The following is a 72,089-nucleotide window of genomic DNA, read 5'->3' as shown; positions in this document are numbered from 1 at the left end:
TTTAGCAATAAAAATCATGATAAAGAAGTCTATACTCAAGGAACAAATATGGAATTAAATCAATTTTCTTCATTTTCAAACCTTTAAAATAGGTAAGGTTTTGTAAAAGTAACATAAACTTTTAACAGCGAAACAAATTGGTAGCTTGAAATACTTAGAAATTGTATGAAATGAAAAGCAATTTAGACAACATAAGTACAAAGTACGCTAAGAGGGTCCAGACTTAACCAACAAAAAGAGCTACGATGAATTTCATAGGGTAAGAATTGAAGTAAGGTCAACAAGGATGTCAAAGATAGAGTTTTTATAGGTCACTAGCATCAAACTTAAGGGAGGAGCAAGATGAAGTGAGGAAGAGAGGTATAAACGGTAACGCTTATGGTCAAAGAAGAAGATGAATTAGACAACATGGAAATGCCAGGCACTCAAACCTCAAACAACAACACCATCCTAAACGGTTCTAAAAACTTCTTAACAACAAAACTTATAATCACAACATTCCCAAGAATTTCCTCAAATCACTTATGTTACTTCATCCTAAGTCATACTCTACTATAAGTGTGATCTCACCACTCGAAATCCTCAAACATCTACAAACAACCTCCACAAGATCAAGGTCAAGGCTTCCAACAAAGCTATACTCATATCCAACTGGTGTCATCCATAAGTTTCCCAAAATGGTAAAATCCTCAATCAAGGATCCTAATCTCAAGTTCTAAATTCGCAGAAAAGGTTCCTCAAATATTCCACAAGGTCCTCATATCCAAAGCGACTACGAAAGCCAATCACGAACTTGACTTACTTAGTCAATCCTACATCCTCAAATTCACCATCCAATTTCATCCATTTTAAGTTAAGTACTAAGCACTAGTATCCCATGACACGTCTCACTATATTTCCTAAGCCTTTCAAATCCCAGACATAAACAACAAAGCCAAGCTCTATAACCTTAGTAACAAATGCAATTCAAACTTGACAACACAAATAATTCCACTAAACAACCGCAATCACTTTATCAAGGAACTAGGTATAAGAATCACCAAGTATGTCTCATCACATTACTTAAGTCTTTCCAACATCAAAACCTCTCAAAACCAGGATTAAGCGTCAACCACAAGCAATCTCCTCAAAATTCAAAATCCCCAACCAAGGTCAACACCCCTTAAAAGAAAGAGTACTATAAAAGGGCGTTAAAGAGAATTAGCAAAGAACAAAGAACAAGGTAGGAGGGTACAAGAGTAGCTTTCAAAGTAAAACAAAAGAAAATTTATAAGGAGGATAGCACCGAGAGATAAAGAATAAGGCAAGATACACAAAGAACGAGAAACATCTTCAAAGAAGTAGAAGCATTCTTCAAAATTGAACAAATCTTCAATACTCGGCAATAGGAACCAAATCTTGATCATCACATCGGTAAGCTCATGGTATGTCAATCCAAGAGCACAACAATCAACAAACATGATAGAACCAAACAAAGAGAAAACACAATACAGTCTACCACATTAGGTCCTTAAGTCTACCCATCTCTCATTCATTATTCAAGGTCAAGTTCAAATTAAATTTGGGGTACACGTGTGTGCGTCGGGAGCAACATAGGCTCTGATACTAACTGTGACACCCCGCGATAACGTGGAAATATAACTAATAAATTAATACGGAAATTTAGGAGATTTTAAAAACTTTTAGATCACAAGTTAAAGATTAAAGCGCGGGTGCCAAAACAAAATGAAACAATTACTAAAATAGACAGATTTAGGTTATTACAACCCAAGTCTAGAAAGCGGGGAAAAGATATCCCACGAATAAACAAATAAAGGGTTTCTAAATTAGAAATTAAGGTCCGAGGGTTTAGTTCTCGTTAGCCCACACGTCTTCCCCACGTAAGCATCTTCACCACCTGTCATTCATGTAAACATGAACGCCACAGTCAGTGGGGAGTAACTCAAGGTTCTCCCAGCCACAATATGTCGAAATGCAAGTAACAAACAACACTTAAACAAACATATTAATCATGCAACATATGTGAACAATGAAGAATAAGGAGATATAATGAACGATCGTGATGAAACAAGCATAATACTTTCTTAGTAGAATAGGCATGGTGTATGAGGATGAATATGCAATCAAGGGCATAGAACAACCAAGTCGACCAACCCATATTGACACGACTCAACAAGTGTAAGACATATACTTAGTATGAACTCACAAGACAAACCATCTAGACTCCAACCTCTTGGTAGGACGACGATCATAATACGGTCCTAGTCTAAACCTGGATCCAGACTCTCGGGATGGACGTCACCCGATTCGACATACGATATACCAATCGTATCCAAGACTCGAAACATGGCACACACTCGTAACCAAAGGTCGAGTAACCTCTAATCGGAAACATGGCACACACTCGTAACCAAAAGTCCGAAGAAAGGCGGAAGGATACCCTAATCCGGAAACATGGCACACACCCGTAACCAAAGGTCCGAAAGAGGAAAGATAACCCAATCCGGAAACATGGCACACACTTGTAACCAAAGGTCCGAAAGAGGAAAGATAACCCAATCCGGAAACATGGCACACACTTGTAACCAAAGGTCCGAAAGAGGAAAGATAACCCAATCCGGAAACATGGCACACACTCGTAACCAAAGGTCCGAAAGGGGTAAACAAGGAATGTCAAGTAGTTACACAATGTAAAACGTCACACTTGAGTCACAATAAGAGTAAGAATGATCATGCAAACATCATATGACACGGGACCATTAATGTCACATTCATACTCATGGCCTGCATCTCACCATGAGTATGGGTGGGAACATCAATCCCCACGATCATATCGCAACTAGAGGGCTTATAGCTCACCCCTAGTATCCGATAGGACCAAGACTCTCACAACAGAGCAATACAAGGCATTATCAAGAATATGACTCTTACAAGTACTTATAGTAAATATCCCATGCTTGTATTATATTAATGAATATTCCATTTTATAATTTAACATGACGGTTAAATAAAATGTAATGAGTGATGATGCATAATTTACGTTTTATAAAATACAAGGGATAAAATGTGACCAAGTCCAAGTAACTCATTTATGAGCCCAATAAACGAATTATAAGAAGTCCAACAAATTAACTCACATTAAGCCCAACAACAAGATATGTTAGACCCAACTTAATACTCATGTAAAATTTAAACATATAATCATGTGAAGCTCAACAATTTGGTCATGTGAGAAAATATATATAATGGACGATATTTAACGAATTAAGTTATATAAAATACGAGACGTAGATTAAACCATTCGACTGACCCAAACTTGACTCCGCAAGTACCCATAAACTAAATGTAGCCCAATAATCAAGCTTACAAATCGGTCCACCTATAACCTATAACAACTTGGCCCATATGTTAGCCCATCCAGAAAGTGCATACAACCCAACCAATTGAACTTATTGAGCCCAACACTTAGAACATGATGGACTCAATATCAAAATACCACAAACCACAAGGAAAAGGGTGGAAGTAAAAAAAGAGAACAAGTGCACAAACACCCACTACCGTGCTCACCATGGCCGCCGTGATCCGTGGCCGTGCTGCCAGTCCGCGGCCAGTTGCCACAACCACCCTGCTGCCCAGCCATGCCCACGGTCAGACCAACGCACAACCCAACTAAGACCCAAAACCGTGAACCATAGCCCATAAAAGACACATTTGAAACGAGTTGTTTTATATGCGTGAACAAGACGTAATTTAACACTGTAATTCCGTATGTACAGGCAACCACCTCCCGTCCTAGTAAACTCGATTTTGCCAGCTCGAACTAGTCTATTTCAGCGTATAAAAACCGTCCCCTCATGAGCCATACTAAGACCATACTCGAAGCAGGATTAAGACGGAAATACAAAAGAACTAAGCAAGCACAAAACAGTCCCAAAGACCACCCAAACCGAGACCAACAACCTCAATAACACTAACCAAAACTGAGCCATGACGGGCAACTGAATTACATGGAACAACCCAACACTTCCTCTCATGTCCCTGCCCAAAACAGAGCCAAGAAACAGTCCAATTCCAACGCAACAACCGCCTTGCACAGCTCCAAAAACGCAATACAAAACAGTCTACCACAACTCATTTTAAGACGATTTTTCAGGCGAGGTTAGGATGGAAATTAAACACAAATAATTCATTAATATCAACAACTAAACATCAACAACAATTAAAGAATGAAACTTTACGACAAAGGAGTGTAAAGAACCGGGTTGACGGGGTGGAATATCGACTCATTGTCGAGTAACCTATCACCGTTACCTCATTGCTCTTCAAATCTCCGTGGAAAACGTCAAAAGAGTGTGAGCCTCCCTGCGGGTCTTCGGTTTCTTCAACTAGAAGGAGGAAAACGACATAAAGGAGCTAAAAAAATCGGAACTTTTAGGAGGCGGGTCAAACTGAAATCATCACAAAATCGAGTCTTTCTTACCTTGAAAGATGAAGGAGGAAATAAGGAGAATAATGGTACAAAAACTAAGGGGAATGGTGAAGAAATGAGCCCGAAATCTGGGTTTTAAGGTCTAAAAATGGAGTTGTTGGTCTGGGTTGTTTGTTGTCGGAGGGGATTGTTGTTGCTGCTGTTTAACGCAGAAAAGGAAGAAGAAAAGAAATGGGGGTGGGGTACACGGCATCACTCAACAACAAAATTTAATAATAATAATAATAATAATAATAATAATAATAATAATAATAATAATAATAATAATAATAATAATAATAATAATAATAATAATAATAATAATAATAATAATAATAATAAAAGTAAAAGGATTGTATAGATGAGTTGAAAAAAGGTAGCTACGAGTTGTCGATTTGTGATGGGTTCGGATTTAACTAGGTTCAAAGGTGAAATGTGACGGTCTTACTAGACGGAAACTAAGACGGGAATTATTATTATTACGGTCACTATTATTATCCGACCAAAAATGCGAATAAATACATTTTTATAAAAATCGTGCCTCAAAATGTAATTTAATAATACGTATTCTAATAAAAATGAGCTTTTATATAATACGTTTATAAAAATCGTGTTTGACATAAAATTAATTAAACTGAAGAATTCAAGAATACAAAATAAAGCAATCAAACGGTTTAATAAATTTTAACTGTCAAAAGGAGAAATTCGCGGGTGTTACAACTTTCTCCCTTAATATTTTCTCCAGCTACTCACTTTTGATCTAAAATCTAGTATATGGAATTATGTTCTCTAAAATTAGGTCGAGCTATTTATACAAAGAGGTCCAACAACAAGATTATAAAGGTTGAATTTGAAAATAAGCCAAAAGGCCCTCAATCCGGCATTCCCAACGCCGCCCCCCCTCCAGGAATGCCGGATAGTCCGCTGAACGCCCACAAGAGCAAATGTGAGCGCTAGACAAGGTCATTTTAGACCGGCCTGAAGAAGATATACCCATAAGGCTTGGGAGAGCTTCAAGACGGCTTCAAATTTCCGCTTCTCTTCTTGCACCTCTTACTTCTCCTAGAAAAGCGTGAAATGTTATGATAATCTGGCAATGCAATGTGTAAAGTGGGTAAATGCAAATCGATTATGGACTAAGGCTAACTTAGCTTAAGAGTGCAACAAATTGAGATAAAGTGAAGGGTTTTTGGTCAAAATTGTAGGGTGATAACGTAGTTATCATTCCTCCTTCTCTAACCACCACTTACCTCCGCCGTCCTCCTTCTCCATCGAAAGGTGGAGTCTCTTTCACATAAACCCCGCTTTCCGTTGACCATTGAGACGGTACTGTTTGGTGACGATACTCCCCTAAAAAACAACCTACAACTCTCCACACTCCGCTCTGTGAAAACCAAACAAGATTAGAACCCGATAAAAAAGATAAACAGATGGAGGGTCGGAGTTTGGGCTTTGGGTGCGTTGAAGTTTATTGAAGAAAGGGTTGACACTAGTAGTAAGGGGAGGTGGTGGGGTCATCATAAATTCATAATATTGAGCTGTAATGGAGGAGCGGTGGTGGTTGGTTTGGCGGTGTTAAACTGGAGTCAGTTTTATGATGATGATGATTATATTAACATATTACTATCCAGTGGAAGTAGAAGAAATGAAGGAATCGGGAAAAATGGAAAAAAAAGGTGGACCCATATATGATCTGTTGGGAAACCTGTTATATCAGGTCAATTATGAGATGGGTTCAGTGTAAGTTAAATGGTGCAATAGTAAAGAATATTCTTAGTTAAACATAGGTGGCATTAATATGAGAAGAGGGACCTTAGTTTGGATTATTCCCATGAAATAACCCGGAAATTAATAATGGGTCATAATTAAGAACTTAGCAAAAGTTCTTCCATTGTAAGATAATGTTCTTAAATTTAGTAATTGACATAAAATGACTTGGTAAATGGAAGAAATTTATTTAAAGTTTTTCCATTGCACTTGCTCTAATATTCAATGACGGACACAAGATTTCTAATGAGAGGGCACCGACATATGACTTTATTTCACATAACATTTTACTCGGTGTTCATGTATTTTCATATATCTTTTCGGCTCTTTAGAGTGGCTTTTGGGACTAACCACTTTCCTTTAGTCTTTTTTAGTTTAGAGTGTGATTTATAGGCAAAACGAGACCAAAAGGGACGAAATTTGTGCAAAATCGAACCTAAAGAAGAGAGTGAGGTCTCGGGTCGTGAAACACAAGCTTGAAGGCGGTCTCACATAACTCAGATGACCCATTAGAAGACATCCCGAGGCACCTCGACCCTACAAAATGGGAATTTAATCAAGTGAAGGTGTCCCAAGGTTGTCCCTAAGGACATATGATCGGAAAGGGACATAGGACATGGACGAACAAAAAGGAAGCAAGCAAGAGGTTCTGCCAGCTTATCGAATCGGAACAATGTCCGCTCGGTCGGGTACGGCCTTCTATCCAGTGCGGGACCAGTTTAGCTATTTCAGTTCTTAATTTGGAAGGATATAAATACTCCCATTCGTAATGTTTGAACGCAAGAAACCTACATCTAAAAACCCTCTATTTAACTTTAATCCTTCTTAATCAGCCCTTAATTAAGACTTAATCTTTCTTAATTAGTACTTAGTCTATTTTTAATTAATTAATCTTTGATTTCTATTAAAGATTTGAAGATGTTAATCTTCGTTATTTCAATCAAAGTTGACATCTTTATTCATCTGATCTTTTCTTTGAGTTGGTATAATTTCTCATTTATATTGTTTTTACTTTACTTTATTTTCATTTCAATCTTGTCATTTTGTTGATAACTTTGTTAAACATGTTGTTTATTGTTGATATATGTTAAATTTCATTATTATTGTAATAGTTTCCTTAGCTATGTGTGAGTAGTGATCCATTAGGATTTTAGGGGGCTATGAATGATACAAAGGAGTTAGTTTAATTGTTTACATGCAAATTGTTGCATATCTAGCGTTTGTATAATTTTCTTGTGTGATAATACCATCAACTAATCCATTGAAAGGCTAAATCATTAGGGCGATAAACTAGTTCGAGTCTTTGAACCGCACACACTTGGTAGGAAGGGTTTATGAGTTGCGAGAGCCCGTTAGCCTAACTCATGATGGTCATAAGACTGAGAGGACTAGCCGTTCCCTAGACATTGTTTCTCTATCGACCCCAATGTCATTTGACCCCTCTTTCATTTACCTGAACCCAAAAGGCCCTAGCCTTTTAACTTGATCAATCCTTTTGCAATTTATTGTATTTGTTTGTTCTTTTTTATTTAGTTGTTTATTTTATTTAAATTTAAATTTCGTAAACTTCCAAATCAATTAAACCCAAACTTTTTACTTGCATAATAAACTAGAATAAACCCTTAAACAACAACCTTAAGGGTTTCTTAATCAAGCAAAAAATAAAGCCGTATCTCAACGATCACTTTGAAATCCTGTTTGAGAAAGAGATGTCCAATAATCTTATGTCACGTTTGGGACACGAGTGTCGAGGCACCAAGTGCGACCAATATAACTGTGGTGAATGAGTTCACAGATATGTTCCCTAATGAAATTTCGGGTTTACCACCAAAGAGGTAAGTGGACTTGAGTGTCGAGTTGAATCCTAGTACGAGATCAATTTCTAAGGCCCCTTACCAGATGGTACCTAAGGAACTAGAAGACATGAAGAAGCAGCTAGAGGAGTTGTTAGACAAGGGGTATGATAAGGCTAAAGTCGTATCACCAATATCAAAATAAATCTATCTTAGTACTAACAAAATAGCTAGCAGCAAGATAGGTATCGAATCCACAGGGAGACGGTAAAAATCAGTTTGCTAATATTTAGATCATCTGAAGGTAACCGATTTATTGGGGGTTTAGGTTTGTTTGTTTTCTATCAACTAAAGCAAGTAATTAAAAGGTGTATAATAATAATTAAGAGTCTAGGATTTCTGGTTCACTAGGTCAATTATATGGGGTCTCTTAATCAGTTGCTAGGTCAATCGAATTATCTAAAGTCACAAGATTGATTAATTCTATTATGTTCTTTAGATCAAATCTAACATGCAATTGCTAATATTAAACACAATCTCTTTGATTATCGTAGCCTATATTAATTCTTAACATGTCGGTGAAAGTATTAATTCGCTACACTAATTATCAATTCAGGCTTAAATCAATTAATTAGAATAAGAACAATAATCAAACGATAATTCATGTGATATTAATAGCAATCAATTAGTATTCCCCTTTCTAATTAACCTAGATACCCTTCATCCTAGATAGGGAGATTAGCTACCCATAGAGAATTCAACAATAGTAATAAAGATGGTTGATAACATGATTAAAGATATGAAATAATAACAATAAATTGAAAGCATAAAACTTGAATGATTTTAATTAACAAAGAATGATTAGTACCTTGGTAATCAACAAGGAAAGATTAAGAACAAAGTATGAATGCTAAAGTAAGTTTCCAACCGTCTCAAAGTAATAAAAAGCGTAACCTAATAAATCCTACGAGTTTAGAATTTATATTACAATAATACTTATTTTAGGAAATTACGGAAATTAATCCGTCAAAGAGGTTCCTCGATCGAGCCCTCATGCCACTCGACCGAGGACGGTTACTCGATCGAGCCATTCTTGTACTCGATCGAGGAACCAACGTTCCAGCTTGATATCTTCTTTCCTTCTCTTCTTATCTTCAAGTCCCCTCGTTTCTCGTGCCATACTTCGTGTATTCCACTATGTCATAACCGCAATGCGCTCATATTAATTCGATTCACCTCGTAATGCGTTATTTCTGCATTTAAGCATAAAATAGCGGCAATATCGACAATTCACTAGAAAAGCACTACAAGAAAATCAGAAACAGGCGACCGAAATTTGGCGACTGAAATAAGTAGTCGCCAAATTGGCGACTGATTTTCAAATTGGCGACTGAAATTAGTCGCCAATATGGCGACTGACTTTTTCAAAAAAGGAATCAAACTTGGCGACTGGAAGGTTCAATTTGGCGACTGAATTAGAGATAGTCGCCAATTTGGCGACTGAAATTCAGTCGCCAAATTAACAATCAGTCGCTAAAGTTTTTAGTACAAAACCAGGCTGTCATTTTAAAAAGGGAATCCACGTGGCGACTGACTTATTGAATTTGGCGACTGAAATATCTGTAGTCGCCAAATTTGGCGACTGATTTTCAGTCGCCAAATTCAAAAAGTCAGTCGCCAATTTTTTTATTACTTTCAGCCCCCTCTCTCCTACTTTACTCTTTGCGAAAAAAAAAAAAAAAAAAAAGGGACGAGCAGCGATTTGGCGAACGACGGACGACACCAACCAACAACACCACACAACCACCCTTCCACCGTCATTTCCACCGCCATTTCCACCGCCACATCCACCCTCTTTAATTAGGTTAGTTGTTTTTGTTTAATTTCAGTTTATTTAGTTTAATTTGTTAGATTAATTTATAGTTAGTTTGATTAATTTGTTGTTAGTTGGTTAGATTTATTTGTAGTTAGTATGTTTGATTAATTTGTAGTTAGATTTAGTTTAATTTGTAGTTAGATTTAGTTTAATTTGTGTTTGAATTAAAAGGGAATGATTAAGGGGTTTTTGTCTTGGTTTAGGGTTATGGGTGGGGGTGGTTCGGTGGGTGGTGGGTGGCGGTCGGCCGGCGTTCGGCCGTGGTGGGGGTGTGTCGTGGGGTGGTGTTTGGTGTTGGTAGCTAAGTGAAACCGTCTCATTATGATTAGTATTAAGCTAAGTGGAACCGTCTTAATTAATATTATTATTATTATTATTACTAAGTTAAGTGAAACCGTCGTATTATTATTAATATTAAGCTAAGTGAAACCGTCTTTTGCATTAATGGAATTTGCTAAGTGGAACCGTCTTTTGGATTAAGAGAAATTAGCTATTAGCTAAGTAGAACCTTCTTTAGGACTTGATTTTGATAAATTTAGTTTGATAATTCATGTTATTGATGAATTGAGGTAGAATAACCTTGTTATTTTTGTTTTTCTTTTCTCTTTTCGGGGTTGTCACCATTTGCTAGGCACCACCGTCTGTGAGTAGTTGTTGCTTCTTCTTTTCTTTTCATTTTTGCTTTTACTTGATTAGGTAACCTCCTCTTACCAGTTACCTTTTAAATTTACTAATTTTAGTTCAAATTATGTTACGGACTTTAGGATAGAAGCCTTTATTATGTGGTTGAATTGGGCTATTGATTGACTTAATTAATTTAGTATTTGATTGTGTTGTTGTTTGATTTGATGTTGACTTAGTACCCGTTCAAGAATTACTCATTAGGAGTAATTCTTGAATAGTCCCCATTTTGGGACTGTCTTTGTACGTTTCAAGTCATTTAGGTAGTAAACACGTACTTGTGATTTATTAATGAGGAATGAGTTTGGTGGCGATCCCTTTAATGTTCTCCGAATACATGTATATATGTGTATTTGGAGAATCAAGGGAATTCTTTGCGAATTTTTTCCTCATTAATAAATTACAAGTGTGTTTGCTAGTGACTTGAAACGTACATTGACGGGTTTAGGTTGGAGTGATAAGGACCCATTCGAAGATGGATTACTTATTGACAATATTTATATATTGTTTTCATATGTTTATTGTATAATGTGGAGTATAATGTTTAAATTTTGTATGTAATATTATTGTTATTTTTTCAAAATGTTTAAATTACTTTGGGGTCTTCTTTAGATTAAAATGAAGAGATTGGAACGTTCATGGATGTATGAAGGAAGATTAGACCATTCCAATAAGAAAGACGTCCTACCGCTAGATTTATAAAGGGTGTTAGCGAGTTTATTGAATTTGCTAAACAACAAGATGAATATGACTTGGTAGACAAAAAACTTAGGTGCCCTTGTGCCAAATGCAAAAACCTGAAATACCAGGTTGACATTGTAGTAGAAGAACATCTCATTATAAACGGGTTTAAGCCAAATTATTACAATTGGATTTCACATGGAGAAGCATATTCTCCAATTCATGAACAATCTCACACCCAACAAATACAAAATGATGAGAACCCATATAGAGAGATGGTTGTTGATGCTATGGATTCCACTATTTTTAATAGTGATGACCATACAACTATTTCTGAAGTACAACCGCCACACCCACAAGCAAAAGCCTTTCTTGACATGTTAAAAGCCTCAGAAAAACCCTTGTATGAAGGAAGCAGAATGACATTGTTACAAGCCGCTTCTAGGCTAATTACCTTGAAATGTGAGTTCAATATGCCATTTGTTGCTGTTGATGGCATTGCCTCGTTCCTTGAGGAATCTTTCCCCGATGATAATATCATGACCCGAAGTTTCTATACTACCAAAAAAGTAGTTAAAGGTCTTGATTACCGCATGAAAAGATTGATGCATGTCCCGAAGGATGTATGCTATTTTGGAAAGATGATGCTTTGCTTGACAAATGTAAAGATTGTGGGGCGGATAGATATGAGACAAGTGAAGGAGATACAGTTTTGGTGTTGAAAAAAGGCAACGGTAGTAAGAGGGCCAAAAAGAGTAAGAAACCAATAGCATGTAACCAATTGTTTTACTTTCCTCTCGCACCAAGACTTCAAAGAATCTATGCCACCAAAAACATTGCCGAACAAATGAGATGGCACAAAGAAAACCCACGTGCTCTGGGGAAGATGAGTCATCCTAGTGATGGGGAAGAATGGAAACGATTTGATCAGATGTATCCCGATTTTGCCAAGGAACCCCGCAATGTACGACTTGGCTTGTGTACGGATGGATTTGATCCTTTCGGTAATTTTGGGAGGAAGTATTCTTGTTGGCCCGTTATGGTCACACCATACAACTTACCACCTTGGTTATGTATGAAAAGACCATTTATCTTCTTGTCACTTATTGTTCCCGGACCAAAAAGCCCGAAACGTAATTTGGATGTTTATTTACAACCATTGGTGGAGGAGTTGAAATATTTGTGGGAAGTTGGGGTGGAAACTTATGATGTGTCTAAAAACAAAATTTTCAACTTAAAGCTTCCCTTTTGTGGACAATAAATGATTTTCCCGCCTATGGTATGCTACGGGTGGACTACACAAGGACAAAAAGCATGTCCTTGTTGCATGGAGGAAAGTAAAGCATTTTGGCTTCCCAATAGCAAGAAAATAAGCTGGTTTGATTGTCATAGATGCTTCTTACGAGAGGGAAATCCACATAGGAAGAACAAGAAAGCTTTCACAAAAGGTAAAGAGGTGCTTGATGCCCCTCCGAAACGAGTGCCTGGGGATGAGATATGGAAGACGGTATGTGATTTACCATCCCCTATTGATGGTACCGAGGAAGAATTTAAAGAATTGAAAAAGCAGAAAAACGGTTGGTTTAAAAGAAGCATTCTTTGGGACCTTCCTTATTGGAAGACAATGTTGATAAGACATAATTTGGATGTAATGCACATAGAAAAGAATTTCTTTGAGCAACTAATTGACATGATCATGGATGTAGAAGGTGAAAAATGTGATAGCATTGCTTCTAGAAAAGATTTGCAGAAATTTTGTCATCGTCCCAAATTACACATTCGCGGCGACGGGTCTAAGCCAACATCCATTTTCACTCTCGACAAAGCTAAGAGAAAAGTATTGTGTGAGTGGTTACAAAATTTGAAGTTTTCTGATGGGTATGCATCAGATTTTAGTCGATGTGTTGATCTTAAGAAGTCAAGTTGCAAGGCTTGAAAAGTCATGATTGTCATGTATTCATGGAGCGATTATTACCCGTTGCTTTGAAACACCTCGTGCCGACAAACGTTTGGAATGCAGTTGTTGAGATTAGTCAATTCTTCCGAGATTTATGTGCCTCTTCAATATGTGTTGATGACATGATTAAATCGGAAGAGCAAATACCACAGATATTATGTAAGCTTGAAATGATCTTTCCTCCTGCATTTTTAACTCCATGGAGCATCTACCGGTTCATTTGCCATATGAAGCCAAAGTTGGGGGACCCGTTCAATATAGGTGGATGTATCCATTTGAAAGGTAATTAAGATAATCTAGCTACTTTTAAATTAAAATTAATAATAATAACTAATCTATTTATTATATGTTAACTTTATTATTAACAAAACTCATCATTAACTTTTATAGGTTTCTTAATCATTTGAAGAAAAAAATTGGTAATAAAGCTAGGGTGGAAGGTTCTATATGCAATGCTTATTTAACGGAAGAGATTGCAAACTTTTGTTCTCTTTACTTTGAAAAACATATAGAAACCAAAGCAAAAAACTTGAATGTTGAGAAACCGGATGAAGTAGACGGAAGTTTACCCGAATTTTTTCAAACTCAAGATGATGAAGGGTGTTCATCAAAGGGGCAAACACGATATTTGGATGATAAAGAGTATAATCGTGCCCACCTTTACGTGCTATCTAATTGTGACCTCTTGGAGCCATACGAAACACAGTTTGTTAATGATTTCATTCAGAGGAATCCTAATATAAGTAAGGATGATGTTTGGGACAAACATGAGGACCAATTTCCATCATGGTTTTAGAAACATGTAATTGAGTTGAATATTCAAGATGATTTGATAAGAAGTTTGGCTTTTGGTCCTTCAAAAATGGTAAGAACGTGGAATCGATACTCGGTTAATGGGTTTAATTTTCAAACATTCAACCACGGTAAAGGTAAGGCTAGGTGCAATTGGGGGTTACTATTTCTTCTCTTGATGACAACGAATACTATGGTATAGTTGAAGATATCTTTGAAATTAGTTATAGTGGACGTGACCGAGCTTATAAAACTGTCTTATTCAAGGTTGACTGGAAGGATAATTCTGTGGCTGGAATGAGAGTACATGAACAATACAAGCTTGTAGAAGTGAATCGTACTAGAACATACTCTAAGTATGATCCATTTATACTTGCACATCAGGCTCATCAAGTGTATTTTGCTACTTATCCAAGCACAACAAATGATAGAAATCAAAATGTGTGGTGTGCAATCTTTAAGACAAAGGCACGGTCACAAGTTGATACAACTTTTTTCCAAGAAGAAAACGTTTCAAATGAAACGCTTTTGTCTCCACCCGATGAAATCAACTATGAGCATGAGAATAAAGATGGTGAAGACATGGAAGAGGAAGAATATTATGATGTGGAAGAGAGACTGCCGGGGGAGGATGAGGCGGAGGAGGATGAGGAGGAGAGAAGGGAAGAAGAGGAGGAAAGGAGGGGGGAAGATGAGGTGAAGAGGAGAAGGGAGGAGGAGAAAAGGAGGAAGGACGAGGGGTTTGGAGATGAAGATGATTATGATGATGATGATGACGATGATGAGGATGAGGAAGAGGATGAGGATGAGGACGAGGGGTTTGGAGATGAAGATGATTAAATTGGTATAATTTTGTATTCCTCAAGAGTAAATTATTAAAATTTAGAAGTCTGTATAATTTTCACTTATCATTATTTGTGTTAATTTTTATTTGTATTACATCTAGATGATGGAGCTGGAGTGGAGCAGGTCGAGGTAGGAAGCGTGGTGGATTCTCGGGTTCTAGACAGAGTACGCGTCCGGAGGAGGAGGAGGAGTTTGTGCAGGAGGATCCGATGCAGACAGACGGTGACGGTGAGATCGACGCTACCGACGACCCACCACGGGTGCCGATACGGTACACTTCGGATCATAAGATGATTCTTGAGCCGGCGGGATTATGGTAAGTTTTATTCTTTATTAGTCTACTATTTTGTTTTTTTTTTTTTTTTTTTTTTAAATAATAATTGTTTGTAATTTTACATGTTCAAAATAAATGCAGGTTTATGGACGATTGCGTGGTACGAGGTGTCACGAAAAGCACGAAGACTAATTTCGTGGGTCCAATTCCTACATCGTGGACACAAGCTTCTCCTGCACAAAGAGATGCGTGGTTCAATAACTTTCGGGTATATATTTTCCGTATTTCTTTGTTTTAATAACCAAGGTTATACTTTTATAAATACTAATATGAAATTTTGTCCCTTTTTTTTGTAGCAAGCATATGCTTGGTCACCGTCTCAAGAACGGAATGTCCGTATCAGGTACGAGGAAGTCGGTACTCGACGATATCGGGACGTGATTTGGAAGGTAGTTAGGCGCCCAAAGGAACCAGACCACATGAAAGGTATTTAATTAACTTGTTTTGTTATTTGTATTAATTAGTATATACTCTCTTATATTATAAATAATATCAGTAACTTATTAGTTATGATTTCATATGTGTAATTGCAGGTGACAAGTATGAAGGCTTAATAAAGCATACCAAAACTCCCGCTTTTCAGAAGAAGTCTAAGCAAGCATCCCTCAACAAAAGAGGAGGAAAGGAAGACGCCGTGAACGAGCCTACTCATTACGGGGGTTCACGATCGTTCGGGAATCGTGTATGTTGGGGGTAAGTTTGTCTATTATTTGACACTTTTTTTTTGTTTTCAATGCAACATGTTTATTTTATGTTAGATTTTTTGTTGATTTTCTAACTTGTATGTTTTTTTTTTCATTCAGAGAGGAAAGAAGAAGTCACACCCGATTGCGGACGGTATTTCGAATCTGTTTTCGGACACGCATTCCAGGGTTGACCACAAAGGGGTTAGAACTTGGACTAAGCCAAAAGACAAGCAATTATATGTAAGTTTCCGTAACACTTAATTTTTGTTAATTTACTCTCTTTTAAAATGTCGTATATAAGGTGGTTACCATATTAACTTACAACCATTTGTTTAATATTGTAGGAAGCATTTGAACAAGAAAAAGCCGCCAATCCAGAAACTCCGGATAATGACATATGGTTTAAGTTGGTGGATGGCTTCAAGAAAGGGCACGTGTATGGTACCGGAAGTTCAACACCGGCTTTCTATGAGAAAACGCGTAGGAGATCGACTTCAACAATTCCCAGCAACACGTATCAACCGGGAATTATTAGTCAACTTCAAGGTCAAATAAGAGAGCGTGATGAACGTGATGCCAAACGTGATGAAGAACTTGCCAAACGTGATGAAGAATTCCGGCAAATGAAGGAAAGAATGGAAATGTTTGAGAATTGGTGGCAAGGTTGTAACCCCGGACCTAGATCCAACTACGATCCAAATGATCCGCATGGTCCACATGGGGGGGAGTGGAGCCGGTGTTGGCTTCCAAGTAAGATGATTTTAGCATGTAAGCTTGTAAAACTTGAACACTTTAGACTTCAACATTTAGAATAGCTTAGCTTGTAAAACTTTCATTTTCAATATATGAAATGAAGTTTGAGAAATTGGGAGGTGTTGGGTTGAAATGTATGGTGTTGTGTGTGTTGAAATTTGGGATGTATGGTGTTGTGGAACATCGGTTTGTATGCAGGTTGTAAATATTTGGCTAGCAATGAAAACGAAAAAACCACCAAAACTTACAAAGAGCTTTGGCGATCGATTTGTGATTTAGCGATCGCAAGTCATCGTCAAATTGGCGATCGATTCAAAGTAGTCGCCAATTTGGCGATCGATTTGTAGTCGCCAAATCCCAAATCGCCGCTAAATTGCCTCGCCTAAAATCAAGCTACGTCACCCAAAAAAGGCGATGTCTTGGCATTTGGCGATCGTTATTGGCCGCCAAATTGGCGACTATTTGAATCGATCGCCAAATTGGCGACTACCCCATCCGTCGCCATTTTAATCATTTGGCGATCGATTTTTTCATCGCCAAATTTGGCGACCGACTTTAGTCGCCAAAGCTAGAAAAGGCGACTAAGGTCCGCGACTGACCTTTGGCGACTGATTTCAGTCGCCAAAATCAGTCGCCTGTTTTAATTCTTTTTGTAGTGAAGGCATATAAATGACATAAAGGCACGAAAACGGTATATAAAACACTATGAAAGGAGTTATAAAAGTATATATAAAAGTGATACACCAAACTCCCCCAAACCAAACCTTTGCTTGTCCTCAAGCAAAGCAATCAAATCATACAAAAGACAAACATACAAATGGTGAATGAATAACTCAGAGCAAATGTCAAGGTACATACAAATTCCAGCTATCCATATCTATAACAAAGTAATGACCAAAAATTGTGCCGATAAAACAAATTCAAAGGCACGGGTAATTGAATAACGCATCTCAATTCAAGATGTGACATGATACCGAGACTCGGCCAAATACTTTTCAACCTTGCAAGACAATTTAGTTGGATTCTCGCGGTTTCACTCATGCACTCATAAGGGGTAAAATATATGTAAGATAGAAAGAATAAAGACACTCACTCAACTTATGAAACATGCATGCAATCTAATGTGATAGAAATTCTCCAACTAGTACGCATTCACAACATAGACCAAGTACATGTATCAAGGACAATAGGGTGGCAAATGGGCAAGGGTAAAGAAGTGTTTTGTGCAAAAGCACGTATGGATATGTGAGGCTAAGACGGTAGTCGCAGCGCTAAACCAATAACCAAATCTAATAATAATAATCACAGCCATCCAACTAGAGAAATCATCTCAACTTTGACAACATATGAGAGAATATAAAGACTCTCCAAAAGTGCATTAGACTCTAGTATTTACCACTTATGATCTCCTAACAAAACCGATGAAGCAGTTCTATTTTTTCTTCTTCTTCTTCTTTCTTTCTTTTTCTTTCTTTCTTTTTCGAAATTTTCAATTTTTTCCTTTTTTTTCCTTTTCTTTTTCTTTTCTTTGCTTCATAATTCTCCCTTTTTTTCAACATAGGAGATCAACACAGTTGCTAATAAAATTAAACAAAATTAAAGCTACAACCCACATGAGATAAATGTCCCAATCCCAACCAAAGTAGCTAAAGTAACATAAGACTTAACCAACTGCGACTGTCTCGAAAAGGTAGGCAAAATCTAGATTGTAGCTATGAAATAGGATATGAAATGGCTACAATGTTCAAACGGGCTAACAAAACAAGGTAATGTATGGCATATTTGAACAATATGAATCGCCTTTTCTCATGTACTTAATCATATGAATGCGCAAAAGCTAAGAAACTAATGTCACACTTATGCAGTTTGATATTACGTATTCCACAAGGAGACCACACTCTTTAGCCTAAATAACAAATGAGACCAGTTTATTAATGTTCCTGGCCTAGGAAGCTCAAAAGACCTCAGAAATAAGTGGTTTACCAACAAAATATAGTCAAATTTACTCCGCATAAGGCATATTATAACGGTCAAGACTTGAGTTATGAACTTTGTCTATCATAGCTAACAAGTCAAAACAATATACATGGATAACTTAATGGGATTCAAATGCAAAGCAAATTATCACCATTACTAAACAATTCACCAAGACTCGACCTAAAATGAATAAAAACATGTTTTTGTATTTTATAAATTTTTCAATTTTTATGGATTTTTTAATTTTAAAATCATAACAATAATTAAACACACAACAGAAATAAATAATCTCCCCCAAACCTAAATGTCACAGTGTCCTCATTGTGACGCCTACAACATAGCAATCGCACAGAAAATCCAGCAACCTAAAGGACACTACTAACAAGGAAAGAGGGAAATAAGAAAAACAAGAAAATAAATACAAAGAAGGATAGTGCCAGTGTAATACTACGGTTTTATGAGTCTCTGGTTACTCTATCGAGTGGGCCTTACTCTGTCGAGTAAGTGTGTTTTGCGTTTTAAAATAGTTTCTGACCTGTTGGGTACTCGATCGAGTAGCCTTGGTACTCGATCGAGTAGGCGGCACTCGATCGAGTACGTTAGTTACTCGATCGAGTAGCCAGTTTACGAGGGGGGGGATTTGTCGAGTTTTGTTAATAATGCGAATTAATATATAAACACTTCTGTCACTTTCATAATACACTTTTACAAACCTAATTACTTTCAAAAGAGAAATCAATCTACGTACTTCGCATTCATCGCATTATTGACAAATTCCGGAGCTTGGAAGGTCGGAATTCATCTTTCTTTACATCTTTGTGATCCTTGCGTCGAGGGTAAGATCTACGTACCAAATTTGTTATATTTAATTAAGTCTTGTTAAACCCTAATTTTGGGAATTGGGGATTTGTGTTAGTTTTGTGTGGTTAGTGATATATGTGATGTTATGTTAGGAGGAGGATTCGTAGAGGAGGCTTTTTGATAACATCTGTTGAGATCGTCTGACTGTATTCCATTCCAGGTAAGGTTTTCCCTACTCAGTATTAGTCCCATAATGTGTTGGTGGTGATTTGTGATTGTTGATTGTTATTATGCGAGTATTGTGACGGTTGTTGGTTTTGATTGCTGTTTAGTAGTTGTGATTGTTTGTATCTGTCTGTGTTCTTCGGGATGCGTCATTTGCGGGAGTGGCTTCACACCCATTATTCGCCTTCTGTGGAACCCGCCACAGAAGGGATGTGCACATTAATGGATTTGGGTTTATCGCTCGACGGAAATGAGTGGGGATTAGGTGGGAACGGCTGCGGTCCCCCACTGGCGGCAGGGAGTGACCTGTTACGATGGGCACTCTGGCAGGGCTACACACTTTAGTGTGTAGTCAGTATTGTGGAGTTGGTGATGGAGTCCAAAGTATATCTGTGACGATTGAGCTGTGTTGTTTGTTGTGTTATTGGATTATATAAATTGTGTGATTAGTACTGGCCCCGCTTAAATTTTTTAAAAACTGTGGTGATCCATTCGGGGGTGGTGAGCAGTTATTGAGCAGGTATGATTGATGCGCATGGGATAGCTGGGATGAGTCATCACGTGGCAGTTAGAAGTCTTCCGCTGTGTCAGACGATGTCTAGTAGCTTTGATAGTTTCATCAGTGGACCGTTTGAGTACTTTGTATTTCATTCAACAGTTTTGTTTGAGACATGTAATCAATTAAATTATATTTACTTTTAAAGTACGTTTCTTTATTATCTTATGATTATCATTGCCTTTGGTAACCGAGATGGTAGCACTTCCATGCTTTAAGTGGTCCTGGTAAGGCACTTGGAGTATGGGGGTGTTACAAAATGGTATCAGAGCGACGATCCTGAAACCTGTAACCAATGAATCTAATGAACCTAGGGAGTCAAATTAAAATGAACCCGGGGTAAAAGTTGTAGGAGCTAATGCAAAGGCTTGGGAGACGTCCTAAAGTTGCGAACTCGCCCTACAATTTTGAACCGGTCACATGGGATATGAGTCGGGATCGCTATGTGTTTACCTTGTGTGTTGTGTATCTATATAGTAAGGTGTTGTATGAATCGATGGATGCATGCATGTGGAGGCTATGAGATGTGTAGTGAAGGATGATGATGATATGATTGTATTTGTCATTGATTGAATACATGAATTGCATGATAGTTGGTTTACAATGTTGTTTTGAATTGTTGGAAAAGTATATGAGAATGATGAATGATGTGGTAAAAAAAAAAGGGAGTAGTTCATATATGATAATATGTGATGAATAATGATGTTGCAGGAGGGATGATTTATAAGGGGGATATACTAGTAACATGTGATTAGGGGGTGTGATATGATTTTACGTAATTTTGTTTGCGTAAAGCTATATAATAAGTTCGTATAATTGTCTATTGTTGTATCATATGCACTTGTTAGATGAAGAATGTGATTGAACTAGATGAATTGATTAGAAAAGATGAAGTGGCAATTGCATGAAGATATGAATTTCGTGATTATGAATATGTTTAGGTGACGATGTGTATTTGTAATATTGTTGTATTAGTAACATGGAAATAGGATTTGTAATTGTATGAGTATGTTTTGTTTTACGAAAAGTTATGAAGTTAAAGTATGCGGTAGTACATGAGTGATAAGTTGAATCTTATATGAGCATGATAAATGTTATTGTTTGGCTTTTGGTAGGTCGTAACATGTGGTTAGGGATCGTGGTTTTACAAGTATTGAGTCGCTTTTATTCGCTTTGTTGATGTTTAAGTTGTTTGAAAGAGAAAATCAGATAATTATGTCGTCTGATTACAACAAAGTTGTCTTTAAACTGTTATAACTTGAGATGAATAAATTATTTTAATGTAATTCTAATTCGAGGTGATAGCTTGTTCTTTTACGATTCTAACGATAGGTCACACGCCCAAAACGACCAAGAAATGAGTGAGTTATGACCGTTTTACGAAAACTGGACAGTGCTGAGAAATGCGTAGGGTACTTGATCGAGTGGCCCTTACTCGATCGAGTTCACCTTGGTACTCGATCGAGTAACCCTTACTCGATCGAGTAGCCCTGGTAATTTTTATATACGTGTCTCTGACTTTCACCTACTCAATCGAGTAAGTTATTTACTCGATCGAGTGACCTGTACTCGATCTAGTGACCCCTGTTTTGGGTCATATGCCTATATTTTGACTTTGTTGCATATCATGTTTAATTCAAAGTGTTATTTTGCTTATTTATGCATTGTTTTACATGTATGTTGGTCTTGATGCGTAAGTTACCCAATATTATGGTGTAGTGAGTGGCACCTTATGGTGGGTATGAATTCGGTGGGAGGACATAAGTTATATGTGGTTATGATAGATAGAGGAAAAAGAAAAGGAAGATTGGCAAGGCTTAATTGAGGCAGAAAGCATGTTTTTTGAGACGAGATGGGTGATATGATTGTGTGTTGAGTAATGTAAGTGAATGTGGGCAAAGTACGATGTAAGTTTATGGAACGTGAGAATGAAAGAATGAAATGAGAGACGCATTTGGTGGTAACTTTGGATGTTTAAGGATTATGAAGGGAGGTAGTTATCACTCGGTTGGTTAAGAATATATGTAATGGAAAAGTCGTTATAGGTAAATGGAAAGTAATGGTGTATTAAGAGCTTAGATTGAGTTATGCAGCGATGTGGACTTGTGGATTGAGATTTAGTTTGGGAATTTGGTTATCAAGAGGTGGAACTGATGTGTGATTTCCTTGGGCAGTTAGCAGTATGAAATGAGTTTTGAGATTGAAAAAAAAAAAAAGATGGAGTTGACTGACCGTGTAGATTGATTGGTGATAAGTGAGAGTGATAACATGATAAGAGAAGATCCATGGTAAGGAAGAGTGAGATAATATCGATAAGAAATAATGGGATTTGAGTTTTGGAGCAATGAGAAGGTAATCGGAGCACTAAAGAGTTAGGAAGAAGTAATAAGGAGTTTTATGGTTAATTGATTTTGTCGAGTGTAAAAGAAAAGAATGAGGGGAGTAAAACTAGGAAAATGTTGACCGGAGTTATGTGATATAGAGGTAAGGAGTCGTCGAGATGTGTGATACCAATCATGAGGATGTTAGTTAATGGTTATATAGGAGTTTCGGGACAACATGATTAGTCTTGAGTTTTGAGGAATTAAAAAAAGTAAGAAGTTGGTAGAATATCTGCATGATATGAGATTTTGGTGGAGAGTTAGATGATGATACAATTAAGGATAGTATTGGGAAGAATGTTGAGGTAATTTTGTTGATGGATTTGATGCTCGTTGTTTGGGATGTTAACCAAAGATAGGAAAAAAATCGTGATGTTTAGAGATGAGTGTAAGAGGTTTGACGTCCGGACAGTGGTAGTGTTATGGTTTGTGACTAGTGGTTAAGGGTGATGGTATATTAGAAAGGTAGCAATTCTAAAGAGGTTGATTTTGTAGAGACCAGATTGATATGTATGGTTGTGAGAGAGTATAAGATGTGGTTATATGAGGCGGTTGTTACTAGTTGAGTATTAATGGTATGGTTACAATTGGCAGGGGGTGATGGATATGCGAATGGGAGAATATGTTATGAGGGGTATATGAGTTAAGCTCGGGTGAGAGGTAACTTTTATCAGGTGGTAACTTACGTGATCAGGATTGACTAGTCGGATGTGATTATGGGTCTAAGATGTATATAAATGTTTGTGTGAGGTTATGACCTCACGAGAAGCGGTATGGTGTGATAGTTATAATGTTGTTATCTGAATGTTCTGTAATATATGTTGGATACGGTAACTTAATGGAATGATGACCAAAAGTGATAGTTTTGGTGGTCTGACATGATTGGTTATACTTGCATGTGTATTCATGATATATGTTTATTCCGTGAAAAGGTATGGATGGTATGCATGTAGGGATGTCAATTTCACCTGCATCCATCAAAACCCGATCCACCCGATCCTAAAAGATGGATGAAAACCCAACTTAAATGGATGATGGATGGATGACGGATGAAATGGATGATGGATGACGGATGGGTTGGATGAAGAAATTCCACCCGCTATCCAGCCGACATCCATCCATCACCCGATTTTATTACTTTTTATTTAATTTTTTTACATATAACACATTATTAAGATATAAAATATTTAAATTTTTATATTTGTCTACTCTCAATATAGATATTTTGTGAACTTACCAACTAGAAAGTTAAACTAAGTAATTATCTAACTTCATTTTTGTAGAGAAAAAAAAATCATTATTTTTTTTAAACTTGAAATATAAATATACACAACACCCGTTTATCACCCGATCCACCCGTTTCATCCACGGATGATGGATGGATGGATGACGGATGATATGTTTCATGGATGACGGACGGGTTGGATGATATTTTAAAAGGACGGATGGATGACGGATAAGGCTTCACCCGACCCGAACCCGATCCATTGACATCCCTATATGCATGAGATTCTTGTATGTTATTCCATATGATATATGGTGTTGTGATCTAGTAAAGCAGTCTTAAGTAAGTTTTTCTTGTCCAAGATGTTATATTGAGTCAGTGTTTATGGGATTGTGTATGTGGTGATGTCTATCGATGTGGTTGTTGTCCCTCGGGTGGTGATCCGGGCACGGTACGTAGTGTTGTGATGCGGGTATTTTCGCACTGCGGTGTGGCTGTTGGTGGCGGTGTTGTGATGCCGTCACCGGTTGTGGTGGAGTAGGCGAGATGATTATGATACGAGTTTTCGAAAGTACATACCAGTTATATATAGATTGTTGTTTTGTTTGCTGTTGTTCCTTGTGAGTTTTGGTTGAACATGTGGACTGTTGTTTTGTTTGTTGATGTTTCTTACTAGTTTGGGAATGAGGGTAGCATATGATATAAAATAGAGTTGTATATGTTTTCGTTGTTGTCATGGTATAGTGATATTCCGTTGATGGGACACAGTTGTCAGAAGTTGTTACAATACATTTGATCTTGTTGTAGATGACGCATAGGTGCACATAGTCATGGCAGGTGCGGTAATTATCTGAAAGCTGCAGGTGATTCATAATCTTTCGTTGAGACAGTGAGTGTAGGGTGTTGGGAATTAGTGTCATGTTAAGTTATGTATGAGTTTTGCGGTAATGAAAGAAAAGAACTTGAGGGTTTAGTGAGAGTGTGCGTAATAATTGTGGATTGTGAGTTATGAGTATGGAAATGGTGCACGTATAGAGGATTATGTCATTTTGGCGGTAATAGGGAACAAGTGAAGTTTTGGTTAAGCTAAGGATTTTGTGGTATAGGTTAGGTGGTGTACCGAATGAATTGAGGGATGAGAAATGTTTAAGTAAGAGAACCATGGATATATGATTAGCGAGTGTTTAGATTATAGGCGTTTATCTATGATATGTGATGGTGATGAGAATAATGAGAAGATATAACTAAGGATATAGTATTAGTGAGTTACGAGGACGTAACATTTATCTTAAGAGGAGTAGGATGCGATAAAAGAGAGTTTGAAGTAGAGGGTTGGTGTAGCATAAAGAATGAAGTTGTATATATTGTGGTTGATGTTGTTAAAGGCCATGGACGTGCTTGTAGTAGTGTGATGTTTAGGAGTGTGAGAATATTTCACTAGTGTTGACAGTTGGATGATGAGGTTATGAGTGTGAGTAAACTTCGAGGACGAAGTTCCTTTTAAGGGTGGTAGAATGTAACATTCTGTGGACAGCGGGCCGCCCACGGGGGCACTTGGTGAAGGGGGCTCGAAAACAAGCGTTTGCATTTTGTAAGGAGTCGCCACCAATTTTTATGGGAAATTGGAACCGTTCGAATACCTCGTGTCATGTCAAGACACAAAGTAGTGACATGAACACTAAGCAATCGTTACCCTTAGCATTCTATGTCTAGAATGACTCTCGTGGATGCCAATGAACACGGGTGCTCACGGAGATCTGGAGTAAGGGGTGAGGGTACGTATTAGGAAGCTCTTTTGATCGAACACCTAATCCCGCCCGCCTCGATAGCGGCCTCTACTAATGATTAGGGAGTTTATTCGTACTTGATATACCGTCGGCTATATGCATGCAATGCAACATCCATAGATTAATCCTAACATGTGAGAATTAGACTAAGTCGGTGAACACGTAATTAGCATACAATTGGGTCGAAGTTGGATTTAATGCTGATTTACATGTGAAAGCATACAAGCAATGAAAGAAAATTACAATAATGGAAATTACATTGATTACAATGGGATAGGCGATTTATGTCGAAAATACCTTTAAAACGGGTTATTTGAGAAAAAAGAATAAAAGAATAAAAAGAAATAAATTAACGAACAGGAATTAGCGATATTACGAATATTAGCGAATTAATACGTAAACTAATTAAACTACGTCAAGGCAGAAAAGGAGTTCAGAGACAGAACTCATCCTGGAACAGGCGCAGCAGGCACTGCGCCCTTTGGAAGAGGCGCAGCAGTTGCTGCGTCTGTTCCAAGGGTGAGTTCTGGCTGTGAAGCCGGAACTGCAAACCGTTAATGTTAATTGTTAATTTTAAGGATTGATTACGACAATTGACTCGGATGAAAGTGATTTAATGTATTATTTACATATGATGGTGTCATAAAAACAGTAAAACATGAATGAGACGGAAATAAGATGAATTATGAAGGGACGATGTTAATGAATGATTAATTAAACTAACTAATTGAACTAATTACTAACTAAACATGACATGATGAATGACGAATTAATAACTAAACAGGATGCAAATATGTCAACAATGAATCCCAGAAACTCAACATGATGAAATTGAACTTCTAAAACTCGAATTGAATTTAATGGCGAAAAAACCCGCAAATATTGATTATAAGGGATTTGAGTCGGATTTATGATGATTAAAACATGTGAATGAATAATATACAACCTACATGTGAATAATATACTATCATGATGAACGAATTAACAGACGAAGCAAAACAAAAGAAATATTTTGATACGAATTACAGAGGACGGAGGAAGAAGAAAAGAAGCGAGCTGCTGGCGGCCTCACGAAGAGGGCGCAGTCTGCGCTCCTTCGAAGAGGTGCAGCAGTTGCTGCGTCTTTTCTCGACGTCTGTCTACTGGAAATCCGTAAAAACAGGTTTTAAAGACGGTTTTAGAAATCGGTTTTAAGGAGGTACTTTCGACGTGAATCTTACAATGAGGATACGATGAAATAAATAACAATAAATAAAAGAGAGATTAATACACCCTCAGACTTACATGTTGACGGAACGAGATGAACTAAGAAGATCGATTAGTGATGCTCGACGCGAATGCAAGGAAAGAATGCCCTCGAAAGAGGAAAACGATTTAACAAATTGATTAATTAGATTGATTGAGTGTAGTGGTCAAATTGGTTGGTCATGCAACGGAGAGGCTGGTACCCGGAAAGATCCGAGCTTACGTGGTCGAAGGTTCAAGCACGTAGGCGCCAATTAGTAAGAACGAAGTCTAGAATGCAAAGGGAGAAGAGAAGGGCGGACACTCGCGTGAGAAATATGAGGAACGAAAGCTCCTATTTATACTAATCACACGGAGGTTTAGGGTTTCGGAGACTCTTTGGAAGTGAATCTCGGAAAGATATAAAAAAGATACGTAAATCATGCAAAGAAGGGCCTGGGAAGAGGCGCAGCAGCCACTGCGTCTCTTGGAAGAGGCGCAAAGACTCTTGCGTCTATTCCCGGAGGTTTCCTCCCGATTAAGAAAGATTTCCGTGTTTTAGTTATGGTAGGACGGAATTGATTCGATTATCCTTAATATCTTACGTAAATATTACGGGATATTATTTGCCAAAAGATAAAATTTGAGGAATATGGAATAGAATTATCCGGAACATTCGAACATTTCGACTCGGGATTTAACAGATTATCGAGAAAATGGAGACGGTTTTTGACCCGGACCGAATGCACTCTAATTACTGTCAAAACGACCGTATCGGGACGTAGATGACAACTAAGAGGTTGATATTAATATTTGAGCAATCAATTGACGATAATCTTACGAATTGTCACAAATCGTTCCGCGAATCAAACATGCGGCCCAATCATCACCGGGTGGTTTGCGAGAGGTGCGAAACGAGGTGTCTCTGAGCCCCCACTTTGACCGAGGCTTGGACAAGGCGAAAGTCAAAGTATAGCCATCAGGTCAATCGAAGATTACAACCTCACGACTATGGCGATGCGAGGCGGCTCAAGGGGTCTGAGCCAAGGACTGTCGTCGGGAACATTTTAGAGTCTGTCGACTATCGGGAGGGTCGTTTAAAGTCCATTAGACTACGTAAGGAAGCTCGCCAGCCATAAGAAGAGATCATACCCGAGACTATTCGAACTTCGCGGGGAAACAAGAAATATTGAAAGCGGCAGGACGTCGCAGAAAGCTGGGGAATCCGCTGCGTCGGTCTCAAGCGAACTGGCGAAATTTGAGACCGAATTTGCTTGCGTTGGTCTCAAGCGAACTCTTCGGGTGACCATATCGATGACTTTGGGGGAATCGCTTGTCTCTGTCCTCAAGCAAACTCTCGTTGGGGTGATTATATTGACGACTAGGAACATCTTGATCGTCATGGGAGAAACTTCGAGTGAGCAAGATCTTGCAAAATACTACTCTGCACGGATAAAATAAATTGAGCAATATCGCAAAATATGCTGCGCGGGATAAAATGGGTTTGGACAATACTGCAAAATATTGTCGCGCTGGATAAAACGCGGGCCGGGACGAAAGAAAATCGTCGAAACGGACCAAAATGGTAAAATAGCTTAGAAGAGGTGCACCAAAGATGGGCCCGCAAATAACGAACTCATAACGAACTTTTGAAAATTCGTATGGAGGGAACAAAAGGAAGAGGCGCAGCAAGAGCTGCGTCTCTTGGAAGAGGCGCAGACTGCTGCGTCGTTCCCAATTTGGTCGCGTAAAAACGCGAAATCAGAAAGGTTTATGTTTCATTATTCGAAACTCATTTTCTTCAATTTTTCTCTCAAATCTTCACCATTTCCGTCAAGGTTGGATTCAAAAGCTTGCTTTAAATATGACTAATCGAGGTATGTGTCTTAATCTTGCATTAATCATCCATATTTGTCGAATTTTGAGCCGCAATAATTAGGGTTTTCGACCCATTTGACCGAAAATTTGGGGCTTTTCCCCCAAACGGATTTGTCTTGCCAAATTGATGCTAGGAACGGATAATAGGTAATGTTAGGAACATAACCATGTATTTGCTTTGAATTTTCATCGAGTTTTGAGCCCTTGAGCGAATTTTGAGACGGTTTCACAGCTAGACCGCTAATGGCTTCGAAAATGGCCTTAGGATTGCCCATTTGTGATGAAATTTGATATTTGGGACCCTTGGATGATGGGTAAACTTTCTGTCATTTTGGAATTTTGGTTTGTGACCACCTTTGCAGGACACTCTTCTAGGGCATAACCGCCATTATAGCGAAATGCTGCCGAATTTTCGACTTGAAACCGGAACTAGGCTTTGACTCGGACTTGACTTGACCCTGTTTGTCACATGAGTGATCGGGTTGGCGAGAATATGGCCAAGGATGGCCAGAAACGGGGAATTCCCGGGCCTTGGAGGCTCGAAAATTTCTTAACAAAGGCTTGTCGTCACGTGACGCGGCCTGAATTCACTTTAATGCTGCAGGTGATGATGCTTCTACTTCTGGGAGGACTCCCATGGATGTAGACGCTGCTGCTGTTGAGGAGGCTTTGGAGCAGGCTTTCACCGACGCGGTGATGGCTGCTGCAGACGAGGTTCCCGAGGAGGAGGCCGCTGATGAGGAGGAGATTCCGAGACGGGCCCACCTCGGGCGAGGGGGTCGTCAGCTGAGGGGAGCTCCTACGTGGGCTGAGACTTGGGAGAGTAGGCACCTTGTGTGGGCTGCAGAGGGTCATTTGTCCTACAGGACGGTGAAGAGCTTGGTAAATAAGAATTCCCTAACTCATTACCTACCCCTTTCTTCTTTTGTTCAAATTTTACTTTCAAATTTACTCAAAACTAAAGATAGCTTTATTTCGAATCATAATAGGAGGCTGGGAACATCCGGTCGTTCTCGGGGTATACGACGGCGATGGAGCACTACGAGCGGCTGTCGGCGGAGGAGAGAGCCATGATCGAACGTGGAGCGTTCGGTCCTCTGGTTCAGGTTTGGAGGGATATCGTGAAGAGGAAGTTGCGGGCCAACCTTAGCCTGGTTCGCGCTTCCTTGGATCGATTTTGGGATACGACTTCCACGTTTCACCTGCCTTTTGGTGAGGTGGGAGTCACCTTGGAGGACTACGGCATGATTTCGTGTCCGTGCGGGGATCGAGGAGATGGTGTGGCCGGAGACCGGCATGAGGGCGGATTCGGCCGAGGCGAGGAGGTTGATCGGTGGAACCCGTCGCCGAAGGTGTTGCGGTGCGGGTTTGGTACCCAGTACCTATGTTCGAGATTACTTTGCGGGGAAGACCCGGATCGGTGGTGATCGATGGGAGGGAGCGCTCCTCCTCCTTGTACAGCTGAGCAGAGGGCTCGTCTTTGGCTTTGGTGGTTCTTGTCTTCGATTTACCTCGGAAACAAGGGTGAGAGGCTGTCGACGAAGCTTCTCCCCTTTCTTTCTGACTTGAGTTCCCTAGGGCGTTGGGGACCGGGGGTCGCTGCTGGTTTTGCGGTCCTCATCCGCTTTATGAGGGCCATGGTTCGTCCGGAGTTGATGGAGAAGGGGACTTCTCCGGTGCCGTCGGACTGGGCTCTCTTGTTGGAGGTATGAACCTTCCTTTAGGCCAAAGCAAATTCTTTTCTTTGTTGAATCACGAAAGATCGTCATTGATTATTTATGCTCTGCAGGCGTGGGCGTACTCTTACTTTCCGGGCCTCGCGCCCAAGAGGACGGAGCCGCTGGAGAGGGCCTACCCCGTGGTGAGGGATCGGGTCATGTCGGACGAAGAGCAAGCGCTCTTCTCACAATGTCTACCGGCGGGACGTGAACGCTCTTCACCGAGCAAAAGCGTGAGTATCCCCTTTGTATGCACTTATTCTTCTCATACTTTTGTTTTAAATTGATCATAGGAATGACTTTTGCCTTCGTATTATCGCAGTGGGTGCCCGGACTGGGCGGAGTACGCCGGAGCGCCTCCTTTTGTCGCCGAGGTCCTTCGACCTAGGAGCTCGAGTCGGCTGCTGTTGTGGACGTCGATGGGTCTGTGTGGTATCCGGGCGAGCGGTTAGCTCGTCGGTGCTACGGGCGCGTTGACGGTTCCCGTCGATCCTCCTAGGACGATGTTTAGGGAGCCTTCCGAGGCCGAGAGGAGGCGGACTTGGTGGTGCCGATGGCGACGACCTTCTTCTCCCTGACGAGGATTACTCGGCGTTCCTTTACGGGAGGTTGGCGTATTGGCCGGTAGTGGTGAGTATCTTTTGTTTCTTGTTGGATTTTGATTTTCGAGAATTGCGACGAAAGATCATCGATTAACGAGAGCCATTTGTCTTCGTAGGAGGTTGAGGCGGCGGGCATCGAGCCCCCAGAGTACCCTGAGACCCTCGAGTACACTGACGCCACTGGGAGGACGACGATCTCCGAGCTGCGTGACTTTGACGTGGTTGTGACGGACGCTGGCCTAGATGACTGGCAGCATCTGATTCGGAGGGTGAGTTTCTATTTTACGCAGTTTTCGTGTAAGAACACATTTGATTGAACTTGTTCAGTTTACTGAAAATTCTTTTGAAATGCAGGTCGCGCCATCTCGGTTTGTGGCACTATGGAGGGTGGCCAACCGGCTACGAGCTACGGCCATCGAGGCACTCGTCGGCGGTCGAGGTCGTCAGGTATGAACCTCATTTGTTTTTCCTTGATTTTGGGTTTTCAGTTTTGTTTTAATTGATTGACATGAGCCAATTTCTTGTTGTCCACAGGCCGATCGTGAGCTGGAGCGAGAGTTGACCCAGTCTCGGGAGGAGACGGCTCGTTTGTCGAGGGAGCTCGAGTTTCGGGATGCCGAGATCGCTGCTCTTATGGCGAGGGTTGCCGAGCTGGAGGGTGCCCAATGAGAGTCCGCTTGGTTTTGATTTTGAACATTTTTGGATTTGTTTGGGGCGCAAGCCCCCAGTTTACATTTGGACTTGTTTGGGGCGAAGCCCCCAGTTGCACATTCGAACTTGTTTGGGGCGAAGCCCCCAGTTTGCTTGTATATTTGCCTTTTGTTGTATATATGACGGCCTAAGTGCCTTTTATTGCTGGGTTGTGTTATTTGTACCTGCAGGTTAGCTTTTGAACAAGTTTGGTAGACAACGGTTTACACCGTCATGCTGCCGAAATTTACATAGGCAAATCACGTAAAACATACATTTTTATATACACATAAGGCCTTTAATTAGTGCAAAATGAGACTCGAAAAGACGTGAAAATGCAAAAATTTTGCCGGAAATGACCGGACGGTAGGGAGGGTTACCCCCGAAAAAAAAAAGAAAAAAAAAGAAATCTATAAGTTAGAAAATAGAAATTAAGAAAATAGAAATGTTGAAATGAAAAAAGAATTAAAATGAAAATTAAATATAAAAGTGTGAGAAAAATGGCGGAAAATGTCGATGTCGCCTCGAAATGCGCGCTTGTGGATTAAGGAAACCTGAAGCATGGTAAATTACTCGGATTTACCAAAATAAAATCCCGTAGGAATAGGAAGTTATTCGCTCATAGAATTAGGAAAGATCCGAACGCGGAAATCACAGAAATAAGGCTGGGGAAGAGGCGCAGCATGAGCTGCGTCCCTTTGAAGAGGCGCAGCAGGTGCCGCGCCTGTTCCCAAGCAGGTCGGTTCTGACGGATTTTTGGAAACAACAATTAGCATAAATAGAAGCGTCGACGAAGCTTTAAATCATATAATTCTTCCGTCCCGTCTTCGTCGATTTACACATAAAGACTCTCAATAAATTTTCAAGAGAAAATTATCATCATGAATGCCCTAGAGATTCGCTTGAAGGAATGGACTAATGAGTTTTCGAACATTGAGAAACATGACATGGGTGCTTATAACCTTGGATCTTTGCTGAGTTTGAAACTCATTAAGGTTGTAAAACCGTTCTTGGACGCTTGCCTTGATTATTGGGACCCGACTTACCATGTTTTTGCGTTCCCAGGAGGTGATATTTGTCCTTTTCCGGAGGAAATTGCTGCTATTGGCGGGTGGGACCCCGAACATTTACCTGCCATCCCTTCTACTGCTCAGGGGTATAGCAAGTTTAGAGATTTGCTTGGACTTACTAGACTTGAGGTAGATCGCCTTGTTACTCCGAAGGGCGTGAGGATGCTAGATTTTATAGACCGATTCATTAACGTGGCCGACCCCCTCTGTCTCTTATGTTGCTAGGAGGAGAGCATTTGGCTTTGTTTGCTTCATGTTTATGTCTTTCGGGGACATGTTGATGAAGATTTGAGAGGTGATCCTCGTCTATTGGGTCTTATTGAGCAAATGGAGTCGCGCAGAGCCCGGCTTGTCTATGTTTGGGGAGATCATCCTGGGTTTGGACGGAGAGGAAATCCAACCGCGATCTTCCATTTTTGGGGAGTCCCGTCATCCTACAGGTAAAAGACACCCTTCTTTCTTTCTTTTTTTTTCGTTTTTTTTTTTTTTTTTTTTCGTTTTTTTTTTGTGGGTGTTTAATACCTGTTTTTGGTAGGTTTGGCTTATGGAACGGCTCCGATTGCTCGAGCCCCCAGTTCATGCACTTTCCTATCATGCCCGTATGATTTCGATGAGGACACGGCTGTACATGGTGGACTTTACCCGGGTCTGCGATTATTGGAAGAACAAGTCAAGAATGATGATGGCCGCCGATCGGATGGGTCGTTCCGTGGTGGCACCTCAAGTCATCCTTTGGAGTGTCTTCTTTGGATCCTACGAGGTCCGTGCGCATTCCTGGATTGGAGTTTATGGTGTGCATCTTTCCTGAGAGATTGATGAGGCAAGTCGGGTTGAAGCGATGATGATCCCTAGGCTTGACACCGTTCCGCAGTTGCTATGGCGCGCTGCAGAGAGTAGAAGAGAGTGGGCTATGAAGTGGGCCCAAAGAAACATGTGGTTCTTGAATTTCTCCTCCAATGCCTTGTGGGTGTCGGACTCTTATCTGATGTGGAGGAAGGCTTCAACTTCGGAAGAGCGAAAGATCGAGGAAGCGCGAGCCCGTTGACTACAAGGTGCGCGAGGGAGAGAAAGAGAAGGAGAAGCATCCGGATCGAAGGAGAAGAAGAAGCCGGATTCCAAGTCATTCATCCTTCAAGAAATCAAGACTACTCTGTCACGAGAGATGGTGGTTGGCAAGAGTGGAAAAGTCAGGCCTCGAGAAAGACCGTTGGTGATTAGGTCTGAAGTGGTGCAAGAGCGTCCGGCTCGAGGTCGTGACAAGAAATATGACAAGAACGACAAGGGCAAGGGAAAGATGGAGGAATAGCCCGAGTCTTATTTATTATTTGATTATTATTATTATTGTTGTAATAAGAAAGGAGGGATTTTTAGAATCCTAGCCTAGTCTATTTTTATTATTTGCCGTATTATTATTATCAGAAATTGAATGAAATAAAAAGGTTAAGTGGTTATGAAACCGTTGTGATTTTCTTTAATTATTCTTGTCGAATTTCAAATGCAATGCAAATGTCCTTCTATTTATATTTTAAATATAATGGTGGGTTGAATCCCGTGAAGGATTGCCTACGTATTCACTTAAAAAAAGCGAAATCAAACCCTTGCGCGTAGTTCGAGTAAATGTAAAAGAATAATTGTTCGAAGCAAGAGCTTTTAATGAACATAGAAAATAAGCATGAGCCTTTGCTTACTCGGGAGGTGCGAATTTAGTTTGTTTGATGATATGAGGATGACAAGTTTGTCAAGATGCACGAGCATAGTGACATTCAAATGGGCCAGGGGCCGTTTATTTAGTGCCACAAGAGCGATACATAGGTTTACGCGAGGCGCGTTTTTGTCCCTATTCTAGGCATAGTATCGTTTCAGTTGGTCGAGATTTGTGGGGTTTGAGAACTCATTCCCGTCTAGGTCTGTGATTCTAACCGCGCCCCCTGGGAGTATTGATTTGACTAGATATGGTCCGGCCCAGTTAGGTTTGAATTTTCCCCTTGGGTCGACAGGTAAAAGAGCTCTGACCGATTTGAGAACTAAATCTCCTTCTTTGATGTTTCTTGGCCTAACCCTTTTATTGAAAGCTCGTTTGATACGTGCTTGATATGTTTGGACATTATGTAAGGCACGAAGCCTACGCTCATCCAGGAGGATGAGTTCTTCGTATCTATCCCTCTTCCAATCGGCCTCCGGAATTTGGCTTTCGAGTAGGATGCGCAGGGATGGTATTTCTAGCTCGACTGGTTGTACGGCTTCCATGCCGTAAGTCAAATAGAAAGGAGTAGCCCCAGTGGGCGTCCTGACGGATGTTCGATACCCCCATAAAGCAAAGGGTATTTTGCTTGGCCAATCTCTATAATTGTCAGTCATTTTCTTGAGGATTGTGACGACATTCTTGTTAGCCGCTTCTACCGCGCCGTTAGTCTGTGGTCTGTAGGGCGAATAGTGGTGATGCTTGATTTTGTATTTGGCTAGCAATTGTTCGGTTTCGGCTTGGAAGTGGGACCCATTATCACTGATGATCTCATGTGGGCAACCATATCGACAGATGATGTTATTTTGTATGAATTTGGCTACATTTTTTGCCGTAAGAGCGGTGTAGGAAGCCGCTTCTACCCATTTGGTGAAGTAGTCAATTGCTACTAGGATGAAACAGTGACCTCCTGTTCCGGCTGGGGTTATTTTCCCAATTATGTCAATTCCCCACGCGGAGAATGGCCAAGGAGATGTCATCGTGTAGAGCAACGAAGGAGGGACATGTTGTACATTCCCGAAAATTTGGCAATTGTGGCAATGTCTTACATATTTGATGCAATCGGATTCCATTGTGGTCCAATAGTACCCTAGACGTGTGATTTTCTTTGCCATCATAGGTCCACTCATATGAGGACCGCATTCTCCGTCGTGGACTTCTTCCATCACCTTTCGTGCCTGTGAATGATCAAGGCAACGTAGGATTACACCAAGAGGTGTTCTTTTGTATAATTCTCCTTGCATGAGAATGTATTGTGAAGACAATAGGCGTATAGCTCGTTGTCCCCTCTTGTCCATATCTGGTGGATAGGTACCATTAAGCTTGAAGTTCAGGATTGCTTGGAACCAGGGTTCCTGTGCGATTTCTTCTTCATCGGTAATTTGATGGACATAAGCCGGCTCCGACCGTCGTTCGATACACAAAGGCATTTCCATCATGTAGTTTGGCATGTTTATCAAAGATGCAAGTTTCGCAAGAGCGTCTGCAAATTGATTTTCTTCTCGAGGTAGGTGTAAGTAGGTTACGTGATCAAAGAATTGAGCGACTTGGTCTATCCTAGCCTGATAGGGTGCTAGGCTTTCACTTCGGATTTTCCAGGATCCCGTAACTTGGTTGATGATTAGTGACGAGTCTCCATGCACTCGGAGGTTTTTGATGCCTAAGCTTACTGCCGCTTGTAGTCCAGTTAGACAAGCCTCATACTCTGCGGCGTTATTTGTCACCTCGAAGTCGAGTTTGACAGCAATCGGTGTATGCTCACCTTCAGGAGAAATGAGCAACACTCCTATTCCAAATCCTCTTAGGTTTGATGCTCCATCAAAGTATAGGTCCCAGGAGTCTACATCTGTTTGAAGTATATCCTCGTCGGGAAATGACCAAGTATCTATGGTTTGTGCGTCGTCGATGGGATTTTCTGCGAAGAATTCGGCGACGGCGCGACCCTTTATCACTTTCAGTGGCACATATTTGAGGTCAAATTCCGAGAGCATCATGGTCCATCTTGCCAGGCGTCCGTTGAGGACGGGTTTCTCGAAGAGGTATTTGACTGGATCCATTTTGGAGAATATCTTGACGGAATAGCTAAGCATGTAGTGACGTAGCTTCTTTGTTGCCCACACAAGAGCGAGGCATGTCTTTTCGAGTTGTGAGTATTTGCACTCGTATTCCAAGAACTTCTTACTTAGATAGTAAATAGCTCTTTCTTCACTTCCTACGGTTTGAGCTAGCATAGCGCCCATGGCGGTTTCAGTTACCGTGAGATACAAACCAAGAGGTTGATCTTGTTGTGGTGGCATGAGCACTGGTGGTTTAGCCAATATCTCCTTGATTCGGTCGAACGCCTTTTGACAATCATTATCCCACATGGTGTGGTCTGTTTTCTTGAGTTTCTTGAAGATAGGCTCGCAAATCATCGTAAGTTTCGATATGAATCGACTTATGTATTGAACTTTTCCCAGGAATCCTCTGACTTCTTTTTCTGTTTGGGGTTGTGGCATTTCGATCAGAGCTTTGATTTTGGAAGGATCTATTTCTATACCTCGTTGGCTAACGACGTATCCTAGGAGTTTACCAGACGTTACCCCAAATGTGCATTTCTGAGGATTGAGTCTCATGTTGTACTTCCGTAGCCTTGCGAAGAACTTGCGAAGGTTCGCAATATGTCCCTCTCTCTCCTTGGACTTGACTATCATATCATCTACATATACCTCAACTTCTTTGTGCATCATGTCGTGTAAGAGTGTAGTTGCGGTACGTTGGTATGTAGCTCCGGCGTTGATCAATCCGAACGGCATTACTGTATAGCAGTAGGTTCCCCATTGGGTGACGAACGCGGTCTTATGCATATCTTCCATGGCCATTTTGATTTGGTTATAACCTGCATACCCATCCATGAAGGATAGTAATGCGTGGTGCAGATTGTCCACCAATATGTCGATGTGAGGCGAGAGGGAAGTCATCTTTTGGACTCGCTTTGTTCAAATCCCTAAAGTCAACACAAACTCGGATTCTCCCATCCTTTTTGGGTACGGGTACTATGTTAGCTACCCAGTCAGAATACTCGGAAACTTTGATGAACCCGGCTTTGAATTGCTTATCCACTTCTTCTTTACTCTTTAGAGCCCACTCTGTTCTCATTCGTGAGCTTTCGCTTCACACAGGCTTGAAACTGGCTTAATCGGAATTCTATGTTCGGCGATATCCCTGTCGATCCCGGGCATGTCTTTGTAGGACCAAGCGAAGACGTCTTTGAATTCATTTAGGAGGTCTATGAGGTCGGCCCGTTCGGTAGAGCTCAAGGTAGTCCCTATCCTAAGTTCTTTGGGTTCTAGTTCGGTTCCTACATTGATAGGTTCGGTGTCCTCAATTCTGGTCCCCCTTCCCTTTCTGTAATATTTCTTTGGCTACGTAGGGAGGTATTTCGGTCAAGTCTGGGTTTTGGTCATCCTCGGTATCATCATAAACAGAATTGCACTCAAGATAACGCAAAGAGTAAGCAGAACCCGATTTATTCATATTAAGATTTGAGTAAAGTTGAAACAAAGAAGCCAACCGATCCATGGTGGTGGCGGTAAAGGAACGATGGTGGGGCATTTCCGAACTCGTGACTACTCGATGCTAGGCTAGGAGAAACGAAGGGAGTGGGGATGACAACGGGAGTAGACTCTCTAATGACTTCTCTAGACTCCGACTCCGACTCCGACTCGAACTCGTCGTCTTCTGGTTCTCCTTTGAACATCTCTCCTTCTCCAGTAGTGAGCTTGAAGAGTCTTCCTTGATTGTTGGTCCATTTGATTGATTTCCTCCATCCTTTCTCTTTGTTTTGTGTCGATTTCGTGATCAACGCGGTGGGGTTGAAGCGATCGTCCTGAAGTATCATAGTAATGATCTCATCCTGCGCGGCCCTAATGAATCGGTCCTCACCAAATAATAGGCTAACGGCTTGTTCGTCAAAGCAAGGTGCTTGACGGGTTTTGACGGTAGGAACCGTTTCTGGAGGAATGAAATAGAAATCGTGAAAGATCTCGATTCCGGCTAACTTCCTCTCGAGGTAATGCCAAGGTTCGAGAAACCCGTGAAAGAGTTCTGAACTTCCTTCTTGAACGAAGTATCCATTTAAGGTGGGGAGATATGGCTTCATTTGGACTCCTACATACTTGCGATTTTGGACTTGAGTGAGCATTTCGAGAACTTCTTCAGCTGTGGGTTTGTACCCTAGTCCAAGTGGTATTCTCGATGAGTTGCCTTCCTTGTATGGCGCGAAGGTGTTCTTCCGAATCGGGTTTAAAGGCATTCCAGGGAAGTATCCCTGATTTTTGAGTATGTGGTTGACCACCAAGTTAGAGTAGGGATTATAGTATAAGGGTGCCAACTCACTTTCTATGACATTTACACTTTGGAAGCCCCCAAGTTCGTATATGGGATCCGTAAGGACTTGATTGTTTGATTGCTTCTCAATTATTGCCTTGATAGGCGACGAAGTGATCGTCACAACTTTGCCATTGAGTGGGATCTTGATCTTTTGGTGAAGGGTGGATGTTACTGCTTTGGAAGCATGAATCCAAGGCCTTCCCATAAGTATGTTGAATGAAGCTTCGATGTCCACTATTTGGAAGTTGACCTTTCGCTCGATTGGTCCCGTGGCTATGGTTAGGCTAGCAAGTCCAACCACTTTTCGTCGTGTACCGTCGTATGCACGTACACCTTGATTGGTGGGAGTCCAATCCGACTCTTTCATGCCTAGTTTGTATGCCGTTTTGAGGGGTATGACGTTGACCGCGGAGCCATCATCTACCAAAGTCATTGGCACATTCTTCTTTAGACAAATGACGGTGATGTATAGAGCAAGGTTGTGACTAGCGCCAAAAGGTGGCAAGTCTTCATCTGAGAAAGTAATAGGATTACTTAACCTCGGTGATTCTTGGAAGACCAAGTTGACTACATCCTCGGGAGTAGAGTTATGCGCTACATTTAGTTTGGCCAAAGCTTGCAGTAAAGCTTGGCGATGCGGGAATGAGCTTGCCACTAGTTGCCAGACTGAAAGATCAGCCTTGGTTTTCTGTAATTGCTTGAGCAAATGATCGGTGGGGTCGTCTTCGTTGTCATTTGGTGTGATGACATTGGTTGGACCGTTTTGAGTAGTGCTTTGGTACGGACGACCCGAGCGAGTTAGGTGATCCACATCTTGGTCTTCGCCATTTTGGACTATTTCTTTGACTAAGGAGTTCTCGATGAGATACTCGTCCTCGTCGTCATCGGCCCAAACCCCATTGATTGCAGCTAGTTCCTTCATCCTCATGATGTCACTTTCTAGTTGTATGATTTGATTGACTAGCTTGTCGACCACGGCGACTATTTCTTGCATAGTGGCGTTTTGAGAGAAGGTCAATGGCACGCGTTCTTTAGGCGTTGCCTTGGGATCGCGTAAGCTTGTTACCATATTTTCTAGTTCCCATACTTGTCTATCTACACTCCTTGCCCATGCGATGAAGTCGGAAATGGTAGGGGAGATGGTAGAGTAGAGTCTTTCTTTCTCAATTGCATGAATTTCATTTTCGGTGGGAGAAATGAGATGTGAGCAATCTAAGGTAGATTCGTCACTTGTAATCACTAGAACTCCAAGAGGATTCTGAGTGTTGTTGGGTTTACCTCCTGGTGGGATTGGAAGTCGACCGTCTTCAATCATATCCTGAAGCACGTGTTTCAACTTGTAGCATTTTTCTGTATCGTGCCCCTTGCCCCTATGGTATTCACAGTAGGAACTTTCATCCCAGAATTTGGACTTCCTTTCAGGTTCGGGAGTAGGCCCAATAGGTTGGAGTTTACCTTGCTTCATTAGTCTTTTTAGAGCGTTGGAATATGTATCTCCAAGGTTTGTGAACTTCCTTGGTGGGCTAGTTTTCTTGGATGGCTCGAGAAGGTTAACTTCGTCGGTCTTGCTAGTAGAGCCGTATGAACGACTTGTGGACCCTTGGTATCCTCGACCTACCGTTTTGGACAAGAGTCCTTTACGGATGTCGTCTTCAATTCGTGTCCCTAGTACAGTTAAGTCTTTGAAAGTTTTGATGTTTTGATATCTCAAATGGTTGGCATATATGGGCTTGAGATTATCCACGAACTTTTCTACAAGAGTAGCCTCATCCGGGCGTTCAACTAGTTGGGTACTAGTCTTCCTCCACCTACTTAGGAAGTCGGTGAATCCTTCTTTGTCATTTTGGGTAAGAACCTCTAGAGTGCGCATGTTGACTTGGATCTCGGCATTATCCGCGTATTGTTTCGAGAACTCGATGGCGGCGTCCTCCCAAGTAGCGACCTTTTTGTGATCTAAAGTGTAGAACCATTGCTTTGGGATGGTGTCAAGAGATGAAGGAAAGATCCTTAAGAACATCTCGGGTTTGATGCCTTTGATAGACATGTAGTCCTTGAAGGCGCGGATGTGGTTCAAAGGATTCTCTTGTCCTTTAAACTTAGGGATATCCGTCATGCTAAAGTTAGTGGGCAATTTGGAATTGACGGCTTCATACTTACGATTGTTCTCCCTGTAAATGTCATTCCCCTTAAGGTACATCAATTGCTCCTCTAGGTATTGGAGTCTTTTCTCAGCTGTAGTTGTCCCTTGGAGAGGATTCTCATCTTTAGACTCGTCATCAGAAAACTGTAGTACTTCTTTTTCAGGAGAAGGTAACTTTCCCTCTACATCAAAGATGCGGCCTTCGATAAGTTCGAGGCAGTCATAGGTTTGTTCTTGAGTGATTTGCATTTGGGCTATCGCGGCTAGGATTCGATCACTATTTTCTTGAAGTTGCTGGAGGTTTGTTTCATCACTTGACCCAGGCATCTTGGAAACTGGATAAGAGATCGACGACGAATCAAAACACGATCGACCATTCTATCACACTTGCTAAAAGAGGAGAATTTTTTTTGACTCGTGAAGTGGGTGTGTGCCACTTGTGTTGAGTGAGTTTTGAAGAAAGACAAGGTCTTTGAAAATGTGTGTCCTAGCCAACTGTAGTGTAGTTGTAGGAGTGGACTCGAGGTGAGGTTTGAAATGGGCTTGTGGCCCGAATTTTGACACGACAAACGGACAGAGTTTTGACCGGATTTTGTGCTAATTAAAGGCCCTTTTTCGAAATTCTTGATTGAAATTGGGTTTTGATTCTTTTTGAAAAATTGTTTTGAAATGGTGATCACGTAAGGTTTACATATTTATACAAGCATTATAACGGGATGCTGAGTGCATTTAGAAGGGTTTTGGTTTAAAGGGTGGGTTGCCATACCGAACCATCAAACCCGAAGTCTGTGGAGAGGCTTGTGCCAAACAAGAGTAAGGCCGATTCCTAGTCCATTTCCTCAAGTAGTGAAGGCCCTTGATACAAACAAGAGTAAGCATCATGGTATGGATGACGTCAATCGCTATCCATCCTTAGGCTCAAATAAGAATTAGGACCGTTTAGACGGGACGATTGGTCGAATGGGTTGGGTTGGGCCTAGGAAGGCCGAATTAAACGGTCTAGGAAGACCGAGTTATGAAAACCGACAATTGTCTTGTACAAACTTATTCCCTAACCTTGTTCAAGTTTCACCCTAGCTACACGTAAGTGTATATCCCCAGCGGAGTCGCCAAACGTGTGGATGGGCGGGCCGCCCACGGGGCGCTTGGTGAAGGGGGCTCGAAAACAAGCGTTTGCATTTTGTAAGGAGTCGCCACCAATTTTTATGGGAAATTGGAACCGTTCGAATACCTCGTGTCATGTCAAGACACAAAGTAGTGACATGAACACTAAGCAATCGTTACCCTTAGCATTCTATGTCTAGAATGACTCTCGTGGATGCCAATGAACACGGGTGCTCACGGAGATCTGGAGTAAGGGGTGAGGGTACGTATTAGGAAGCTCTTTTGATCGAACACCTAATCCCGCCCGCCTCGATAGCGGCCTCTACTAATGATTAGGGAGTTTATTCGTACTTGATATACCGTCGGCTATATGCATGCAATGCAACATCCATAGATTAATCCTAACATGTGAGAATTAGACTAAGTCGGTGAACACGTAATTAGCATACAATTGGGTCGAAGTTGGATTTAATGCTGATTTACATGTGAAAGCATACAAGCAATGAAAGAAAATTACAATAATGGAAATTACATTGATTACAATGGGATAGGCGATTTATGTCGAAAATACCTTTAAAACGGGTTATTTGAGAAAAAAGAATAAAAGAATAAAAAGAAATAAATTAACGAACAGGAATTAGCGATATTACGAATATTAGCGAATTAATACGTAAACTAATTAAACTACGTCAAGCGCGAAAAGGAGTTCGAGAGAGAACTCATCCTGGAACAGCGCGGCGACACTGCGCCCTTTGGAAGAGGCGCGGCGATTCTTTGCGTCATTTCAAGGGTGAGTTCTGGCTGTGAAGCCGGAACTGCAAACCGTTAATGTTAATTGTTAATTTTAAGGATTGATTACGACAATTGACTCGGATGAAAGTGATTTAATGTATTATTTACATATGATGGTGTCATAAAAACAGTAAAACATGAATGAGACGGAAATAAGATGAATTATGAAGGGACGATGTTAATGAATGATTAATTAAACTAACTAATTGAACTAATTACTAACTAAACATGACATGATGAATGACGAATTAATAACTAAACAGGATGCAAATATGTCAACATTGAATCCCCTTTAAACTCAACATGATGAAATTGAACTTCTAAAACTCGAATTGAATTTAATGGCGAAAAAACCCGCAAATATTGATTATAAGGGATTTGAGTCGGATTTATGATGATTAAAACATGTGAATGAATAATATACAACCTACATGTGAATAATATACTATCATGATGAACGAATTAACAGACGAAGCAAAACAAAAGAAATATTTTGATACGAATTACAGAGGACGGAGGAAGAAGAAAAGAAGCGAGAAGCTGCGGCGGCCCTCACGAAAGAGGCGCGGCAGTGCTGCGCTCCTTCAAGAGGCGCAGCGATTGCTTTGCGTCTTTTCTCGACGTCTGTCTCACTCGGAAACCGTAAAAACAGGTTTTAAAGACGGTTTTAGAAATCGGTTTTAAGGAGGTACTTTCGACGTGAATCTTACAATGAGGATACGATGAAATAAATAACAATAAATAAAAGAGAGATTAATACACCCTCAGACTTACATGTTGACGGAACGAGATGAACTAAGAAGATCGATTAGTGATGCTCGACGCGAATGCAAGGAAAGAATGCCCTCGAAAGAGGAAAACGATTTAACAAATTGATTAATTAGATTGATTGAGTGTAGTGGTCAAATTGGTCGGTCATGCAACGGAGAGGCTGGTACCCGGAAAGATCCGAGCTTACGTGGTCGAAGGTTCAAGCACGTAGGCGCCAATTAGTAAGAACGAAGTCTAGAATGCAAAGGGAGAAGAGAAGGGCGGACACTCGCGTGAGAAATATGAGGAACGAAAGCTCCTATTTATACTAATCACACGGAGGTTTAGGGTTTCGGAGACTCTTTGGAAGTGAATCTCGGAAAGATATAAAAAAGATACGTAAATCATGCAAAGAAGGGCCTGGGAAGAGGCGCAGCAGCCACTGCGTCTCTTGGAAGAGGCGCAGCACCTGCTGCGTCTATTCCCAGGAGGTTTCCTCCTGATTAAGAAAGATTTCCGTGTTTTAGTTATGGTAGGACGGAATTGATTCGATTATCCTTAATATCTTACGTAAATATTACGGGATATTATTTGCCAAAAGATAAAATTTGAGGAATATGGAATAGAATTATCCGGAACATTCCAGAACATTCTGACTCGGGATTTAACAGTTATCAGAAAATGGAGACGGTTTTTGACCCGGACTCCGAATGCACTCTAATTACTGTCAAAACGACCGTATCGGGACGTAGATGACAACTAAGAGGTTGATATTAATATTTGAGCAATCACTTGACGATAATCTTACGAATTGTCACAAATCGTTCCGCGAATCAAACATGCGGCCCAATCATCACCGGGTGGTTTGCGAGAGGTGCAGAAACGAGGTGTCTACACATTCTGTTTGATGTCTATGAGTGTCTTGATATTGGATTTGGTAGTGGATGATATATTATGGAGCTAGCAGCGTTAGTGGATGGTAGTTGGTAGTGTATGGAGTTAGTGTCGAGAGAGTTTATGATGTAGTTGATACGACATCGTGAGCGATGTGTGGAGGTAGGAATAGTTGGTGGAGTTGGTGTTAAGAGTTCATGATTTCATGTTTTATAAGTTGAGGTTTTGTTTTGAGTTCTTAGTAGCTTTGTTGCGTCTTGACCGAGTTAGTATGTTTGTTTTTATGTATGGGTTAAACTTCGGGGACGAAGTTCTTTTTAAGGAGGGAAGACTGTAATACTACGGTTTTATGAGTCTCTGGGTACTCTATCGAGTGGGCCCTACTCTGTCGAGTAAGTGTGTTTTGCGTTTTAAAATAGTTTCTGACCTGTTGGGTACTCGATCGAGTAGCCTTGGTACTCGATCGAGTAGGCGGCACTCGACCGAGTACGTCAGTTACTCGATCGAGTAGCCGGTTTACGGAGGGAGGATTTGTCGGGTTTTGTTAATAATGCGAATTAATATATAAACACTTCCATCACTTTCATAATACACTTTTACAAACCTAATTACTTTCGAAAGAGAAATCAATATACGTACTTCGCATTCATCGCATTATTGACAAATCCCGGAGCTTGGAAGGTCGGAATTCATCTTTCTTTACATCTTTGTGATCCTTGCGTCGAGGGTAAGATCTACGTACCGAATTTGTTATATTTAATTAAGTCTTGTTAAACCCTAATTTTGGGAATTGGGGATTTGTGTTAGTTTTGTGTGGTTAGTGATATATGTGATGTTATGTTAGGAGGAGGATTCGTAGGGGAGGCTTTTTTATAACAATTTGTTGAGATCGCCCCGATCAGTATTGCATTCCAGGTAGGGTTTTCCCTACTCAGTATTAGTCCCATAATGTGTTGGTGGTGATTTGTGATTGTTGATTGTTATTATACGAGTATTGTGACGGTTGTTGGTTTTGATTGCTGTTTAGTAGTTGTGATTGTTTGTATCTGTTTGTGTTCTTCGGGGTGCGTCCCTGGCTGAGTGGAGTCACTTGCGGGAGTGGCTTCACGCCCATTATTCGCCTTCTGTGGAACCCGCCACAGAAGGGATGTGCACATTAATGGATTTGGGTTTATCGCTCGACGGAGATGAGCGGGGATTAGGTGGGAACGACTGCGGCCCCCCACTGGCGGCGTGGAGTGACCTGTTGCGATGGGCACTCTAGCAGGGCTACACACTTTAGTGTATAATCAGTATTGTGGAGTTGGTGATGGAGTCCGGAGTATATCTGTGACGATTGAGCTGTGTTGTTTGTTGTGTTGTTGGATTATATAAATTGTATGATTAGTACTGACCCCGTTTAAATGTTTTAAAAACTGTGGTGATCCATTCGGGGGTGGTGAGCAGTTATTGAGCAGGTATGATTGATGCGCATGGGATAGCTGGGATGAGTCATCACGTGGCAGTTAGAAGTCTTCCGCTGTGTCAGACGATGTCTAATAGCTTTGATAGTTTCATCAGTGGACCGTTTGAGTACTTTGTATTTCATTTAACAGTTTTGTTTGAGACATGTAATCAATTAAATTATATTTACTTTTAAAGTACGTTTCTTTATTGTCTTATGATTATCATTGCCTCGGGTAACCGAGATGGTAGCACTTCCATGCCTTAAGTGATCCTGGTAAGACACTTGGAGTATGGGGGTGTTACAACCAGTTATGTAGAAAAAAGCTCCCCCAAACCAACTGGAAAATGAGGGATGTAGTGACCAACTCTCACTACTGCGCACCATCATTATCATCATCATCATCATCATCATCATCATCATCATCATCAAGGTTGGCCTCATCAAAGCCATCTATCTCCTCAAACATGGCCAACAACTAAGGATCCTGAACTCGGCCTCCACGGCCTCTAGCACGACCAGCTTGTCTACCACGACCTCTAGTACGGCCACCTCCAGGAAAAGCTGCTGCAACAGAAGTAAAAGCTGCAAACTGGCCAAATGGCCCTCTTTGGGAAACAGGAACACCAACATCCTCTGGAAATACACTGGTAGGCTGGTGAGGACGAATGGGAGTATAAAAGGGGGACCCAAAGCACCATACTCCGTACTAAACTGTCCATACTCCGCAGGGGTCGCACCGTAGAAGTGGAAAACACGGCTGTAATCGCAAGATATGGTGTAGAAACTCGGAGTATGAAGAGTTAAGAACGATAGACACCTAAGAGGGGGAAGGGGTGAATTAGGTGTACCTTTTAAAAATTTTATCTTTTACTTGGTTAGAGGCTAACACAAGTAAGATCTATTAAGTACGAGTTTGAGAAACTTAATGGATTGTAAGTTCACAAATGGTACAGCAGGTCTATGCAACAGTATGAGTGACTATTGCACAGCACTGGCAGCGAGATTGATGAATAAGAGTGAAATGATAAGAGAACTTAAAAGTAAATAAACAAACAAGATGATGTTTAAAAATTGGTTCAGCTACTACTCCGGAGCCTACGTCTAATCGTTATTTTATTGCTTGTTTAGAAATTTATTCAAACTTAACTAAACCATTACAATCAAAATAACTCGCCAACCTACTCGGTTGCAATTGCTTAAAGCTACTCCGCTTCAAGACTTTATATTGCTTAAAGCTACTCCGTTTCAAGACTTTAAGTTCTATCTCATTGGTTCATAAATTCAGAATCTCAGTTGTTCACTTAAGAACATGGAGATTACAATGAATACCTAAGAACGAGAATCATTGAACATATTCTTTTATGCAACAGTGAAGCGAACTGATACTTGGAGACTTTATAGCTTTGAAAAAAAATTGAAGACTTTTGAAAACAGAAAACGGTTTTGCAAATGATTGAAGAATAAAGCTTAAATGCTGAAAAGATTTGCAAAGTGTTTAACAATGAATGCTCTTTAAAAGTCTTGCAATAAATGATAAAATGGGACGGGTATTTATAGAGGGAAGAAGTGTGTAAGAGAAGGATCTTAATACTTCTTCACTCTAATGTCCATAGGTTTGTAAGTTGTATTATCATTTAAAAATATAGAAGAACAATCAGATTCATAAGGCTCAATGTGGCTGCATATTTCCAAGGCAAGGAGTGTTTCCCATAAATTATGGGAACTCGCAATTTCACCAAAAATGGAAAAAGCAAAAGACCTATTTTTAGCATAAAAATCCACTTGCATTAATAGGATTGGCATCTTTAATTTAGCTTGGAAAAATATCTTTTTTGTTCTTAATTGTTCTTCAGATTTGGAAAATGGTATCTTTTAGAAAACAATAAAGCCTTTTGAAAGATTTTAAACACTTGCGAATTTTTCCGAAAATTCTCCGTACGTTAGTACCAGAAACCCTGGTGCAACAGTCACAGGAACTGTTGCACGGTTTTGCAATCACTTATGCTTAAAAAGATAATGTTTAACTACCTCGTTTACAACATTCATTCTAGGCAATGGGCATGCTTGACTTGTCTTTCATCTTGATCATCTTTGGGCTTCTTTGAACAATCATTGGATGCTTCAATTTGCTAAACAATTTAACTAAGAAGCAAACGATTAAATGACAATGAAACTTGGCATCATCAACCAAGTGTGTTCTAACAGAGTAGTACCCATGTATTGAACTCCCCTAGAAATAGTAACGGCCTCCATCTGCTCCCATAAACGCCGCTGTGTCAAGGCGTTGTTGATACCCTCATGAACCCGCAGTTCCCTCTCAACGACTGGGTCAAAGTGGTAACCAAAGTGGGGAAATGGTGTAGCAGAAGGAGGAGGAGGCTGGGGCTGGTAAGAACCAGACAAGTGAGTGGGAGGTCTACGGCGTTGTCGACGAAGGCTACCAGTAGTAGCTTTAGTACTAGAACCAGGTAGAGTAACCAGAAGCTCGTCTGGAATCAGATAGGTGACAGGTGCAGGTCTCGGCCTCGACTCATTCTCCTCAAGAAGTGCAATAACTGGCAAGTGATCATTTGGCAAAGGCATATAGTATTGATCACGCACCTTCCAATAGTGATCCGTTCCACCGATAACGACAATGTAAGAAATGTCATAGCATAGATAATCATCATCTACCAAAGGCTCAGGGTCCTCCATAGGCTCATAAGGATCATTTCCCTCAAAATCAGATAAAACCCTAGCAATCCGAGTAATAGTGGCCCCACAATCCAAATTCGCATATCTCCCAGTCATGCGGTCAAGGGCCTGGCATATAAGTGCTGGTGGAGAGAACTGGAAAGTCGCTTCCTGAAAGGGGTTAAGGTAGCTAGCCAAAATCAAGACCTCTAAGGAGGAGGCCTTACTCCTATCATTCCTCCCATACAACAGATAACTCAAATACCGCAAGAAAAGCCTAAGACAAACATGTTGTACGTCAAGTAAAGCCACAGAACTCACATCTGCATCCGCAAAACCCGTAAATAATGGAAAATATAGAATAACAGACAACCCAACACCATTATATAAGTCTTCATCAGTATGCTTATCTATGACTAGAATCTCAGAAAGGTGATCAAAGGTTAAGGACCGTTCAACATTAATAAACCTAAAACGGATCAATTGGTCCCTTGGAAAATAGAAATAAGAACTCAGAAACTCAAGAGTTAAGGCACGATAAGATAGTTCGTGCAAAAGAAAGAGACCATGCAACCCAACTTCGATAAACATGCCAAACATGATATCATCAATTTTAAAAATTCGCAACATCTTATGATCAACACATCGAGTAGGAAGAATAGTTTTAGACATCAATACCACAAATCTGTCCCGTTGCTCCTTGTCTCGAAACTCAGCAAAAGCAAATTCGTCTATAGGTAGTAACTCCTCATCTTCCTCCTCGGAAGACACCACTACCTCCGGCTGACGAACGGGAGCGCGCCTCTCCCGTGGCCTCTTGCTACCTTGTCCACTAGTTGACATATCCGTAAAAAGACAAGTATACAATCACAAACCAATTTAATTGCCCAAAACAGTTCACGTTTTTAAGACCACATGAGTCGAAAAATTTGATTTTGAGGCCGAAAATCACACATAAACCATCTAAAAGGCAAGGGAGTTGCAATTATATAACAAAAAGTGAAGATTCCAAGCATAAGAACACAATTTCTAACCAATTTAATGCCAAAATTCAACCCGAATTTTATGAACCCTAATTCCCAAATTAGCAAATTAGGCTTTTAATTCATCAAATAAGGGGCTAATAAACAAGGAAATAGCAATTGTATATGAGCAATGGAAGATTCAAGGCAATAAACACAAGATTTAAGCAATAAAAGACAAAAAATTTCGGACCAAAAGAGGGCAAAACGGGACTTACTTGAACAAATAAGAGCAATGAAATTCACAAATAAGCACAAAGGTGTGATTTAAATCATTAGCAAGCAATTTAACACAAATTTTGATGAAAGTTTGACGGTGATATGAAGGATTAGGGATAAGAAAGGGGGAAGAATAATGAATTATATGAATATATGAATGACGGAATGAAGCAAGGAATAAGTAATAATATGAGAATTAAAGCATGAAAAACCGACTAAAAAGAAACACGGAACCCGGTTCCGCATTGGTTCCTCGATCGAGCCTACCATGCACTCGATCGAGGCACCAAAATCCAAAAACGCCAACTCTCGACATTTGATTTTTTTAATTACTCCTTTGGTTCCTCGATCGAGCCCACTCCTCACTCGATCGAGCAAGGTGGTTCCTCGATCGAGCCTACCTTGCACACGAACGAGGTAGTAAATGGCAACCTCTTTCTCTTAAATTCGTTAACAGATACCATTGAAATCCGTCATTCGCTGCAAAAATACTTGAAATACATTAAATTGACACCCTCACATCTCTCAAAACATATGAAATAACTTAATTAAAATACGATTACTGAAATTTTAAATCCTAAATTACAAAAAATTACAATACAAATTCCGAGCTGCCTCTCGGTAGCGCTGGTTTAAGCGATCCCGCACGACCGTATTACCTCATCAGTGAGAGGAATCAATGGCAAAGAGGTCAATGGCCTCTATTACCCCAATATGAGCACCTTCATAGTAAATTTTCAATCGTTGCCCATTCACTTTCAAAGTCTCACCCTTGTCAGTTTGCAGTGTAACTGACCCAAATTTGTTTACCTCAACAACAGTGAACGGTTCAGACCATCTACTCCTTAGCTTATCTGGGAACAAACGCGTTAAATATCAATACCTTTTCACCAACATGAAATTCCATTTGCAAAATATGCTTGTCATGCCACTTCTTCGTTTGTTCCTTGTATACTTGAGCACTATCATAGGCATGCAGTCAAAACTCATCAAGCTCATTCAACTGCATCAATCTTTTCTCACCCGCCAGTGAGGGATCCATATTCAGCTCTTTTATGGCCCACATAGCCTTGTACTCAAGCTCCACAGGTAAATGGCAAGATTTGCCATAGACTAAGCGGTAAGGTGATGCTCCAATCGACGTCTTATATGCAGTACGGTAAGCCCATAAGGTGTCATCAAGCTTTTGACTCCAATATTTTCTATTCATGCTCACTACCTTCTCCAAGATTTGTTTCAACTCTATGTTAGAAATCTCCACTTGTCCATTGGTTTGAGGATGATATGCCAATCCTTTACGGTGCGTAACTCCATATTTTTTCAATAAAGAATTAAGATGACGTTCATTGAAATGCTTTCCTCCATCACTAATCACCGCGCGAGGCACTCCAAACCGTGGAAAGATGATTTTATGAAACAACTTAATAATAGATTTAGCATCACAAGTGGAGGTGGCAATTGCCTCTACCCATTTAGAAACATAATTTATAGCTACTAATATATATTGATTCCCATGAGAAGTAGGGAATGGCCCTTGGTAGTCAATACCCCAAACATCAAAATTCTCCACCACTGAGATTCCCGTTTGAGGCATCTCATGCCTTTGCGAAATATTACCTGTTCTTTGAAACGCATCACAAGAACGGACAAAAGTAGTAGCATCTTTCAAGATAGTAGGCCAAAAGAAAGCCGATTGCATTACCTTAGCAAATGTCCTAGAAGGACCATGATGACCACCATAAGAAGAAGAGTGACAATGAGAAAGGATGTCATGTACCTCACCCTCTGGAATACATCGTGTGTAAATACCGTCTGCGCACTCCTGGAACAAGTATGGATCATCTCAGAAATACCGCTTCACATCATGCATAAATCTCTTCTTCTGGTGATAAGACAAGTCAAGAGGAAGAATACCTCCAACCAAGTAATTAGCATAATCTGTAAACCATGGAGTGTTCGCAGCAACAGCTAGAAGATGGTCATCTGGAAAAGAGTCATCAATAGGCAAAATCTCTCTTCCTACAAATTTCAATCTAGACAAGTGATCTGCAACAACATTCTCAGCACCAGACTTATCACGAATTTCTAAATCAAATTCTTGCAATAATAAAATCCATCTAATAAGTCGTGGTTTAGCTTCTTGTTTAGTTAAAAGATACTTTAATGTTGCATGGTCAGTATGAACAATAACTTTAGAACCAATAAGATAAGCTCTAAATTTGTCTAAACAATAGACAACTGCAAGAAGCTCCTTCTCCATAGTAGCATAGTTGATCTGCGCATCATCAAGAGTCTTACTTGCATAGTAAATATCATGCACCACCTTATCTTTTCTTTGACCCAAAACAGCTCTAACTGCATAGTCACTGGCATCACACATAATCTTAAAAGGAAGGCTCCAATCCGGAGAGCAGATTATAGAAGCTGAGATAAGAGCTTGTTTAATCCTGTCAAAAGACTTAACACACTCATCAGTAAACACAAAAGGTGTATCTTTATAAAGCAGCTGAGTTAGAGGTTGAGCAATTGTTGAAAAATTCTTAATAAATCGGCAATAAAACCCTGCATGGCCAAGAAAACTACGCACACTCTTAACATTAACCGGGTACGGGAGTTGCTCAATTACCTAAACCTTAACTTTATCCACTTGTATACCTTTAACTAACACCAAATGACCGAGTACCACCCCTTCAGTAACCATGAAGTGGCACTTCTCCTAATTAAGCACAAGATTGCTCTCCTCACAGCGCTGCAAAACCTTAGTCAAGTTTCTCAAGCAAACATCAAAATCAGTACCATAAACACTGAAATCATCCATAAAGACATCCATAATAGACTATGTAATCAGAAAATATGGCCATCATACAACGCTGAAAGGTAGATGAGGCATTACATAAACCAAAGGGCATCCTCCTATAAGAAAATATACCATAAGGACATGTGAAAGTGGTCTTCTCCTGATCTACAGGATGAATGAGTATCTGAAAGAAACCGGAGTAGCCATTTAGGTAACAGAAATAACTATGGCATGCTAATCTCTTTAACATTTGGTCAATATAAGGAAGTGGGAAATGGTCTTTCTTAGTAGTTGTGTTCAACTTCCTATAATCAATACACATCCTCTAACCTATAACAAATCTAGTAGCAATTAATTCATTTTTATCGTTTTTTACTACTGTAGTACCTCCCTTCTTAGGTATAACTTTGACAGGACTAACCCATTTAGAATCAGATATAGAGAAAATAATGCCAGCACCTAGAAATTTATGTACCTCTTTCCTTACCACCTCCTGCATTGGAGGATTTAGTCGTCTCTGACCCTGTGCACTAGGCTTGTGGCCTTATTCTAAGTGAATACGATGCATACAAAAGTCAGGACTAATGCCTTGTAAATCATCAATGCTATACCCAATGACATTTTTATGAGTTTTCAAAACAGTCAACAAAGCATAAAGTTGACCTTCAGTTAGACTAGCATTGACAATTACCAGGTTCATTTCACAGTCATTGAGAAATTCATACTTAAGATGAGAGGGAAGAGGTTTTAGTTCAGGTTTCTTTACCTCAATAACCTTAGACGAGACACCTAAACTTTATACCTTTTGATGTGGGCATTCCTCTCTAGTTAGCAATTTCTCAATCTCATGAACTTCTGGACTCCATGAACCCGTCTCCGCAGCTGAATCAGAAACAAGGGCAATCTCCAGAGGATCCCTGTTTAAACACATAGAAAGACACTCATCAATAGTAAAATCAACAATATCAATACTATGACAAGTTTCTTCTATCATGGGATGTTTTAAAGCTTTTTCTAAGTTAAAAACAATAGTATCACCCCCCACAGCTAAAGTCAGTCTCCCTTGCCTAACATCTATAACCTCCCCCGTTGTGTGAAGAAATGGTCTACCCAAGATTATAGGAATTTGGTTGTTCTCAGCCATGTCTAAGACAACAAAATCTACGGGAATGAAGAATTTCCCAATTCGAACGGGAACATCCTCTAACACCCCCAATAGGTGTTTAATAGATCGATCAACCATCTGCAAAGTCATATTAGTAACAGTCATTTGACCCATATTTAATTTCTTACAAATAGAATAAGGCATGACACTAACGCTAGCTCCTAAATCACAAAGAGCTTTACTAATAGCAATATGACCAATATGACAAGGGATAGAAAAACTCCCTGGATCCTTAAGCTTAGGTGGTGAATTATCTTGCAACACGGCGCTGCACTTTTGAGTATAAGCAATGGTTGCCACCGCATCAAAGGATCGCTTCCTTGTCAAAATCTCTTTCATGAACTTCGCGTAAGCCGACACTTGAGTGATTAATTCAATAAAAGGAACACATACCTGTAAGTTGTTCACTACCTCCATAAACTTACCAAACTGCTTTCCAGCTTAGAATTTTGTTGACGATGCGGAAAAGGTAGTGCAATAGTAATCGGCTCGGCTTTCTTCGCTTTAGAATCACTTTTTGAAACACCGTCATCGACCAGGGAGGTTCCTCGATCGAGCCCTGATGACACTCGATCGAGTACCGAAGTTTCAACTTTGTCAACTTCTTTTTCATCGTCACTTAGCTCTAAATTACCCAATCCCTTAGGATGCATATAATTTACCTCATTATCATTAGTGGACAATTCTTCATCATGACTTGGTAACTCCGGATTTTGATATGTGGTACCGCTCCTCAATTGAATGACATTAGCTTGCTCGTGAGCTTGCTTACCTTCACGAGGAAGACCTCCGGGCTGTTTTGAGGGATTTTGAACTGTCATTTAAGCCACCTGGGTATCCAGCATCTTATTATGAGCAATCGGCTCAGAAATTTGAGCCGTCTGCTTTTGCTACATTGACAAAGTTTGTTGTAAAAAATTGCGCAACTCTGTCATCTCATTGTTTGGAGCTTGTTGAGGAGTTTGTTGAGGAGGTTGTTTATATTGACTGTTAAATTGCTGACCTCCTTGATTCTGCCTTTGATATCCTCCTTGTGGTTGATTACTATGATTGTTAGGAGGTATATAAGTATTCTTTTGTGGTTGTTGCGGCTGCGGATTTTGCACATTCTAACCAAACCATTGAAGGAAAGGATGCTCCTTCGTTCTTTTATTGTAAAAGTTGGAGAAAGGTGTGCCTTGTGTCCCCTTTTTTTAAGACTGATAAGCATTAACCTGCTCCAATGTGCTCAAAACTCAGCTGCATTGTGACCTTCTAATCCACATCTAGCATAAGATTCCTCTTGTTGTTGACTCATAGCATGAACCCTCTCTCTATTACCCAATGATTGGGTAGTCTTCATCTCAGCAATTTGGGCAGGAAAAGCCTCTAGCTGTGCTGCAATACCACTATTTCCCCCACTTCCACGAACACTTCCCCTTGGATTTCCATACTTAGCATTATTGGTAGAAATCTGATCAATTAATTTCCACGCGCCATCAGATGTAGTGTTGTCCTGAAATCTCCCATTAGCTGAAGAATCTAATAAAGCACGGTGATCATCATATAACCCATTATAAAATTGGTTACAAAGAAACCATTTCTCAAAACCATGATGGGGGACCGAACGCACCAATCTCTTGAAGCGAACACACGCTTCATTCAAATATTCTGTGGCCGTCTGTTTGAAACTAGTAATCTGATTTCTCAAAGCATTGGTCTTTTGTGGTGGAAAGTACCTCTTATAGAAATCAAGAACTAGAGTATTCCAGTCAGTAACTCCTTGATTAGCCATATCCAAATCTCGCAACCAATCTACAGCTCCATCCTTCAAAGAAAATGGAAAGAGCACTTGTTTTACCTTATCTTGTGTCACCCAAGCTGTTAAAGGGATAGAACTGCAATAGGTGACAAATTTCTCCATATGTGTTGCAGGATCCTCAGCAGCTGCCCCTCCAAATAAATTCCGCTCCACCAAATTGATGTAAGATAGACGAATTTCGAAGGTGCCATTATCAGTAGTAGGAAGCTTAAATCCTTTTGGGATAGAAGCCAAGGTAGGCTCGGAGTGACTTGCTAAAGTAGGCATGACGGTTTCATGTTCATGTTGATGGAAGTTTAAGATTCAAGGGAAGACTGTGTGTGCCAGATGACGAAGAGCTGAAACGAAACATCTTGACTGAGGCACATAATATTCCCTATTCTATGCATCCGGGAGGAGATAAACTATATAAATAATTGAAGAAAACCTTTTGGTGGTCAGGTATGAAGAAGGAAGTAGCTAGTTTGTGGCTCGATTTTTAAGTTGTCAAAGAGTAAAAGGTGAGCATAAAAGACCGTAAGGTAAGGTACAACCCTTAGATATACCAGAATGGAAGTGGGAGAGCATTTATATGGATTTTATTGTGGGTTTCCTTAGGACTTAGAATGGGAACAATATGATTTAGGTGATAGTAGACCATCTTACTAAGACTGCTTACTTCATTCCAATGAAAGATACTTGGAGCAAAGCGGAACTAGCTAAAGCCTATTGTAAGAATGTCGTGAAGCTACATGGGGTGCCTATAGATATTGTATCCAATAGAGACTCGAGTATTGCCTTTCATCCAGCTACTGATGGGCAAACTGAGAGAACAATTCAGACACTAGAAGATATGTTAAGAGCTTGTGTACTCTAATTTGGTGGAAATTAGATCTGATTGAGTTTTCGTACAACAACAGTTATCATGCTAGCATTGGGATGGCACCGTTTCAGGATTTGTATAGAATAAAGTGCAGGAGTCCTGTAGGTTAAGATGATGTGATTCATGCCGTGGTTTTGGGACCTCAGATGATTCAGGATATGGTGGAACAAGTGCATATTATTTGTTAGAAAATGAAAGCAGCACAAAACTGTCAAAAGAATTATGCCGATCTTAAAAGAAGTGACATAGAATTTGCAGTTGGGGATAAAGTTTTGTTAAAAGTGTCGCCAATGAGAGTTGTTATGCGGTTTGGGAAGAGGGGTAAACTGAGCCATAAGTATATAGGACCGTATGAGACTCTAGATAGAGGTTGAGAGGTAGCTTATCGTTTGGCATTACCTCCAGCTCTAGAGAGAGTTCATAACGTGTTTCATGTGTCGCAGCTAAGGAAATATGTGAGTGAACCATCTCACATTCTTGAATCAGAGACAATTGAGTTGGTTGAGTCTTTGAGTTATATGGAAGTTGCAAAGGAAATCTTGGATAAGAAAGTGGGCAAAACGAGAAACAGAGAGACTATGCTAGTAAAGGTATTACGGTCTAACCATAATGTTAAGGAAGCTACATGGGAAGCATAGGACACCATGAAAGAAAAGTATCAACATTTGTTTGATCAGGTATGAGTTACATTACAGAGATATAACCTTCTTTTTAGGGGGATGGAAATTGAAATGTGACAAACCTGATTTCTATGGGGTCTAATGCTTTTTATTGATTATACATGGTCGTGTCGAGTCATATTTTGAGCTTAATACATAAGTTGTTTTGAGTAGTTACGCGAACTTTGGGACGAATTTCATTCTAAAGGGGAAGACTGTAATACCCCGTAATTTACAAGGGTATATGCTTAGTTTAATGAGTAACTTATATTTTGAGTCTTGCGATATCGTCTAATGAGTAAGAAGTGTCGTCCTTGAACTTGCCTAGCGAGTTTATACTAATTGTCTATAGATAGTGGGTGTGTATCTATAGACAGTACGTTTGAGTCAATTGACAAGGGTGAAATCCGACGACACGGTGTATAGGCTTGGGGGATATGGTATGCTGGTCGATCGACAGGGTGGGGGTTATCGATCGACACAGCCAACAGGCGAGGGAGTTGCTTATTACGTATACCCTATTCTAACTATTCCTATAAATACCTACCACTATCTAACCCTAAACACTTTTGCAAAAATAAAATAAACACTCACTTTGTCATCCATTAAGCCGTCAAGAAAGAAGAGGAAAGGGAGACGGGATTTCGAGATTCGATTTTAGCATTCGTTTCATTGTATTTGTAAGTAATTCATTTTCTAATCTAGAAATTGATAGTATTTGTTGAAACCATCTTACCCATTAGAGTATTGACCGTGACAAGGGGAAGGGATTGAATTATTGATTAATTCTGTATCATTATTGTATTGATCGTAAGTAATATATGTTATAGGTTACCGTTTCGTAAATGAGCGGTTTTAAATCATCTTGCCTTGCTATCGCGGAATTTCTACAGGTAGGGATACCCTACTCATTCTTTTATTATCATTGTATGCATTACATCTTGTAGTTTAGATGAAAGAATAGCAAAATCCTACGACTATATGATGAATTGTGCACTACGGGTAGCCTGTGTCGATCGACAAGCTGTATATTGTCGATCGACAGGCTGGGATTGGTCGATAGACAATGACTATAACTGTCAAACAACACATGTAAGTAAGGTATTGGCTAGTGTATTGTTATATTTGAGCATTTTATTAAGATTCTTTTTTATTTATACTTATATACCATATTGTTATGAAGGCGTGATAACAGAGAGATGTGTCGTTGTGTTTGTGTTGTGAGGCACGGTGATAAAGAGTTATGTCAGTGAATGTGACATTGTGATTGATTTGAAATTTTGAATCATATTTGCGCATATTTAGTCCCTTAGTTGAGCCTATTTTGCATACTACTATAGCGTTCCAAAGCCATTTTATCCGTCAAATGCCTTCTATTTTGCTTTCCTATTGCATTATGTTTGTTTTGTAGGAAAGGAGACAATTAGGCGGAAATTCCCGTCTCTCGTGCTTATTTGGAAGGTTATTGACGATATTGGTTGAGCGAGTATGGAAGAAGAGGCAAGAACTAAAATCAACATAGCAAGAATAAGAAGTATGCAAGAGAAAGAAGCAAAGTACTCTGAAGAACAGTCCGAGCGTCCAAGTTCCAAGACGCTCGTCGCCAGCTCAAACAATCCGAGCGTCCCGACAGCCCAGCCGCTCGTCCTCCCTGCTCACAATCCGAGCGTCTTCCCCCTTTGTACGAGCGAACCGTGACGTTTTCAGCAAATATGCTCATCTCTTCGAAATACTTGCATTTCCCTACTTAGAACTTAGAATTGTTAATTACTAATTTAGCCTCATTTAACCTAATGATCCACTACTATATATACCCCATTTGATGATAATCAAAAGGGGCTTCCACATTAGAAAATCCTCTTAGAATAGATTAGGATTAGATTAGATTAGATTACTCTTTAATCTTTCCACAAATTTCACATTAATCTCTCCTTAATTATTGCTCAAGCTTATTACTTTTGGGTAATTAAAGATTATTGGGTTAATATTGGAGGATTGACAACCCTTCATCAATCAATCAAGTTCTCTTCTTATTCTTGCTTTATTATTTAGATCATCTCAAGTTTGGTATAATTCCTTTACTCTTTACTCTTTATTGTTTATTTCCTCTTTCTCTTATCATGTTCATACTTGTTGTGATGATTGACACCATTAATGACATGTTTTTCCATGATAATGAGTGAGTAGTTACTTGGCTAGGGTTAATAGGTAATTAAGAGAAACAAACATGGGGATTAATCATGCATTTAATATATTTTCATAATTAGTTTGCTTGTTTGTTGTGATGTCAACCTAGGCACATGTTATATTAGATGAAATGCTAAGCCTATGAATCCTTGCATTTTACCCATCTCTTACCTTTTCAACAAGACTTGTAAGACATAAACCAACTCGAGTCTTGTTAGACCATGCATAGAAGTTGAATAGGAGGAAAGTAAGTCGACTTGTAGGTGTTGTACAATCTAACCGATTCGGCTCCGGGACCCAACTCTTCCTATGAACCGTAAGACATAAACCAACTCGGTTCCTCCACGACATTAATTGCTTACAACTTTGTAAACATGTTTGTATGATCAACTCCCATGAATCCCCTATGACCCCATGACATCCTAGCATTCCTTTATTATTTACCTATACCTTTACTTGTTTGTTTTACTTTGTTGCTTGCATTAGTTTAGACTCACCAACTACAAACCCAAACAAATTGTGACACTAGCATAAATTGAGATTGATAGACTTAGAACCCAAAGCACACCGTCCCATGGATCGACCTCGACTTAACCACTAACTAGTTGTTTGTTGAGAATTATAAATGTGTTTGATTAGGCGTACAACGACACGTTCACGTCAAAATGGCGCCGTTGCCGGGGACGGTGCTATGTGATTAAGTTCTTACTTGTTTGTCTATCTTTATTTGTGCTTTAACCTTGAGGGACTTGTTCCCCAAGGTTCGTTCTTACCGTTTTTGTGTAGTTTCCTTGGTTGTAGTTGTTTCCTTGTCTTAGCTATGATGTCTCAATACTTGACATATGGAGTATGTGGTGGATCTTTTGAGTATGACTATGGGTATGGGGAGTTTGAGGAGCAAGTCAACACAAACCTACCTTACTGCTCATACAATGAAAATCCTAACTACTACCCCAACCTTTCCCACCAAAATCACCACATCCAATTTCAACAACAACCATCCACCCAAAACTCACTTTACAACCAATTCCAAATGCCACAATATGAGCACTTTTACACCCACCCACAACAAAAAGATGAGCCAAACTTTGACATTCAAGATATGGTTCTTGTGAGTATGAATGTGAATTTGAGGCAATGACCTTTGATGAAGAAGATGTGAAGTGGGAAGAGCCAATCTCTTTGGGCTCTTGTGAGTATGAAAATGTGGTATATGATGAGGAAGATATGAAGCCAAATACTCTTAACCTTTATGACTATGAGGGTGTGTCATTTGAAGTGGATGTTGAGGTGTTGGAGAAAGAGTTGGTGAAGAAGAATGAAGCCCCCATTTATGATTCTTATGAAGATAGCGATGATGACAAGTTTATGGAAGAAGCTTATGCGGAATATGCGTCTTGCATTGAAGAAGAGGAATGGAGTTGTGAGATTGCCTCACTTGAGGAGCCTATCCCTGGAAAGTTTGAGGTATACTTCCATGAAGAACATGAATTCCTCTTTCCTATTCAACATGAAGACGTTTTCGCACCCACCATGGAACCTATGATTGTTGGAGATGATGTGGAAGACCTTCTCCAAACAGTCAAATCATCATATAAAGGGTACTTGGTGGAAAAGCATAAGAACAAAATTGCAAATGAACGTACTTGTGGGGATTTGGCACCTACAATTTCAAAGGTACCCCGTCATCAATACCATGAGAATTCTCCTTCTACTCTTGAAGGATTGAAAATTTCAAATGCTATCATCATCACCGAAATTGAAGAAGAAGGTGGTAAGTGGAAGTCTCCAAACAACCATGAACCATACTTCCTACCTTATGTAGACAAGAATCATGGGCTAGTTGGTTTGAAGCATCGTAAATATTCAAGTGCCAAGAAGAAGAAGAAAACGAGAATGAATGACAAATTTCTTTGGCCAAGCTTCGTTTTGAAGTTAAGCAAGCCATAGTTATGCTTATTTGGAGCTTGTTCACAAGCTTTTGATCTCCTTCTAAGAGCCTTGAGCTCTATGGACAAAGAAATTCTACAATTTGAACTAGTTTGGTGGAGTCCTATCTCAAACCACCGTTTGTAAGATATTTCTCGAACATTTACTTTGTATAATATTGTACATTTTCGCACTTTTATTTACAATTTCTTGCATGAGAGTAGTGAGAGGGAGTTTCTTACAATTTTATTGAGCAAAATTTCAGAGAAAGATAAGGAGGAATAACAAAAGGGTGCAATGGTATGATCTTGGAAAGAAAAGAATGAAAAGATTGAAAAGCAGCACGGGACGCTCGTCCCGAGGGCAGGACGCTCGTCCTCGGCCTCCTTGTGGGTACTGTTTGGAGCTGACTTGAAATCCGAGCGGATTATAGGACAAGACGCTTGTCCTGGAAAAGACCCGCGTATTATCTGTGAGTCGCTCATCAAGTGAGGCAACCTGAAGAGAATTTCGCAGTGGACTAGAATCCGCCCGGATTCTTCAAAAGACGCTCGTCCAACTTCAGCCGCTCGTCCAAAGCTCGATATGCTCCTCTTCAGTCCACACAAGATGAAGCAGGATCCCTGGATTAGAATCCGAGCGGATTCTTCACAAGATGCTCGGACATCTGTAGAAAGACGCTCATCCCGACACTAAAGACGCTCGGATTCCTGCACTTACCTCGTATAATCCGCCCGACCCTCGGCTGCTCGTCCCACACCACTCTTCTATAAAAACACCCCCACCATCCCTCATTTCCTCACCTTATCTAAACCTAATCCACACATCTTCATCTCCAAACACTTACATCACAAAATAATCAACCAAACCCTAACTTTCCCATAATCAAAAATGATGAATCTCAAGGGAAAAGCCAAGAAGCTCGTTGAAGTCGCCGCCAAGAAATGCAATGGCTCATCTTCTTCATCCCCTGAAGAAAGGATGTCGCCAAGAAACTTCCGCCCCGTGATAAGAGGAGGGGTGAAGCAACTTGAGTACTTTACGGAGGTACTCTTCACATCCGATGACCACCGCATCAAGTTCGTCAAGTTGCTAGGTAAGCATTACGAACCGACTCAATTCATTGACACTAAGGTGTTAGAAGTCTTAGGTATAAGGTATCATACCGAAATTTTCTTTGATGGTTTGGGAATTGGGAAATTATTCCATGCCCATGAAGTGACATACCTTAGCCTTACCTTGGAATTTTTGAGTAGCCTCTGCATTGTTTCAAACACACAAAGATCCATTGGTATGGAGTTCCGGTTGTGCAACCTCGACCATAGTCTAACACTTGACCAATTTGCTAATATTTTTGGTCTTGTTGTACCAACAAGTAACACAAACAAACCCTTTGACTTTGATGTTGACCAAATTTGGAAGGCTATTTCCGGGAGGGATTTCATTCACCAAAAACAATGTTATACCTTCGCGATCCAACATCCGGTGATTCGGATCACCGAACGTTTCGTAGCCGGCACCATTAATGGGAGATTTGAGCAAGATAGGTGCACTCTCCTAGATTTGACATTCCTAGAGTCCTATCTAAATGTTCGGGGAATGAGGCAATATAATTTCAATACCCCCCTTAAGATGCTTACAAGGTTCTTCGATTTTTTCTCAAGGGAACTCCCAACTTAAGACCTTCGTGATGGGAGGTCTAATTACTATCTTGGCAAATAACCTTTGTCTCGGGTTCAACTTCCATGAGACTTACACGCCTCTTGAGGGTAGTACTTTGATTGATGAGGACGCCGTCTTTAATCACCACCGGTGGTGCGCCTACACTCAAAGCGGAGGAATAGAATGGTTCACAAAAGGGCGTTCCTCTATTATTCTTTCGGGGTGGAATATACCCGGTACCGACCCGAGGTTGAGCCGGTATTTACCTAGGCCGAGCTAGATCCTCGACATTGAAATCTACCCCAACCCCCCTCAAAGAGAAGAAGTACCCCGCAAACCTCCACAACCTCGCGGGATACCGGCAAGGGCTAATGCCCCACCATCTTATGTGCACATCCCACCATACCCTACTCCTCATGTGCCTTTCACACCACAAATCCCCGATACTCCGGATTTGAATTATTTGATGAAGCTTATGCAACGGGTTTATCTTGGAGTACACGATGGGAGGGTCGACAACTACTTGGCCCTTTATCCTCAATACTACCAAATGGCACAACAAGGGTATATCGACCCTAATGGCCCTCGACCATCTTGGGCTCAACCACACCTTTTGTTCCCTAATCAAAGGAACCAAGCCGGGAACCTTGACGGTCAAGGTGGAGGATACTTTGGTCAAGGAGGAGGGTATGACCAAGGAGGGAGTTCTAGCGGGTATGGCTACCACCATGCTGATGATGACGAGTGAGAAATGCCTATCTCATCACCTCCATTTGTATAATACTTTTCTCTCCCTCTCACCTTCGTATAGTGCATTGCATTTAGTTTAGTCTTCACTTGCATTTGTATTATATTTCATATTGCATCTCCACTAGTTAGTTCATATAGTATAGTTGCACTGTAATATATCTCACATGATTCATGTAGATAGTTGCATATAGACTAAAATTCATGCATAGTCACTAATGACCAAACGTATTCATTTCTACACTAGAACTAGTGTTTAAATCGGTTTGGGGAGGTTTGATCATAGGTGACAATAGTTTAGTAGAAATCATGCATCATATAATATAGTTTAGATTGCATTCATTTGTTATATATGTCATATAGAATTACATTTAGTTAGAGCATGCATTCATTCATATCATATCATTGCATTTGTACTTCAATTTCCTCAAATTCAAAAATCCAAAAAACATGCATTTCTTTTTCATTCCTACTCCTACATGTACATTGAGGAAAATGTCCAAAATAAAGTGGGGCATTGGAATTTATATTCCATAATGCATAAAAATTGAAAAATTTAGAAAAATCCCAAAAATATGTTCTTTACTTTCATAAAAACGAAAGCCATAAAAATTTCAAAAACCAAAAACATGTTCATTTCCCTTGTAGTGTAGTCTCGTATATTATGTATATATTTTGTTTATCCATCCTTTTTCACATTGATCGACTATGCCACATCCGAGACATGAGGATATTGAAGACCGCATGGTACGATCTTTCCCATCTCCTTTTTCCTCTTTATGTTAATGACTATGTGGCTTTATTTTGATTGATGCGGTATAAACAATGTGAATTTAGGATTGTATTTAGTTTATATGACATACTAGTTGGTAGAAGCATATGCATTAGGATGTATATATGTTAGTTGCATCATGGCATGTAGTTGCATGTTAGAAAAATTTTGTGAAAGCATTTATTTGGGAAACTTGACAAGTGTATATAAGGCCCTTGTAGATACTTTTTCTTCTTAAGACTTTGCTTGTTAGAATGCTTGTAAAACACCCTAGGATGTGTCATGCTAGTATCCTTTGACCCATGGATTAAGGCTTAGTCAAGAGTACCTTGTGGTGTGATAACTCCTTGGCTACCGTTTATTCCAAGGTGACCCTTGAAACCATGCAACCATCTTCCATATTCTACCACATTTTGTCAACAAAAGAGAATGGGTACAAAAATTGTTCAAAATTTGAGTTCAAGTATTGAAATGAAAAGAAAAGAAAAGAAAAAGTTTGCAATTGCATCAAAAGAAAAGAGGAGTAACAAAAAGGAAAACTCATATGCTTCAAATATAAGCACCCTTGTTACTAATTGGGGTGACTTTGAAAATGTTCAAAAAGAAATGCAAAAAGTTGAAAAATTTTCAAGTGTTGAAATACCAAACATCAAAGAAATGGCAAAAACAAAATGCTCTCAAAATGTTATTGCCACAAGAAATTGGGGGTAAAAACAACAACAAAAGCAAACTCCCAGATGAAACTCAAATTCTATTTATCCCTTTTCCATCGTATCCACTTTTGTGCATGGTAGACAGGGGACGACCCTTCTTCTTGTCTAGGCAAGAAGGGGAATTCCGCGATCCTCCAGTGTTTCTAACACTATAGGGAGTCTACTCTTGACGAAAACATTTAACAATTGAGGACAAATGTACCCTAGCTTGACACAATTTGGAGGTGATTTATTGGCATCCTTCTATGCTTAGTAGTTTGAAGAAACCATATCTATGATGGAATGTGTACCCTTAGATTGCTTCTCTTTTAGATAATTTCCGCCACTTAGATGAGGAAAGTGGTTATTCATTTTTGTAGATGCATCCATTACTTGTTTTGTGTGCTTAAATGCTTGGATGTGTCGCCATTTTGGCAAGCCCCACCTTGCCTTGCAAGAAGGCATCCTACCTCATGGTTGTCTTGTTGTGAGTTGAAGGGGCAGAGTGTGACCCGCTAATTCTCTCACATCGTTTATATTAGTAGGATAGTTTAAATAAAGGTCTAGTTCTAGTCACCTCTTACTCGGGACGAGTAAAGGTTCGGTTTGGGGATATTTGATGTGACTCATATTTGCGCACATTTAGTCCCTTAATTGAGCCTATTTTGCATACTACTATAGCGTTCCAAAGCCATTTTATCCGTCAAATGCCTTCTATTTTGCTTTTCTATTGCATTATGTTTGTTTTGTAGGAAAGGAGACAATTAGGCGGAAATTCCCGTCTCTCGTGCTTATTTGGAAGGTTATTGAAGATATTGGTTGAGCGAGTATGGAAGAAGAGGCAGGAACTAAGATCAACATAGCAAGAATAAGAAGTATGCGAGAGAAAGAAGTAAAGTACTCTGAAGAACAGTCCGAGCGTCCAAGCTCCAAGACGCTCGTCGCCAGCTCAAATAATCCGAGCGTCCCGACAGCCCAGCCGCTCGTCCTCCCTGCCCACAATCCGAGCGCCTTTCCCCTTTGTACGAGCGGACCGTGACATTTTCAACAAATATGCTCATCTCTTCGAAATACTTGCATTTTCCTACTTAGAACTTAGAATTGTTAATTACTAATTTAGCCTCATTTAACTTAATGATCCACTACTATATATACCCCATTTGATGATAATCAAAGGGGGCTTCCACATTAGAAAATCCTCTTAGAATAGATTAGGAGTAGATTAGATTACTCTTTAATCTTTCCACAAATTTAACATTAATCTCTCCTTAATTATTGTTCAAGCTTATTACTTTTGGGTAATTAAAGATTATTGGGTTAATATTGGAGGATTGACAACCGTTCATCAATCAATCAAGTTCTCTTCTTATTCTTGCTTTATTATTTAGATCATCTCAAGTTTGGTATAATTCTTTTACTCTTTACTCTTTATTGTTTATTTCCTCTTTCTCTTATCATGTTCATACTTGTTGTGATGATTGACACCATTAATGACATGTTTTTTAATGATAATGAGTGAGTAGTTACTTGGCTAGGGTTAATGGGTAATTAAGGGAAACAAACATGGGGATTAATCATGCATTTAATATATTTTCATAATTAGTTTGCTTGCTTGTTGTGATGTCAACCTAGGCACATGTTATGTTTGATGAAATGCTAAGCCTATGAATCCTTGCATTTTACCCATCTCTTACCTTTTCAACAAGACTTGTAAGACATAAACCAACTCGTGTCTTGTTAGACCATGCTTAGAAGTTGAATAGGAGGAAAGTAAGTCGACTTGTAGGTGTTATACAATCTAACCGATTCGGCTCCGGGACCCAACTCTTTCTATGAACCGTAAGACATAAACCAACTCGGTTCCTTCACGACATTAATTGCTTGCAACTTTGTAAACATGTTTGTATGATCAACTCCCATGAATCCCCTATGACCCCAAGACATCCTAGCATTCTTTTATTATTTACCTATACCTTTACTTGTTTTTTTACTTTGTTGCTTGCATTAGTTTAGACTCACCAACTACAAACCCAAACAAATTGTGACACTAGCATAAATTGAGATAGATAGACTTAGAACCCAAAGCACACCGTCCCATGGATCGACCTCGACTTAACCACTAACTAGTTGTTTGTTGAGAATTATAAATGTGTTTGATTAGGCGTACAACGACACGTTCACGTCAAAATGGCGTCGTTGCCGGAGACGGTGCTATATGATTAAGTTCTTACTTGTTTGTCTATCTTTATTTGTGCTTTAACCTTGAGGGACTTGTTCCTCAAGGTTCGTTCTTACCGTTTTTGTGTAGTTTCCTTGGTTGTAGTTGTTTCCTTGTCTTAGCTATGATGTCTCAAGACTTGACATATGGAGTATGTGGTGGATCTTTTGAGTATGACTATGGGTATGGGGAGTTTGAGGAGCAAGTCAACAGAAACCTACCTTACTGCTCATACAATGAAAATCCTAACTACTACCCCAACTTTTCCCACCAAAATCACCACATCCAATTTCAACAACAACCATCCACCCAAAACTCACTTTACAACCAATTCCAAATGCCACAATATGAGCACTTTTACACCCACCCACAACAAAAAGATGAGCCAAACTTTGACATTCAAGATATGGTTCTCCAAATGATGGGAGACCAACAAAATTTCTTCACACAAATTCTAGAGGAGAGCCAAAATAGAAACATTGTTCTCCAAAGCATTGTAGCCCATGGTGAGGAGTTGGCAATTCGAATTGCCCAAATGAAAACAACCCAAACAAACACTCCCCACCAATTCTTAAGCATTGAACATGAATGTGAATTTGAGGCAATGACCTTTGATGAAGAAGAAGTGAAGTGGGAAGAGCCAATCTCTTTGGGCTCTTGTGAGTATGAAAGTGTGGTATTTGATGAGGAAGATATGAAGCCAATTACTCTTAACCTTTGTGACTATGAGGGTGTGTCATTTTAAGTGGATGTTGAGGTGTTGGAGAAAGAGTTGGTGACGAAGAATGAAGCCCCCATTTATGATTCTTATGAAGATAGCGATGATGACAAGTTTATGGAAGAAGCTTATGCAGAATATGCGTCTTGCATTGAAGAAGAAGAATGGAGTTGTGAGATTGCCTTACTTGAGGAGCCTATCCTTGAGAAGTTTGAGGCATACTTCCATGAAGAATATGAATTCCTCTTTCCTATTCACCATGAAGACGTTTTCGCACCCACCATGGAACCTATGATTGTTGGAGATGATGTGGAAGACCTTCTCCAAAAAGTCAAATCCTCATATAAGGGGTACTTGGTGTAAAAGCTTAAGAACAAAACTGCAAATGAACGTACTTGTGGAGATTTGGCACCCACAATTTCAAAGGTACCCCGTCATCAATACCATGAGAATTCTCCTTCTACTCTTGAAGGATTGAAAATTTCAAATGCTATCATCATCACCGAAATTGAAGAAGAAGGTGGTAAGTGGAAGTCTCCAAACACCCATGAACCATACTTCCTACCTTATGTTGACAAGAATCATGGGCTAGTTGGTTTAAAGCATCGTAAATATTCAAGTGCCAAGAAGAAGAAAACGAGAATGAATGATAAATTTCTTTGGCCAAGCTTCGTTTTGAAGTTAAGCAAGCCATACTTATGCTTATTTGGAACTTGTTCACAAGGTTTTGATCTCCTTCTAAGAGCCTTGAGCTCTATGGACAAATAAATTCTACAATTTGAACTAGTTTGGTGGAGTCTTATCTCAAACCACCATTTGTAAGATATTTCTCGAACATTTACTTATAATATTGTACATTTTCGCACTTTTATTTACAATTTCTTGCATGAGAGTAGTGAGAGAGAGTTTCTTACAATTTTATTGAGCAAAATTTCAGAGAAAGATAAGGAGGAATAACAAAAAGGTGCAAGGGTATGATCTTGGAAAGAAAAAAATGAAAAGAATGAAAAGCAGCACGGGACGCTTGTACCGAGGGCAGGACGCTCATACTCAGCCTCCTTGTGGGTACTGTTTGGCGCTGGCTTGAAATCCGAGTTGATTATAGGACAAGACGCTCGTCCTGGAAAAGACGCTCGTATTATCTGTGAGACGCTCGTCCAGTGAGGCAACCTGAAGAAAATTTCGCACTGGACTAGAATCCGTCCGGATTCTTCAAAAGGTGCTCGTCCAACTTCAGCCGCTCGTCCAAAGCTCAATATGCTCCTCTTCAGTCCACACCAGATGAAGCAGGATCCCTGGATTAGAATCCGGGTGGATTCTTCACAAGACGCTCGGACATCTGTAGAAAGACGCTCGTCCCGACACTAAAGACGCTCAGATTCCTGCACTTACCTCGTATAATCCGCCCGAACCCGACCCTCGGCCGCTAGTCCCACACCACTCTTCTATAAAAACACCTCCACCATCCCTCATTTCCTATCCTTATCTAAACCTAATCCACACATCTTCATCTCCAAACACTCCCATCACAACAAAAATCAACCAAACCCTAACTTTCCCAAAATAAAAAATGATGAATCTCAAGGGAAATGCCAAGAAGCTCGTTGAAGTCGCCGCCAAGAAACGCAAAGGCTCATCTTCTTCATCCCCTGAAGAAAGGATGCCGCCAAGAAACTTCCGCCCCGTGATAAGAGGAGGGGTGGAGCAACTTGAGTACTTTCCGGAGGTACTCTTCACATCCGATGACCACCGCATCAAGTTCGTCAAGTTGCTAGGTAAGCATTACGAACCGACTCAATTCATTGACACTAAGGTGTTAGAAGTCCTAGGTATAAGGTATCATACCGAAATTTTCTTTGATGGTTTGGGAATTGGGAAATTATTCCATGCCCATGAAGAGACATACCTTAGCCTTACCTTGGAATTTTTGAGTAGCCTCTGCATTGTTTCAAACACACAAAGATCCTTTGGTATGGAGTTCCGGTTGTGCAACCTCGACCATAGTCTAATACTTGACCAATTTGCTAATATTTTTGGTCTTGTTGTACCAACAAGTAACACCAACAAACCCTTCGACTTTGATGTTGACCAAATTTGGAAGGCTATTTCCGGGAGGGATTTCATTCACCAAAAACAATGCTATACCTTCGCGATCCAACATCCGGTGATTCGGATCACCGAACGTTTCGTAGCCGGCACCATTAATGGAAGATTTGAGCAAGATAGGTGCACTCTCCTAGATTTGACATTCCTATAGTCCTATCTAAATGTTCGGGGAACGAGGCAATATAATTTCAATTCCCCCCTTAAGATGCTTACAAGGTTCTTCGATTTTTCTCAAGGGAACTCCCAACTTAAGACCTTCGTGATGGGAGATATAATCACTATCTTGGCTAACAACCTTTGTCCCGGGTTCAACTTCCATGGGACTTACACGCCTCTTGAGGGTAGTACTTTGATTGATGAGGACGCCGTCTTTAACCACCACCGGTGGTGCGCCTACACTCAAAGCGGGAGTGTAGAATGGTTCACAAAAGGGTGTTCCTCTATTATTCTTTCGGGGTGGAATATACCCGGTACCGACCCGAGGTTGAGCCCGTATTCACCTAGGCCGAGTTAGCTCCTCGACATTGAAATCTACCTCAACCCCCCTCAAAGAGAAGAAGTAACCCGCCAACCTCCACAACCTCGCGGGATACCGGCAAGGGCTAATGCCCCACCATCTTATGTGCACATTCCAGCATACCCTACTCCTCATGTTCCTTTCACACCACAAATCCCCGATACTCCGGATTTGAATGATTTGATAAAGCTTATGCAACGGGTTGATCTTGGAGTACACGATGGGAGGGTCGACAACTACTTGTCCCTTTATCCCCAATACTACCAAATGGCACAACAAGGGTATATTGACCCTAATGGCCCTCGACCATCTTGGGCTCAACCACACCTTTTGTTCCATAATCAAGGGAACCAAGCCGGGAACCTTGACGGTCAAGGTGGAGGATACTTTGGTCAAGGAGGAGGGTATGACCAAGGAGGAAGTACTAGCGGGTATGGCTACCACCATGCTGATGATGACGAGTGAGAAATTCCTATCTCATCACCTCCATTTGTATAATACTTTTCTCTCCTTCTCTCCTTTGTATAGTGCATTCCATTTAGTTTAGTCTTCACTTACATTTGTATTATATTTCATATTGCATCTACACTAGTTAGTTCATATAGTATAGTTGCATTGTAATATATCTCACATGATTCATGTAGATAGTTGCATATAGACTAAAATTCATGCATAGTCACTAATGACCAAACGTATTCATTTCTACACTAGAAATAGTGTTTAAATCGGTTTGGGGAGGTTTGATCATAGGTGACAATAATTTACTAGAAATCATGCATCATATAATATAGTTTAGATTTCATTCATTTGTTATATTGTGAGATCCTGAAAAAATCTCCTTTTTTAAAAATAAGTAAATAGTATGGAGTCGCCAGTAGGTTTTATAAAAAAAACATACAAAAATAAGTTAACGAAAAAGGCCCTTTTTGATCCCTGGAATGGGGATTGATCCGTCGCTCCGGTCTGAACCAAAGGTTGCGGATTCGGGGGTAAATGTACGGTCAGGGAAGGTGTTAGGCACCCGGACCGCCCATCAAACTGACGGCCTCTACTGTTTATTTGTAATATTATATATTTGACGAAAATTGACAATAAAAAGATTAGTTATACAACTTAATACAAATTATTTAAAAAAACAAATTAACTAGGTTAGTCAATACAATAAAATAGAGAATTTAAATAAAAAGACAAAATATAAGAATTAAATAAAAAGAAAGAGTAAAGAAAAACTTATTTGAATCTGGTACCCTCAGGCCTATGTGGATGTTGACTATTAATGAATTTCGACTTTGTCGTTAATTAACGGCTCTAAACTAGGACAATTTTATTGTACGTG

The 72,089-nt window shown here is 40.1% G+C and overlaps 1 long non-coding RNA gene and 1 other non-coding gene across 2 annotated transcripts; both read left to right on the top strand.

The window, feature by feature from the left end:
• The first annotated feature begins 15,267 nt into the window (after positions 1 to 15,267).
• LOC141614157 (uncharacterized) lies at positions 15,268 to 15,814 on the top strand. The gene is made up of 3 exons (XR_012529314.1): positions 15,268 to 15,403; positions 15,492 to 15,621; positions 15,729 to 15,814. It is a non-coding gene; the product is annotated as an uncharacterized LOC141614157 (long non-coding RNA).
• Positions 15,815 to 55,469: 39,655 nt separating this feature from the next.
• On the top strand, positions 55,470 to 55,578 carry LOC141616170 (small nucleolar RNA R71). Its single transcript, XR_012530534.1, has one exon. It is a non-coding gene; the product is annotated as a small nucleolar RNA R71 (small nucleolar RNA).
• The last annotated feature ends 16,511 nt before the right edge of the window (positions 55,579 to 72,089 follow it).

The sequence above is a fragment of the Silene latifolia genome, chromosome 11 (assembly GCF_048544455.1).
Source record: "Silene latifolia isolate original U9 population chromosome 11, ASM4854445v1, whole genome shotgun sequence".
NCBI classification, from domain to species: Eukaryota; Viridiplantae; Streptophyta; class Magnoliopsida; order Caryophyllales; family Caryophyllaceae; genus Silene; species Silene latifolia.
This window is presented reverse-complemented; position numbering and strand designations above follow the sequence as displayed.